The 72,089-nt window shown below is 42.3% G+C and overlaps 2 protein-coding genes across 10 annotated transcripts in view; one reads left to right on the top strand and one right to left on the bottom strand.

The window, feature by feature from the left end:
• The window catches only part of Cntrl (centriolin), an 84,180-nt gene extending 70,484 nt beyond the window's left edge, over nucleotides 1-13,696 (top strand). For 4 of the 8 annotated variants that reach the window (XM_036183044.1, XM_036183043.1, XM_036183049.1 and 1 more), the window contains 11 exons: nucleotides 2,654-2,811; nucleotides 3,963-4,036; nucleotides 5,030-5,218; nucleotides 5,603-5,828; nucleotides 6,379-6,632; nucleotides 7,627-7,767; nucleotides 10,007-10,270; nucleotides 10,439-10,501; nucleotides 11,039-11,242; nucleotides 12,872-12,941; nucleotides 13,256-13,696. In XM_036183044.1, the coding sequence (XP_036038937.1) occupies nucleotides 2,654-2,811; nucleotides 3,963-4,036; nucleotides 5,030-5,218; nucleotides 5,603-5,828; nucleotides 6,379-6,632; nucleotides 7,627-7,767; nucleotides 10,007-10,270; nucleotides 10,439-10,501; nucleotides 11,039-11,242; nucleotides 12,872-12,925 (1,627 nt within the window). In that variant the 3' untranslated portion in view covers nucleotides 12,926-12,941; nucleotides 13,256-13,696. The remainder of the gene's footprint in view (nucleotides 1-2,653; nucleotides 2,812-3,962; nucleotides 4,037-5,029; nucleotides 5,219-5,602; nucleotides 5,829-6,378; nucleotides 6,633-7,626; nucleotides 7,768-10,006; nucleotides 10,271-10,438; nucleotides 10,502-11,038; nucleotides 11,243-12,871; nucleotides 12,942-13,255) is intronic. The other 4 variants (XM_036183046.1, XM_036183045.1, XM_036183048.1 and 1 more) reach the window with 3 other exon arrangements.
• An 18,443-nt stretch (nucleotides 13,697-32,139) lies between these two features.
• Nucleotides 32,140-53,857, bottom strand: Rab14 (RAB14, member RAS oncogene family). 2 transcript variants are annotated; one of them, XM_036184514.1, is made up of 8 exons: nucleotides 53,485-53,857; nucleotides 45,341-45,399; nucleotides 44,266-44,319; nucleotides 42,757-42,934; nucleotides 39,254-39,320; nucleotides 35,622-35,709; nucleotides 35,263-35,293; nucleotides 32,140-34,331 (listed from the first exon to the last, which is right to left on the bottom strand). In XM_036184514.1, exons 2-8 carry the CDS (start codon nucleotides 45,390-45,392, stop codon nucleotides 34,154-34,156), a joined length of 648 nt encoding a protein of 215 aa, XP_036040407.1. In that variant the 5' UTR covers nucleotides 45,393-45,399; nucleotides 53,485-53,857; the 3' UTR covers nucleotides 32,140-34,153. The 2 variants fall into 2 exon arrangements, with proteins under 2 accessions (XP_036040407.1, XP_036040408.1); XM_036184515.1 differs by lacking the exon at nucleotides 44,266-44,319 and having other exon boundaries at nucleotides 53,485-53,782.
• Nucleotides 53,858-72,089: the final 18,232 nt, after the last annotated feature.

Here is a 72,089-nt window from a genome sequence, read left to right as displayed (position 1 = left end):
GAGACCCTGCCTCAAAAAGACAGCAGCTTCGTAAGTACCTGAGGGTGTCCTCTGAGACACACACACACACACACACACACACACACACACACACACAGTTGCTGAGAACAACTGGAAAGGAACATTTTGTTCATTTCTGTAACACCAATTGTTCTCAGATCAGTCAACCCAGGAAGCATTTTTTTCTGCTTGCTTAGAAATTCAAAAGTTGATTCTAAAATTTATAAGGAAATGCAAAAGACCTACAATTCATAGAATTTTTTAGACATAGCACACACACAAAAAAACAACAACAACAACAAAAACTTTAGGAAATAAAGAGATTTAAGACTAACCCCAATTGATTTTAAGACTTCATATAACTGATAGTAATCAAAGCCTACGGTACTGGTGTGCACCAGATAAGTAGATCCATGGAACAGACCAGAACAGTGGATCTCAATGGTCCTGCTGTTTCACCCTTTAACATGGCTTCTCATGCTGTGTGACCCCCACCATAACATTATTTTTGTTGCTACTTCATAACTGTAACTTTGCTACTATTATAAATCCTAATGTAAATATCTGTTTTCCCAATGGTCTTAGGCGATCCCTGTCCTACCTACCCCCAAAGAGGTTGTGACCTACAGGTTGAGAACCGCTGGAATAGAGGGTCCAGAAATAAACTGATACATGAAGCACGTGTTTTGAGAAGTAGCTAAAGGCATCTTTTCAACAGAAAAATAGTCTTTTTAGATTTATTATTGTAAGAATTGAAGATCCAAAAGCCAAAATGCAATACATATTTCACTATATAAAAAATGGAGGGGTTGGGGATTTAGCTCAGTTGTAGAGCACTTGCCTAGCAAGCACAAGGCCCTGGGTTCAGTCCTCAGCTCTGGGGGAAAAAAATGGAGGAGTAGAGAGATGGCTCAGCACTTAAGGGCATTGGCTGCTCTCCCAGAGGATCTGAGTTGGATTTTTACCACCCACTGGCAGCATACAACCACATGTAACTCTGGTTCCAGGCAATCTGGCACTCCCTTCTGGCCACTGTCAGCGCTGGGCATGCAAGTTGTGCACAGACGTACATGCAGGCTGAGCACCTGTGCTCATAAAATAAGCAGACATAATGGTTCGGTGGGCAAAGCTTCTTGCTGCCAAGCCTGGAACAACCTGAGTTTAATTCCCTGAACCCACAAAGTAGAAGGAGAGTACCAATTCCCTAAGTTGTCATTTTATCTCCACACACGTTCATGTCCCCTCCCCAACTGAATAAACAAGTGTTAAAAAAAATGAGCCATAAATGTAAATGTAAAAATTAAATGTGAAACTTAAGCCCTCTGTGACTTTGAGTACGACAAAAATTTTCTTAACTAGGCACCAAAACCATGATTCATATAAAATAATAAAGTACAAGGGTGGGGAGGTGTCTGAGTGAGGACCTGAGTTCCAGGACCAGAACTCATGTTAAAAGCTAGGCATTGAGGAGTGAAGGCAAGATCCCATGGGCCCACTGGCCAGCCTATTTAGCCAAGAGTGAGTTCCAGATTCAGAGAGAGACTGTCTCATTTCATGCATGCCTGTACAGGTAAGCATACCTTATGTGCTTACACATAGACATAAAATTAGATAAATAAAACAGGACATTTAAAGTTGACAAGAAGGTGTGCCAGATGCTGGGGTTGTGGATTGAGAATCCTAGCACTCTTGGGGAGAGACATGAGGCAGGGATAGGAAAGTTACCTGGAGAACACAGTCTAACAGAAACACAATGAGAAACCACAGCAGGGAGAAAGGGAACCCCTGGAGGCTGTGCTCTGACCTGCACTCAGACACATGCACGGTAGTGATAACAAGTGATCTTATTAAAAACTGGACGTGTTAAGCCAGGTGTGATGGTAGGCACCTTTAATCCTTGCACTCGGAAAGTAGAGCAGGTGGATCTCTGAGTCTGAAGTCAGCTTGGTCTACAGAGCAAGTTCCAGGACAGCCGGGGCTCTATAGAAAGACCCTTACTCAAAAAATCAAAATAAAATAAATTGAAAAATAAAAACCAGACATTTAAAAGATTACTTCAAAAGTCACTATTGAACGTAATAAAAATACCGACAAGGGTTAGGAGAAAAATTTTTTCAGCCATGTGTGTAATATAAGTCCACAAAATGTATGTTATAAAGAGCCTTCAAAACTTCATAGGAAATAACCTAGTTTTTTAAATGAGTAAAAGATTTACACATACCTTTTCAAAGAAGATACATAATGGAAAAGGTGCCTAGCATCATTCCTCGCCAGGGAAACCCAAGTTAAAACCCCAGTGAGATGCACACTTGCTAGAATGGCTGTGGTGTGGGCAGACCTTTGTACAGATAGTGTGTTTCCTGCTTTTTCACCTGCTGATGAGTTAGCAGTCTGTGTTTATCACTTACTTTTATTTTGTTTTGTTTTTGGAATTTTGAATGTTGCATGTAAAACTTTAACTTAGTGAATCTTTTGTTTTAATCTCCTATTCGGAATGCTGGTAAGGAGTCTTTTGAAAATGAGTTCTGGCATCTTAAATCCCAGACTTATCCTCATCCCTACTTCCTGCTGCACACCGTGGAAGGTGGCACTGCCCTTGGGTGGTTTCATGTATGAGTGCTTTCTGCTTAAGAGTCTGGTTTACTCCATGCAGAGTTTTAGCAGCTACAGAAGAAAGGAACGAAATGGAGCGGTCAAACGCAGGGAAGCTAGAGCTGCATGTCAGAGAGCTGCAGCAGGAGCTGGAGCACCTGAGCAGAGACAAGCTCGCCTTGCGCAGCGACGTTGCCACGGTGCAGCAGCAGGTGCAAGGTAAAGGGTGGGCTCTGCAGCCCGCAGCTTGCCCGGAAGAGAAGTGATGGGCGCAAAACGGGGCGTGGGTGTCTTTCTGAAGTTCATCTGGGGGTTTGATTATGCCACTCTACAAATGCCCTGTCTACATCAGGGCTTTAAGACACGTGACACATGAATTTCCTCTTCAGCCGTTTTGTCTAATGTATGTTCCTTAGAGAACAGTTTAAAATTAGAAGTATATATGTATAAGTTACTTTTGGGCCAGTGAGGTGGCTCATTAGGTAAAAAGCACTTGCCATAAAGCCTGACAATGACCCGTCCTTCAAGTCACAATAAAAGGAGAGAACTGACTCCTGGTGTTGACCTCTGTCCTCCACACTGATGCATGACACATGCTCATACTCACACAAAGACACACAACAAATTGGGATGTGTGTGTGTGTGTGTGTGTGTGTGTGTGTGTGTGTGTGTGTGTGTGTGTGTGACTGAATGCAAACAGTAAAAACATCTTTTATTACCAGTGCTTCTATTAATTAGGAGAAATGGCTAAGTATTTGTAGGTAATAATGTACTTATTAAGCATGTATCATGTTCTAGTCATGATGTATGTACTGTCTCATTTTTAATCATATGACAAAACCAGATCTGGTGATACACACCTATAAACTCAGCACTCAGTAAGCTGAGGCAGGAGGAATTTAAGTTCAAAACCAACTGGGCTGCATAATGAAATACTGTATCAAAAACAAAATCTTTGGAGCATTTGTGACAGAAACCAGTATTCTATTTACAGGTGATGATACTAAGGCTTAAGTTCTTGCAGTTTGCTCAAGATCGCATAGCCAGCAATGGATACCAATTTTATCTAGGATTGTCTTCAGCAAAGAGTCTGCAAGGGTTACATTTCCTCCTCATAGTATACCCATTCTAAACCATGAATCTCACCAACAGTATTATCTCAATGTTTACTCTTTAATATGGAAATCTTTGAAAACCCCTACCTGGGTTGTATGTGTAACTGTCTTTTGTCCTTTAATAAGATAGTGTGGCATTGTCATTGATTTGACAAAAATAAATATAAATTCAGTTCTGATAAACTTTGAAAGGGCGGTCAAGTAGAAAACTATATGTATATTTGTAAATAACATTTTATGAAAATGTTTTTATAGACAAACGGGAAGCCATAATCTCCCTACAGGAGGAACTAGATAGTACCCAAGACCATTTGAACCTAGCAAAGCAGGTAAGTTTCACAAATATAATTGTTTTCTTACTGCTGGCACTACAGCACCATAGGCCTTACACGGCACCATAGGCCTTACACGGCACCATAGGCCTTACACGGCACCATAGGCCCTTACATATCACCATAGGCCTTACACGGCACCATAGGCCTTACACGGCACCATAGGCCTTACACGGCACCATAGGCCCTTACATATCACCATAGGCCTTACACGGCACCATAGGCCTTACACGGTACCATAGGCCCTTACATATCACCATAGGCCCCTTACACAGCACCATAGGCCTTACACGGCACAGCCTTTCGATAAGGCTTTGGTGCTTGGATGCTTCTCTGATCTCTTTCAACCCTCCATTCACAGTTACCCAAAGCTAGTAAGAAGTAGGGTGGCAGCTAGACTCGAGCCAAACTGCAGTACCTAGAAGGCTCTGGGGACATGGGGACCTATGACACAGGTGACTCCCACCCCCTGTAAGACTGCTCACAGAGCTGCAGAGCAGCTGTCGATTGGAGCACGCCTTTAATCGCAACACTTGGGAGGCAGAGGCAGGCAGATCTCAGTGAGTGCAAGGCCAACCTGGTCTACAAAGTGACAGCCAGGAATGTTACACAGGGAAACCCTGTCTCGAAAAACCAAAAACAATAATAAATAATAATAATAATAATAATAATAATAATAATAATAACACCAATAGTAACAAAAGAATGAATCCTTGTGTGTAGTTTTCTCTTCATTTTCTCAGCAGTCTTGATTATTTGCAGAGCAGTGTTAATTCCCATCTTTTCCTGAGGTTTTGCCATTCTTTGCCATCTTACCTGTTAGGCACTAAGAGAAGGCAAGCTGGGTGTTAACTCTGAGTCCTGGGCACTTTTCTGTAAGTTTACTGATAGTAAAGGGTGTGACACTTTGCAGACCTGGTTGGTGCTGAACAGACACTGGTCACCTTCGGAATGACTGTGAGGAGTTCCAATGTGTTCTTTCACCTAAAGGACCTGCTCCACACCACCCAGCGCCAGAATGCTCTGCTCAGTGAGCAGGGGCAGCTGCAGAAGGACATCAGCAAATGGAGTGCCAGGTTTGAGAGCTGCCAGAAAGAGGCGGAGAGTAAAGAACAGCAACTTCAGGAGCTTCAGAATGAGATCAGAGAGAGCAAGCTCCAGCTAGACCAGCAAGAAATGGTACTGCACAGAAAGGGGGCTGTTCTGCGCCTCCTGGGAGCTCTGTGCCTCCTACCTCCCCACCCCAGATCAGACTGCCTGTGTGCATCTTCTGGGTGACTCTGATTAGTATACGTTATGGACCATTAAGTCATCAGGCATTGGTCTTGTAAAGCTCCTCATGGCCACATGCTAATGAGTTAGTAGCATGCATCCTCTTCTCATGGTAGCCAGGTGGCTTCCCAGCCCCTGCTTCATCTTTATAAAGGCACTGGTCTCCCTGTCTGTCTCTCCCTTCCTCCCCTTCCCTGCAGGCATCTCTCTCCTTTCTTTTGAACTGTAATCTCTCTGAGGATCATCAGGGACACTTGTCCCTTTATGACTGACTGGGGTTCTTTCTCTCAGATGTTTGAAAGGCTCCAGAAGGAGAGAGAGAGTGAGGAACAGAAGTTAGAGGCTGCTAAAGTGACACTGGGGAGGCAGCAGGAGCAGCTGGAGAAGGAGTTGGCAGAGCAGAAAAGCAAACTGGAGCAGCTGCTCACGGATGTGTCGGCCGCTGAAGGACGCCTCCGGACCCTGCAGGAGGAGGAGCGGAGCAGTAGGAGCCTGGAGAAGGTGCTCTCCCAGGCCCGTGAGTACACTGCAGGGGGTGAGTCGGGCTGGGCTGGGGTGTAGTTCTGCTTGTCTTGTGAAGTATGCGAAGACGACCCAGGCCCTGGCCAGAGTCCAAGGAGGAGGAAGAAGGGCAGCAGCCCTGGGAGAGATGGCCCAGGACACGGGGCAGAGGGTGTGTCTCTATGTGTCTCTATGGGGGGGCCTGACTCCAAGACTGGCCACATGTCCCTCCATGCCCTCAGTCTCATTCCAGAAGAGCAGTGAGTAAGTGGGGCACGAAGGGGAGAAGGTAGAGACTCGGGCGAGTTTTTGGGAAATGTGCACGTGGGTGTATTTGGCTTCAGCTGCTGAGAAAGAGTGTTGGCACCGAAGGTTGACCGCATGAGCTATGCTAGAGTACAGGGTCCATCTTGGAGTCAGTTTGCTCTCTCTCGGTGAGCTTTTCTTGAACCTGTGGAGTGGGTCAGGACAGGCTTGTGAAACCCGGTACTAAAGGAAACAGCAGAGTGGGTAACAAGCCACTATTAGGTATTCTGCCTGTGAAATACAGAAAGCTCTGCCCACAGATGGTCCAGGGCCTCTGGCCAAACGTACTAAGCGTGCTCACATTCCAGAACAGCAGCTTTCAGAACGGGAGCAGCAGCTGATGGAGAAGTCGAGTGAGCTGTTGGCCCTGCAGAAGGAGGCTGACGTTATGAGGGCAGATTTCAGCCTCCTGAGAAACCAGTTCTTAACAGAGAGGAAAAAGGCGGAGAAGCAGGTGGCTGGCCTAAAGGAAGCTCTAAAGAACCAGCGGAGCCAGCTGGAGAAAACCCTTCTGGTGAGTATTTGCTCCCCTGGAAGTTAGAGAAAACAGTGTGTTTACATTGAATTGACATAGACACTTGACTTATACACTGCTTCACTAGAGAGAAAACAAATTACCCATCAAGCAATAGTTATTATTGGTATATTTAATCATAATTTATTGTTGAAGCACACAGTGAGTTTTTCCTGAGACTTGATCATTAGCCCCAAAGCAGCTCTGGCTGCCCACAAGGGGCCATCTTGTGGACAGTATCAGCACATTAGAGAGTTATGTTCAGTCCACTGTGGGCTGCCAGGGGTTGGGTTGGTAGGAACCTTTGTATAGCTACAGTTTGCCCTTTTGGGTCAACATTGGCTTTTATCAAACATACTAAAACCAGGAAGTCAAGTGTACCATGCTTTTACGCTTGAACTAAGTATGTTGAGGGAGGGATAATTACATCATTGAGCGCAGTGAGCAGTGGGTTCCCAAGGAATGGGTTCTCCCTGCTCTCTGCAGGGAGTAGTGGAATCTGCTATATGAAAGGAATCTGGATGCATTTCCCAGAGGGTGGTGTGCTTACACCTAGGACTTAGACAAGATGACCATAGAGATAGAATTTAGCTGTCTAAAATTTAGTCTGGGCATGGTAGCACACACCTTTAATCCCAGCACTCAGAACTAGAGGCCAGCCATAGCTACATAGTGAGACCCTGTCTCAAATACATAAATAAATAAAATAACCCCACACACACATACAACCCATGATGATATTGTTGCTATTTCACATAATTAATGGGGCTGAGAAGGAGGAAGTAACTTGTCAGAGATAGTGCTAAAGATCTGAGGTTCAGACTTTGGGAGACTCCCAGCCACACTACACCCACCTGCCTCCAGAAGGCAGATGGATTTAGCTCCATTCTACAGCTATAGAAACTGAGGTCGGTACAGCGCTAGTGAGTATGGGAGCCAGCAACTACAACTGCCCATACGTGACTACAAAGCCATTTGCCTCCCTCTATGCTAGGAGCAAAAACAGGAGAACAGTTGCATGCAAAAGGAAATGGCCACAGTTGAACTGGTAGCCCAGGACAACCACGAGCGAGCCAGGCGCCTCCTGAAGGAGCTCAACCAGATGCAGCAGGAGTACCTGGAGCTCAAGAGACAGGTGTGCACCCCGAAGCTTGCTGGCCAGCCACTCCCTCCCCCAGGGCTCAGGCAGCTTATTGTTGTAGTTCTCTCTAAGAGGCATGTGGGAGTTGTGAAAAGCTGATTGTTAAGAATGTTCTGTAAGTTAAATCTTTTTCAGCCCTAAAATTTAGAAAAAATATTGGTTAAAAATATACTTTTAAAATTATCTTAAGTTCAACTAGCTTTTTTTAAAATGATGTTTATTTATCCATGTGTTTGTTTATCCATTGCATGCCCTCTAGACACACACTATAGTGAGCATGTGGAGGTCGGAAGATAACTTGAGGGAGTCAGTTCTCTCCTTCCTACTGGGTCTTGGGGATTCAACTCAGGTTGGCAGGCTTAACCTGCTGAGCCAGCTCAACTAACTTTAAAATAGCTGTGTAGCCACAGGCTCCTAAGTGTACAGGTCTGCATGCGTGGAGTTGGAGTACACCTTGGCTATCATTATCAGGAACCCTAGCCATGTCTCGTTAGTCAGGGTCCCTCAGTGTCCTGGGGCTTACCTATTAGATTCGACTGTCTGGGCAGCAATTCCGCGGAGGCCCTGTCTCCATTTTTCTGGCACTAGGATTTCAAGTGTGTCCCCATGCCAAACATTTTATATGGGTTCTGAGGATTGAGAAGCCAAGTACTTTATAGACTAACTGATAGCTCCCTCCACCCCCAACTTCTTATATTGTGTGTGCCTGTGTAGCAGTACACATGTGGAGGCCAGAGACCAGACTCAGGTGTCAGTCCTCACCCTGCTGTCTTAAAGAGTTTCTATTGTTGTGATAAACACTGTGGCCAAAAGCTATCTGGGGAGGAAAGGTTTATTTCAGCTTACAACTCTCAGGTTACAGTCCATCACAGAGGGAAGTCGGGGCAGGGACTGAAGCAGGGGCCATGGAGGAACACTGCTTACTGGCTGGCTTCTCATGGCTTGCTCAGTCTACTTATACAACTCAGGACCATCAGCCCACAAATGGCACCAACCGGTGTGCTGGGGCCTCTGATATCAATCATTAATCATTAATCAAGACAATGCCTGACAGAATCACCTTATGCCAGTGTTAGAGTCATCTTCTCAAGTCAGAGTCCCACTTCCCAAATGACATAAAACTAAGCAACACAGTCTATCACTGGGACCTGCGGCTTACCAATTAGGACAGGCCCCATCATCCTCCTGTCTCCACGTCCCCCAGCTCTGGAAATACAAGCACAATGACACAACACCTAGCTCTTTATGTGAACACTGGGAACCAAACTCCAGTCCTGATTTATGGCCTACACTATACTGACCCATCTCCTCAAGGTATTGTTTGGTGTATGTATGTATGTTAAGGTATTGCTTGGTGTGTGTGTTGTTAGGGTATTGTTTTGGGGGGGGGATTAATGTATTGTATGGTGTGTTTGTGGTGTTAGGGTATTTGTGTGTGTGTGTGTGTGTGTGTGTGTGTGTGTGTGTGTGTGATATTAGGGTATTGTGGTGTGTGTGTGTGTGGTGTTAGGGTATTGTGTGGTGTGTGGGTGTGTGTGGTGTTAGAGTATTGTGTGGGTGTGTGGGGGGGTGTGGTGTGTGTGTGTAGTGTTGGGGTATTGTGATATATGTGTGGTGTGGGGGGGTGCTATTAGGGTGTTGTGTGGTATATGTGTGGTGTGTGTGTGTGTGTGTGTGTGTGTGTGTGTGTGTGGTGTTAGGGTATTGTGTGGGTGTGTGTGGTGTTAGAGTATTGTGTGGGGGGGGGTGTGGTGGGTGTGTGTGGTGTTAGGGTATTGTATATGTGTGGTGTGGGGGGGGTGTTAGGGTAATGTGTGGTATATGTGTGGTGTGTGTGTGGGTGGGTGGTATTAGGGTGGTGTGTGGTATATGTGTGGTGTGTTTGTGTGGGTGGTATTAGGGTGTTGTGTGCTGTGGGTATGGGTGTTGCATACACTGAGTGGTTCCTGTAGAGGCCAGAGAAGGACCCTGGTGTCTGCTCCAATTGCTTTTACTGCCTTGAGACAGGGCCTCTCGTTGAAGCAGCTCACCAGTTAGGCTTGGTGGCCGGCCAGTGAGCTCCAAAGATTGACCTGTTCCTGCCTCCCCGGCACTGAACTTTGAACATGGTCCCCTTGCTCAGCCTTGGGTGTCCTTCTGCTTGCAAAGCGTGCACTTTACTGAGCCAGTATTTGTAGACCCTTCAGTGTGTGGCACACGAGCGACTGGAGTTTGACCTCAGTTCACCCTGTAGATGGCAAGCCAAAAAGATCTGGAGAGAAGGCAGATGGAGATCAGTGATGCGATGAGGACACTTAAGTCTGAGGTGAAAGATGAAATCAGAGCCAGTCTGAAGAACCTCAACCAGCTTCTTCCAGAACTACCAGCAGATCTATCTGCTATTTTGGAAAGAAACGAAAACTTAGGAGCATTGGAAAGCTTGAAAGAGAACTTCCCATTCACCACGAATGAGAGACTTTTTGAAGAAAAATCCAACTTTTCCCATGTTCATATCATGGTAAAGTTTATCCTGTTCTTCCCTGGGCTTCACAGAGTGATAGTTTGGTTCCCACCTCCCCCAGTAAAGCTAAAAACAGATGTTGGGGTGCCAGGATAGGAGGGAAAGATGGTAGGCTCCCACTCATGTCAGCTGGTGATTCATGGTCTCCTTTTCTTTCTGAAAAAGGATGAACACTGGCATGGAGAAGCACTCCGTGAGAGACTGCGCCACCGTGAAGATCGACTCAAGGTTGCCTCTTTAAAAACATCAAAAGCCAGTATGAAATAGCACTTGGCAAGCGGGGAAACGATGTTTCCATGCCTACATGCTGCTTAGTCCACTCTATTGCAGCATCCAGAGGCCACTTAGAGGTGGCATTGTCAAAGTGCAGAGAAGCTGACCTCACACAGTAGTGAGTGGCTGTCACTGTTCAAAAACGTTTGAAGTCCAGGACCCTGGACATGCAGCTCAGTGGTACAGCACTTACCCAGCAGTCTAAGGCATTTGGTCCAGTCCAGACTTCTGATGTGAATTTGCGTTCTTTAACCTGTGCAATGCTTCCTTGAGACAGGGTCTCCCTCTAACCGTCCTGCAACTACAGGGTAGCCTTGACCTGGGGGCTGTCCTGTCTCAGCTGCCCCAGTGCCAGGATTAAATAGGGATACTACCACACCCTGCCCTCACTCCCGTTTATTCAAGTTAGATTTGCTTATCAGAGGTGAGAAGCTGAGTGATGGTTCAGGTGCATTTCTTCTGTGTAAACCCCACATCTGGTAACACTTTCAGGCTCAACTTCGACACTGTATGTCTAAGCAAGCAGAAGTATTAATCAAAGGGAAGCAGCAGACAGAGGGCACCTTACACAGTCTGAGGAGACAAGTCGATGCGTTAGGAGAACTGGTCACTAGTACCTCTGTAGACTCGTCATCAGCCGGTCTGTCTCATCTAGAATCGTCCCTTGTGGAGGACTCCCAGCTTGGACAAAGTCAGGTAAGAGGGAAGCTCTTAAATAGTCTAGAGTTACTTAGACTACTTGAAAACTTTGGGGTTGGTGATCCAAGACTTGGGATCTAAATGGCACTCTCAGCTGTCTTGGCAAAAACTTTGTCTGCCATCTCTGGGAAAGTTTACCTGGTCTATAGACACAGAAAGAAGGCAAACTGGTGGCTTAGTGAACTAGAACTGGATAGGAGGGCCCAGGAAGTGTAGTCAGTTTGTCTGTGCTCTCCACTTGTGAGATCTCCTTATTTTCTATTTGATCAATGTAGAGCTTAGACCTTGAGGGCTGGAGGGATGGCTCAGCAGTTACCAGCACTGCATGTGGGGCTGGAGAGATGGCACAAAGGATAAGAGCACCGCCTGCTCTTCCAAAGGTCCTGAGTTCAAGTCCCAGCAACCACATGGTGGCTCACAACCATCTGTAATGAGATCTGGCGCCCTCTTCTGGCTGCAGTCAGAACACTATACATAATAAATAAGTAAATCTTTTGAAAAAAAAAAAGAGACTGTTCTTCCAGAGGACTTGGATTCAGTTCCCAGCACCCACATGCTGTTCACAATCATCTGTTGTTATTCTACTTCCAGGGGACCCAATTCCCTTTTTCCAGTCACCCAAATAATGTAGACATGTACATGCAGGCAAAACAGCTATAACACATTTTTAGAAGAAAAAGCTTGCCGGGCAGTGGTGGCTCACGCCTGTAATCCCAGCACTCAGGAGGCAGAGGCAGGTGGATCTCTGTGAGTTCCAGGCCAGCCTGGTCTACAGAGTGAGATCCAGGACAGGCTCCAAAGCTACAGAGAGAAACCCTGTCTCAAAAAACCAAAAAGAAAAAAAAAGAAAAAAGAAAAACTTAGACCTGTGAGGTTAAGTCTAGGTTTCCCTGGGTTTTAGGTAGTGCCCATTTCTCAAAGGCAGACCTCTTCACTGTCTTATAAAACTCTAGATCTCTCAAGGGTTTCTGTGTAGGGTTTAGTTAGTAACCATTTAAGAGGAACATAAAGTAACTCATGGAACTGGCCAACAATAACATGGTTGGGCAGAAAAAGGCTTCGATTTCCAGGCGCTTATTCTGTGTACATGCTAACCGCTGTACATTCAACATCACATTTAATTTTTACATCCTGGAAGGTACAAATTGTCCTTTTATGTAGGTAAGGAACTATATATAGTGGTAAACAACAGGTCAAGGATATAGCAAAGGACAAATGGGGATATACAGGCCAACCTACCGTGTGTCCCAAAGAATGTCCAAGGACAGTTGCTCTTTAATTGGCCTAAGGAGGGGCAATGACTTACCTGAGTCACAAAGCTAATGAGCAGCAGGACTGAGATTTTAACATGATTGCCTTAACAATTGTGGTGGAGACAAGTCAGGTAAAGGCCCAAACCATTTGGCCCTCCAGAACTTAATAGACTTAGTAAAGGCGTAGTAAGAACATGCTAGGAGCCGTGGATGTAGAAAAATGCACGAGCTTTGAAGGTACGCTACATTAGAGGTACAGGTGAGCTGTAGGCATCATTTCAAAGTCTGGGGTTGTCACAACATATGGGACACTATGAGATGAAGCTAGGATTGGGGGCTGGCTCCTGTGCTTAAAATTGTTTTTCCTTCTTAGAGCGCCTTTCAAGTTCTGCAGGGCTCGTCAAAACTGCACAGTTACCACCACTGAGTTTCCTGCTTGAAGGGTATGTTAGCAACCCTGCATTTAATTGGGAGATTTGGAAGTCTGGCAGCCCCAGGAAAAATAACTATTCACCTTTCAGTCATGATTTTGTAGCAGTTCATCTTAAAGTATTTTGGGGGGTGGGGATTTGGCTTAATGGTAGAGCACTTGCCTAGCACACGTACATCCCCAGATTCATCCCCAGCACTACAAAAAAAGGTTCCAAAGAGGCCTTTAAGCAAGTTACTTTGCCAGCCATCACACCACCACCTCATTCTGGAAGACCTTGTCCTGTTAGAGAGGTTTTAATTCATCCATTCTGTTCTGTTGCTGCAGGAAAAGAAGCTTCCGCCGAGGTCAGGAATACAGTCTTGTGTGAACTGAAGAGGAAATACCTACTCTACCTCATTGACTTCCTAATTGGAATGTCAATTTACTACCAAGAGCCTGTGAATCAAACCCTGAAAATGCATTGCAGTTTGTGTTTGTACTGTTTATAGTGAGATTTTTGTAAAGTACATGTACTTGTGGGACTAGATGTGTATGGTCTAAACCAGAATGTAAGGGGGTATTTTTATTTTTCTCCCCGAGTCTTGCTATGTTTTGTTCTCACAGTGAATTTTAACCACATACACCGAGTCCATAACTGGTATGTCTAGTCACCATGAGAAAGAATGTACCAAAAGCCCCGAGATTTAATAAGTTATTTTTAGATTCTGATCAGAAATCTATCTTTAATATGAAAATAAAAGATACTGTCAACTTGGTCTAACTTCACATTTCTAGCATTCTTTGGTAAGCCATCAGGTTATTCCTTAATTCCAAGACGATGATAATCTTCCAGCCATTTCTCCCCAATTTTTACCTGGTCTTAGCAGTGAGTGCTTCCTTCTCCAGAAGTCTCTATCAGGAAACCATTGCATTTAGCCTTTTCTCTAGCCTATTAAAATAGTCATTCTCCAGTGGAAAACGTCAGGACTGTATTCTGGAGACTAAGTATATTCGTCAGCTGGGTGGTGGTGGCACACACCTTCAATCCCAGCACTTAGGAGGCAGAGGCAGGTGGATCTCTCAGCCTGGTCTACAGAGTGAGTCTGAGGACAGCCAGAACTACACAGAGAAACCCTGTCTCAAAAACCAATAAAAAAAGAATGTGTATTAGTCAACCTTTAAGCACTGGGACAGCTCAACTCTGTGTGACTTTAGAACTGAGCAACTCTGTTACAGCTGTGTGGCTCCAACAGTCTAATGATGTTGGTGACTAGCCAGCCTTTGAGCCGCAGTCAGCACTGTACCGCCAGCAGCCCTCACCATGACGTTTATATCTAGTCTCACAAAGCTGTCTGGCTAGAGTGAACCTTTAAGATACAGGGTAAATATAATTACCTCAGAGATAATGGAAGTCACACCGCTCGCTGCACACTATGTTCTAGAAGGCATGCATTTCCAAGACTGTGGAGCCCGTTTTCAGGGTCCTTGTGGCTTCACCCAGCAGGTCCACATAGAGAAGATGGTTGGACCACAGGCCTGAGTGCAGGTGTCTGAGATGGTCTGCACTTGGCTGTGCTGGGGGGAGGTCTTTTGCTCCACCCCTTGGCATCTCTATAAATACCCTGGGACAGAGACAGTCAGGGCCTGTTGGAATAGGTTCCAGGCCTCTTTATTTTCTGTCTGTTCATATCTACAATCTAAATCCTTCTATCTAATATTTCCTGTTGCTCGCACTCAAGAAAACTAGGGAGCTGTGGGGTTGGTGGGTAAACGCCCCACAGAATGGCGCCATGAACAGGGACAAAAAAAAAAAAGAAAAGAAAAGACAAATGAACAAGGACTAAAGACAAAGTGATAGGAACTAAAGATAAAGGAAAATAAGTTTTATTGTACAGCTTTTGACAAAAGTGCTGAGTCAGCCCGCCAGTGGAAAGGAGCATCCCCAGTGTTGAGCTTATGGGGAAGAAAAGGTTTTTCCTATGGGAGCTTTTGTCCTGGGGACAGCTGCAATGCTGAGACCAAGCAGCAGGAGAAAGTGACTTCTCCCTGAGGCAAAAATGTGGGTGTAAGAAGCCAAAAAGTTTAAACTTCAGAAGTTTTGGGAAAAGTTGGTCTTTCTCTCTTGGAGAAAAAAATCTTTCTCTTAAACTAAAAGCTTTTCTTGGAAAATCTATCTAAAAAGCCTTAATCTTTCTTTATCAAACTAAAAGATCTCAAACTTAAAAACTTTAACTTTCTAATAAGGACAAAAATTAGAATGGGAATCACCTGTGATTATCTCTAAGGGAAAACAACAAACCTCTTAAGACAGCAAAACCTAAGTTCTGTCTTTCAAGTTTTAAAAATCAACTGGGCAGTGGTGGTGCATGCCTTTAATTCCAGCACTCAGGAGGCGGATCTCTGTGAGTTCAAGGCCAGCCTGGGCTACCAAGTGAGTTCCAGGAAAGGCGCAAAGCTACGCAGGGAAACCCTGTCTCAAAAATCAAAACAAACAAAAAATCTTGGTTGGGGATTTAGCTCAGTGGTCAAGCGCCCTGGGTTTGGTCCTCGGCTCTAGGGGAAATAAATCTTCCCTGCAATACAGGAGGCAGGGATGGAATTCCTAAAAACCTCTGGTAAGCTCTCTCCGAGCTAGTGAAAGACAGTGGGTCAGAAGTCCTCTGAGGGAAATGCTTGGGGAGAGTAAGAGTAAAGAGCCCAGTAGGGCAGGAAACTTTACCGGAAAAGCAAAAGAGCCAAGCCTTTCAGTTGCAGCTGAGCTGAGACATCAAGGGTTTTGTTTGAGAGTCAATGAAAAGGTGCTCCTAATTGCCCTAAAAGATCCCCTGAAGCAATGCAAACTCTTAGCATTGTATCCTTGATTCTGACCAAAAAACCCAGAGGGAGTGCATTTCGGGGATACTAGGGTTCCTGCGGTTGTAAACTTCTGGAGCCCACAGCTGAGGCAGGAAGGTGCAGGACCCAGGGGAAGATTGCTAATGAGCAAACAAAGCTAAAGCCGGTGGGAACAGCACAGTTGTCCTCTTTCCTACAAGTCCCGGGTTGACAGGTCCACAGCTGCAAAAGGAAATCTGAGAAAAGCTTTCCTACCAGAGAAAGGACCTTTCTGGGAAAACAGTAAAGCTGAACTGTGTCTGAAGCATCTGCCGAGTCAAGAACACTGACTGGGGAAAGAGCCCAGCCAGGGCAGAACAGAACTATCCAGGAGTAAAGCTTTCTTCTCTGTCAGAGAAAGCATCTCTTTGAGAAAAGCTTTGTTTCAGCTGACTTCCAGTGAGAAGAGGGAGTGCAGCCCTGAGGGGTGATTGCCTCTGGCCTAAGCTCTGTCCTTGAGCACCCAGACAAACACAACCCACTGGGGGACTGGGCCAGGTGAAGACCTGATGAGGCCAAACACCTATGGGAGTTTAGAGATGGCAAAAACCTCCCTTGTTAGATTTTCAGTCTGTACGCAAACCACACAGACCCTGAAGACAGAAACGGACAAAAAGCTCCTACCTTCAGTAACAGGGAAAGTCGCCACGTTAGTGTCAAAAACTGTTTCTGGGGCAGAGGGGATAACTGAGACCGAACTGGGAACTGACTCTAAGAAACGGACAAGGGACAGATTCCTCCCCCAAAATGCATGACCCAACAAAGCTGCTAGAGTTTGAGACAGATTGGGGCGGGGGAGCCCCTACCTCCAAAGGCAGCTAGCAGGGGAACAGAGCAGCCTGAGATATCTGAAGCTCTGCATCTGGGGGAAAGAAACAAGCAAAATGAAAAAAATCAGTGGGAGAAAACTCTCTGAAGGAGCTATGGAAAAGCTGTTGTAAATGTTTGTTTTTCATGACTGGCTAAGGCAAACACAAGCCCCGAGGAAGGTTGCTATCGGGAATGCCAGCCTCAATGAGCGCTAACAAGGCAGGTGCGGTTCTGATCCGGGGCCAGTGTCAAATGAAGGAGAGACACCTGTTGAGGCCAGCTCAGAGAGAGCAGAAGTCTCCCGATCTCTCGTAGTTGAAAACTTACAATGCTTGGTTCAAATTTCTTGTTGCAAAAGCAAAAACTTCCTAAGCAAGTCCAGTAAAAGTACCAGAAATTGACTCCCAGACCCGAAAAGAGCTATGGGAAATTAAGTCTGAAAGCTAGTTTATGACAATGAGCTGATTAAGAGACATGCATTCTGGGAAATGTAGTATTTCAGCTAAAGATCGTGATACTGTCCAAAACCTTTTCAGCTCAGAATGAAGTTTCTTCTCAAAGCAATGCTAGAAAGCTTAATCTTACCTCTTGCGAACTCAGGAACTCAGATCAGACAAAAAGCTACATATAAGAGCAAACAAGCCACTTTAAAATCCTTAAAACAAGGGAAAGCAGTTTATACAATGAACGTTGTCTTAGATATGAAGAAACTTATGTAAAATTAAAAATTCTTTACCTCTTGAACAAACAGCCTGCAATGAGTGATTCCTTTGCAAATTTAATAAGACAAGGAAACAGGCATTAAAAAAAGAAATGACTGCCTTATAGACTGGAAACAAACTTCAGAAAAGCTGTCTTAAAAAAAATAGTTGCTTCACCTGAAATTTCCTTATAAGAAATCAATGCTAAACATCAGGAGTTAAAGCTAATGAAGTGAAAAGACTAAATCCTGAAAATGCTTTTTCTCAAAGTAAGCTAATGAAGGATATGTTTCATGAAAGAACATCTATGTTCTTGACTCCTTTGAATAGTAACAGTTTTGGTGAAAATATTGGAACTAACAACAATCAAGCCAAAATGTTTCAACAAATTCACAAAAGAAAGCTGCCATCCTTTGTGGGCTGTATTAGAGCTCACTCCAATCTTCCTGGTCCTTTAGCTGAGGGTAAAGCAATGGCTGATAAGTTAAAGACAGTAGCATTATCCCAAGTGGAAATGGCTCAACAGTCACATGCTCTTCGTCATCAAAATAGCAAAAGCTTAAGAAAGCAGTTCAATCTTACCAAAGAAGCAGCTCGTCATAGTTAAATGATGTGGGGTATGTCCAAAATATTTTCCTGTCCCTCACTTAGGGGTAAATTCTTGAGGTCTTCCTAATTATCCATGGCAAATGGATGTTACGCATATTGCAGAATTCAGCAAATTAAGATATGTACATGTAGCCTGTCTCAGAAAATCTCACACACACACACACACACACACACACACACACACACACACACACACAAATCGGACAAGCTGTTCATCCTGGCATGGGTGATGCATGACACACAGCAAGGGCTCTGATACCACAGCTTGTGCTTGCTGAAGGAATGAACAGTGACACTCATGTCCCATGTTGACCTCACTCCCTACCCCTCCCCAGCCTCTGTACTTGGATTTTTACCTCCTGGAAATATTTATTTTCTTAAGGGAAAAAAAAAAAAAGGATATGTACATGTGACCATTGACACTTATTCAGGATATTTAATGGCTAGTACACAACCTGGGGAAGCTAAAAAACATGTAATTATGCACTGCTTGAAGTGTTCTTTGTATATGGGTATACCAAAAATTAAAACTGATAATGGTTCTGCATATAGTAGTAAGGCATTTCAACAATTTTGTACCCAGTGGGAAATCATACATAAAACAGGTATTCCTTATAATCCTCAGGGACAAGGTATGGTAGAAATGGCTCATAGCAGTCTTAAAATACAACTTCAAAAAATAAAAATAAAAAGGAAGAAATTTCCCCTCAATCGCCACATAATGCACTAAATCATGTTCTTTTTGTGCTGAATTTTTTGAATATGGATGTCCGTGAGCAGTCTGCTGCAGATTTTGGCACAGTGGCACCCAAGCGACTTTTGCTCAAGTGAAATGGAAAGATCCCTGCTTTAACAGATCCTGTGTTAATATGGGGTGTAGGACATGTTTGTGTTTTCACAAGAGGCGAAGGAAGCTCGGTGGTTACTGGAGCATCTGGTAAGGAGCGTGGAACTAAGGAAGGTCAGCTCCAATGCTGTTCCTATAAAGGACCAGAATGAAAGTGGCTGGATCAGTGTTTCTGAGGTGTCGTCACTGGTTGATGCAAACAGTGAGGAAATAGAGTTCAGAGCTGTGCTGCTTTGGGCTTTACTAGCTCCTTTAGAAAAGTACTTTATATCACCTAATAGCTGTGCAGTTTTTTGTGAAGAGCTTTACAGCAGTGAAATACAGTAATTTCACCCTCAGGGTGAAGTGAAGTTTTTCAGGTAGAACAAACCAAAAGTACTGCTGCAATAGAAACGTTTGTCTGAATTGAAGCACTTAGGGGAGCTATTATGAATTTGGGTGAAGGGACAGCCTCTAGTTAAAAACCATTTACCACTGACAGTGCATCTCTGCCGGTTCCGGAACTGCTGAGAGAACTGGCAACTTTGGAGTGTGGCTTCATCCCGAGAATGTTACAGTTCCCTAGCAACAAGTATCACAGTTCTATAATAACAACACTCACTAAATCCCAGTGTTGTATAGCAAAGCTGACTATAAACTCTAAACTTTAGAAATGATGTACGTACTTCCTGTCTAGTTAAGAGAATCTTTCTAATAGAGATAGTGATAATAAAGAGTAAGAACTAGAAAAAGATGAAAATAAGATGTGAGTTTGTAGAAACTATTCTGTCTTGTTAGGTCTGTGTTAAGAAATCTTTAGGTGTTTGCTAAGTTAGATATATGTTAATGGTAGCCCTAGATCTATAGACTTCCTTTGAGAATATAAGCTTGCAAGAAGGATCTAAGGTAGTCTTAAGACAGGTCAGAAGTAAAGATGCTAGTTGTAAATGTAAGTTTAAATAAGAATTTATAAATGTAAGTTTAAATAAAAATGTAAGAAGTAAATTATGGTGATATTTTATTTGTACCGAAATGTGATTTTATTTGTATGTTAATAAATAAAGTTGCCTGGGGGGTCAGAACTAATAGTAAGCTGGGCGGTGGTGGTTGCGCACCTTTAATCCCAGCACTTGGGAGGCAGAGCTAGGCAGATCTCTGTGTGTTCAAGGATACAGCCAGCATGGAGACACACGCCTTTAATCTCAATACCAACCATAGAAGACCTGGAGGTCTGTACAGATAGGCAGTGATGAGGTCATGTGGTTGGGTTTACAACCAATGAGAAGGCAGAACAGAAAGTCAATAAAAAGACAGAGACACAGGAAATAAGCCTCTCTTGCTGAGGAGAAGGACAGCAGCAGCAGTGAAGGGTAAGGTTTTCAGCTCTTAGCTATTAGCTATTGCTCTGACCTCTTGGGCCTTTAACTCTGCATTTGCCTCTGTGTTTCTATTTTAATAAGATGGTTACATCTACATTTGGTGCCCACGTGGCAAGAATTCATTAAAAATCGATTGGCTTAGCAGTGGGTCCGGCTTCCCGCCTAGCTTGGGCCCAGCTCCCTAGCTTGGCCCTAGCTCAGCTTAGGACTCAGGCCCAACTGACCTTAGCTACAAGCAGTTACCACAGCTGGAGTTACTTGCTTAAAAAGCCGGTGCTACAAACAACTCAGGCCTGTGGGAGCTACCACTAATTGCAGTAGCTACACACAACTGCAGATAGGCTGCTTTTGGCTGAAACGCCAACGCATGTAGTCGGAACTTAAGGAAGCCAGAGCAGGAACATGTGGCTGGATTCAAGCTTTTAGCCAGAACATGGCTATGCTTTCTTGTGCTCTCTCTTCTCTCTCTCTCTCTCTCTCTCTCTCTCTCTCTCTCTCTCTCTCTCTCGATTCCCACCTCAGAAGCTAGGTAGCTATTTTGAAATTCCCTCAGATTTCTACTGTTCTATGCAGACTTGGTAAGTCAATTAAGATATCAGATATTTTAAAGGAAAAAACTATTTAAAAGAGAAATTTTTTTCCACATTTAAAAAAAATGGGTTTTATGTGTACACTGGAAGAAAATTGAGCTTTGTGTGATAACATTTTAGGCAGTCTGAAATGGAACAACTATATGAGAAGATTAGTGTTGATGGGATTATGCACATTATTACTTTCCTTATCCTTATATTACTATTTAAAAAGATACTCAATTTAAGTGCCAGGATAAAAGTTTTAGAAAAACCTGTTAAACCTGTTAAAATTAATTATAGAGAAATTCAGATTCAGACAGAAGAAATTAACAGTGAAATTGTTTCAGGATTGGATTATAAGGTTACAGAAAGAAAGCCTGTTTTCACACAATCACCCTTAATTTATCCAGTAACCGTACAGCAGCTACCTGGTCAAGTGAATACACAAAATATTTGGACTTCAGTTGAAATGTTAGATTTACAAAGGTTTAAGGAGGCAATAGTATCTTATGGCATGCATTCCCCATATATAAAGCAAATGTTAAACTCCTGGTCAACCTATAATAGGATTATACCACAGGATTGGTGAGAGCTGGCACATGATGTTCTGGAACCCGGACAACAGCTGCAGTGGCAAATGTGGTTCAAAGAGGAAGCTAAAAACAGAAAAACAATGGAGGGATAAAAGTATACAAATCTTCCAGGATCAGCTTGTTGGAGAAGGCCAATATGCTGCAATACAAACACAATGTTTATATGATATCCAAACCCTAATTCTATGTCAAATGGCAGCCTTGAATGCATGGGGCAGAGTTGAGAAACCAGGAAAAAAAACTGAGTCATTTATAAAGATTATACAGGGCCCAAAGAATCTTTCACAGATTTCTTACAAAGACTGACTTAGCAGTAAAGAGAATGGTCCCGAATTCAGAAGCTAGCCAGATAATAATTGAATCTTTGGCTTTTGAGAACGTGAATGCAGCATGTAAGAGAATAATCAGGCCATTAAAGGCAAGATTGAAAGATTGGATTAGAGACATGTTTAATGTTAAGGCTCATGACTATGATAAGTGGATAGGAGAAGCAATTTCAAGAGGTTTGAGGAATGTCAGATATTTTGGATGTGGAAAGCAAGGACATTTGAAAAGGGACTGTAAACAGGGCATTCCTAGAAACAATGTTTCTTCAAGGAACAATGGCAACAGAATACCCCTTCCTTCTGGAGTATGCAGAAGGTGTGGTAAGGGAAAACACTGGACCAAGGAATGTAGATCAACAAGGGACAGGCAAGGTAATACTTTGCCTTGGTCTTTGGGAAACTCCCAGAGGGGCCTCAGGCAGGCCCCCACAGTGAATCCAGTTCAGACCTTTCCTGCAATTGTAGAGGAGACCCCTACTCACAGCAGTTAAATAACCAAATGCCTACTGGAATAAACCAGGCTGCTCAGGATGGTGAAACAGAGAGAACAGAAAATTCAGGAGAAAAAGAAAAAATTTTGGCAAACTTCTATAAATGAACAAAGACCAAAATTAACAATAAAAATAAATGTTTTGTTGTCTAGTCTGGTAGACACAGGTGCTGACATGACCATAATTGCACCAGAATTTTGGCATCCAACTTGGCCTCTTCAGGAGGTAAATATTCAACTGTTAGGAATTGGAACATTATCTCAAGTGAAACAGAGTGCAAGATGGCTCAAATGTATAGGTCCAGAAGGACAGAGAGGCAGATTAAAACCATATGTGGCTAACATAGCTATGAACCTGTGGGGTCGAGACCTGTTGCAACAATGGAATACTCAGATTAACATCCCTCCAACCTCAGAAACAAATCATAAACTAGCACATGTTTCTGAAAGAAATATTAGAAGGTATTATTCTAATGAGTGGTCACCAGCTATCCATCTTATACAAGACAAGGCACAACAACTGATGATCTTCCAAAGACACCAACAACTCTACCTTTAAAATGGTTAACAGACAAGCCCGTATGGGTTCATCAATGGCCTTTAACAACAGAGAAACTCCAGACTTTAGAAGAGCTGGTAGATGAACAGTTAAATGCTAAGCATATTGAAGAATCAACCAGCCCTTGGAATTCTCCTGTATTATTAAAAAGAAATCTGGTAAATGGAGAATGGTAACAGACCTTAGCACAATTAACAAAGTAAATCAGCCAATGGGCTCTCTACAATCTGGAATTCCTTTGCCTACTCTGTTACCTAAAGGATGGCCTCTCATAGTTATTGATTTAAAGGACTGTTTCTTTTCAATACTCTTACAAGAAAAAGACAGAGAAATATTTGCTTTCACAGTGCCTACTTAAAATAATTCTCAACCGGTTAAAAGATTTCAATGGAAGGTCCTCCCACAGGGAATGTTGAATAGCCCAACCCTGTGCCAATATTTTGTACAACAGCCATTGGAAGTGATATGTAAAAAATTTCCTAAATCTATAATTTATCATTATATGGATGATATTTTACTAGCCAACTCAAATGCAGATACTTTAGAAAGAATGTTTGAAGAAGTAAAGAAAATTTTGCCTTGCTGGGGATTACAAATTGCTTCTGAAAAGATACAAAGAGGAGATTCTATTAATTATTTAGAATATAAAATAGAGCTACAAAAAGACCCCAAAAGGTGCAAATTAGGAGAGATCAACTACAGACTCTTAATGACTTTCAAAGATTATTTGGAGACATCTCTCATGAACTATTGTTGAGGTAAAAAATGATGAACTGGATAATTTGTTCAAAACCTTAGAAGGTGACAAGGACTTAAATAGTCCAAGAGAATTATCACCTGAAGCTGAGAAAGATTGGCCTTGGTAGAAAAGAAAGTACATGAAGGACACGTAGATCATATCGATCCAAAGCTGAATTGCATTTTGGTTATTTTACCTTCTAGGTATTCTCCTACGGGAATAATAATGCAGAGAGAAGATATTATATTGGAATGGATATTTTTACCAAATAAACCAAATAAAAAATTAAAAACTTACATGGAGAAAAATCTCTGACTTAATTTTGAAAGGAAAATTGAGACTTCATCAATTAGCAGGAATAGACCCAGCAGAAATTGTCCTACCTTTAACTAAAGAGGACATTGAAAAATTATGGACAGAAAGTGAACCTTGGCAAAGAGCTTGCAGTAATTTTTTGGGAGAAATAACAGCAAATATCCCGAAAGCAATAGAATTGATTTTTTTGTTGTTGTTTGTTTGTTTTTTGTTTTTTGTTTTTTGAGACAGGGTTTCTCTGTAGCTTTGGAGCCTGTCCTGGACTAGCTCTGTAGACCAGGGTGGCCTCAAACTCACAGAGATCCACCTGCCTCTGCTTCCCGAGTGCTGGGATTACAGGCGTGCGCCACCACCACCCAGCAGAATTGATCTTATAAAGAGAACTGATTGGACTTTTGCCTCAAATTGTACAGGGAAAATCCATATCTGGAGTTTGTTCATTTTATACAGATACAAACAAACAAGGAAAGGCAGGTTACAAATCAGAAAATTTAAGTAAAGTGGTTCAAAGTCCTTAAAATTCAGTTCAAAAATCGGAATTGTATGCTATTCTGTTGGTATTAATAGATTTTTCAGAACCTCTCAACATAGTTACTGACTCTCGGTATGCTGAAAGAGTGGTATTACATATTGAGACTGCAGAATTTATCCCTGATGCTTCAGAATTAACTTCACTATTTATTCAGTTACAAGATACAATCAGGAAAAGGAGTCATCCTTTATATATAACTCACATCCGATCCCATACTGGTCTGCCAGGCCCTCTAGCACAACACAATGATGAGAGTGATAAATTATTGATAGGATGGATGGAGAGATGGCTCAGAGGTTAACAACACTGACTGCTCTTCCAGAAGTCCTGAGTTCAATTCCCAGCAACCACATGGTGGCTCACAACCATCTGTAATGAGATCTCGTGCCCTCTTCTGGCCTGCAGTCATACATGCTGTATACATAATAAATAAATAAATCTTTAAAAAGTTATTGATAGGAAATGTGCTGGAGGCCTCAGAACTTCATAAAGAACATTATGTCAATAGTAAAGGTTTAAAAAAGTATTTTTCCATAACCTGGCAACAAGTCAAGGAAATTGTAAAGAAATGTCCTACTTGTTCCTTCTACAATCAGACACCATTACCAGCAGGATGTAACCCAAAGGGCACTCAGAGGAATGAAATCTGACAGATGGACATGTTTCACTTTGCAGAATTTGGAAAATTGAAATATGTACACCATACCATTGATACTTATTCAGGATTTCAATGGGCAACTGCTTTGAGTTCTGAAAAAGCTGATTCTGTTATCACTCATTTGCTAGAAGTTATGGCCATCATGGGTATACCTGCACATATTAAAACTGACAGTGCTCCAGCATATGTCTCTGTTAAAATGAAACAGTTTTTTTGCTTATTAAAATATCTAGCATATTACAGGTATACCACATAATCCTACACACCAAGCAGTTATAGAAAGATCAAACAGAACTCTAAAGGATATGCTAAATAAACAGAAAGGGGTAACAAAAACCCCCAGAAATAGACTGCATAATGCTCTATTAACTTTGAATTTTCTCAGTGCTAATGAGAAAGGAACAACAGCTGCAGAGAGACGCTGGATAATAGAAAAAAACTACAGAAGTAAATCAGCCTATATACTTCAAGGATGTGCTGACCTCAGAATGGAAACCAGGATATGTATTATGTTGGGGACGAGGTTTTGCTTTTGTTTCTACAGGAGAAGATAAGCTGTGGATACCATCACAATTGATAAAGGTTCAATTTGAACAAGAGAGACCTCTTAATAAGAAGAGGTGATAGTTCATCAACCATCCAATTTAAACTAACTTATACCATTAACATATGCCTTTTCATTTAATCAGATAATAACTTGCTGAAAGGGAACCACCCCAAAATTAGTCTTGGGGAAAGGTTTTTGTTTTTGTCTTTTAGGAGAATGAAGGCTAAGGAATCTGAAGAACACTGGACAAATGAGACAACTAAAGAAAAAGGACAAATCATCTGTCCCAGGAAACAGAGTAAAATGGCCTATTGGTATATCATCTATAAAATTTTATAAGTCTCCCTAAATGTTTGTTTCTGCTCTTCTCTAAAGGAATTTAACACTATTGGTCTTCTTGAGTCCCAGTTCAATTAAAATTTAAAGCTGACTTTGGAGTTGGAAGATGGCTCTCTCCTTCTTTAAACTCAAGCATGTTGTTAAAAGGAAAATACAAACTCCCTATATCATGCCAGAAGCAAGAGCCATCTTCTGATATGGGACAGGAGAAAAAACAAATTAATTAAGGTGCTATTCTATTACTACTAATCTCAATTCTTTGATTCAATTCTGATTCTTTAAATTTTCTTAAAGTATGAATTTTATATCAAAATTTACAAGATACACACACACACACACGTACATTTTAAACTTTAAGATAATAATGGTCATATAGTGTACTAACTAATTCTAGAAAAAAGGCTTCATTAGCTGCCTATACATGTCTTTGTGTTCGAGTCTCTTATCAGTTTTCTGCAGGATATCACGGCCAGGTCTAACATCAACTGAAGTCTCCAGGATGGGGTCCCACAACAACAACAATTCCATGTGGACAATAATAATATCACTAAGCTGACAAACATCATCTACAGATCAGCTTTGGACTACAAAGTGCTCAGAGCAATTTTGAGAGGGCTAGCTGGGATGATCCAATTTCAAAGACTACTTGAATAATAAGGACTTGAGGTAAACCCTAAACTTTGGCATTATACACAGACTGGATAACAAAGGATATAGCTACCTTTCCTAGAATTTGACAATTAACCCCAAATTTTTCTTTTCAGAATAAAGATACCTTCACCCATACCCAACAGGAAGCAATTTTAAGAATACGACAACCACATTCCCAAAGAGGTGGTGTGGGGTGGGTGGTTTTGTGGTCTTTTAATGGGTTTTGGGTCTGGGATAATTTTCATTGTTTTGCAGGGTTGGTTACAAGTTGTCGTTAAGGGTTAGGAAAAAGGCTAAGCAAAGGAGATTAGATTTAAGTTTATTTATTTATTTATTTAAAAAAAGGAGAGAAAAAGACAATTACTAGTTTTAAATACTTTACATTGGATTGGATTTTTTTATATTGTATACAAATTATATATTGAGATTGAGATTGTTAAAAAATGCCATACATATATTTCTAATCTTGTTCAAGATATTGTACTTATATAGTTCATTTAACAGTGTAATGCAATTTGCTGATCCTTGAATGTTATTATTACCAACTATGAGGATATAAAGAAATGAAAGTTAGTAGTTAGACATTACAATCGAACTTGTAGTCATACTAGATGTGTTTTTACACACATAAAGCAGATATACTTTATATAGATAGGTCATCTTCAAACCCTTCAGAGATCTACAGAATATGGCATTTAAAATGTTTTAATAACTTAGAAAATTTTTCTTTTTTGCTATGACTATGAGACATGTTGGCTCCTGGCAGTACCAATCTACTTCAGAGAAAATATGAGCATTGAAGAAACTGCATATTAACTTTCATTGTGGCAAAAGTTAGCCACTGGACAACAAAGTATCCTCGAATCAACTGCTGACAAACAGGACAGATAGGACATGAAACAAAGGACTACCGATTCTTGACAAAACAAGTGTGGTTGTGGCTTTAACAAAAGGCATCTTCTGAGGCCAGGACAAAATGGCAGCATCCCTGAAGTGGCCTTTGCAATCTGGAAAAGGTACAGTGCCCTTTTCTTCAAAGGCAGCTGAACAGGGAGTGGACCGATGGCTTCTGATGTGCAGTGGAACAACAGCTAAAACAGTTATTCTTGAAGAATAACTAAGCTCACCCCTCTCAATAGTAGACTGGCATTTAATAGATGTGGAGAAGAATGGGATGCCAAGTTGAAGCCACACACACACAGCCAAAAAGTATGGACAGCTGAATTAAAAAACCATCAACAATTTCCAGAATTTAAAATCCTGACACTAGTGGAATTCAGGTGTTTCTGGTACATGGACTGCTCTCCAAATGTGAGGTCGAACTGTTGACTTTGTGTTCACAATGAGTTCACAAATGAGTCTGTCAGACACGCTAAGCCTATAGGTTGCAGATGATGCCCCAACACTGCGGAGAAACCTCAGGTGACTAGTCGTCCAGGCAGCTGGCTGCTTCTGTCAACTCACACTTTTTTTTTTTGGAAGCTGCTTGCATGTGCTTCCTGTTTTTATTTTTTTATTAGGTAATATTATTTCCTTCTTGGGTCTCTGAGGGAGTTGAAGATTAGTTATAGCTTTCCTTGTTAAGAATTTCAGAAAATAAACTCACTAAGAGGTGTAAGTGTATAAATTTGAAAGACGTTATAAGACAGTTCTGTTAGTAATGTAAGTTAGGATAGAAAGTGAATCAGGTACATTTTGGACTTACCAAAATACGATAATGGAATTATTTTCTTTGAATTAGTCAAATACAAATGGACTAGACATTTTTTTAGGTATTTATTGTTTGTATATATGGTATATATATATAGTTACTGTACTTTTGTATATAGTTTTTCTTATATTAGTTATAACTTTTTTCCTTTTATTAAAATAGAAAAGGGGTGGCTGGGAGGTGGTGGCGCACGCCTTTAATCCCAGCACTCAGGAGGCAGAGCCAGGCGGATCTCTGTGAGTTCGAGGCCTGCCTGGGCAACCAAGTGAGTTCCAGGAAAGGCACAAAGCTACAGAGAAACCCTGTCTCCAAAAATCAAATAAATAAATAAAAATAAATAAATAAATAGGGAAATATGGTGATATTTTATTTGTACTGAAATGTGATTTTATTTGTATGTTAATAAAGTTGCCTGGGGGTCAGAACTAATAGCAAGCCATAGCAGAAGCTGGGCAGTGGTGGCACACACCTTTAATCCCAGCACTTGGGAGGCAGAGCCAGGCGGATCTCTGTGAGTTCAAGAATACAGCCAGCATGGAGACACACGCCTTTAATCTCAATACTAACCATGGAAGACCTGGAGGTCTGTATAGACAGGCAGAGACGAGGAGGCCATGTGGCTGGTTTACAACCAATGAGAAGGCAGAACAGAAAGTCAATAAAAAGACAGAGACACAGGAAGTAAGCCTCTCTTGCTGAAGGGAAGGACAGCAGCAGCAGTGAAGGGTAAGGCTTTTAGCTCTTAGCTATTGCTCTGACCTCTTGGGCTTTTAACTCTGCATTTGCCTCTGTGTTTCTATTTTAATAAGATGGCTACATTTATAGTAAATAAGATGCTAGTTGTAAAAGATGAAAATAAGAAGTAAATAATATATTTGCTAAAGTAGTTCTATAGTTTCCTTAAGAAGTATAAATAAGTAGATGTTAATGTTATATGTGAATTTGTAAAAAGTATAAATATTGAATGTGAATCTATGTTTAATGTACATGGTGAAAGAACCTGAGACACAGAAGGTAGCGTCCTAGTAGACTGCAAAGCAGGCAGTCTGAATGGTTTCAAAAGCTCCAGAAGCCGCTAAGAATGGCGGAAGCCAGAACCAGCACAACAAGGCATCGCAGTTTAGATTTGTGTAAAATCAACGCAACACAGAAAAACCTGAGCTAACATAAAAAACGGTGCAGTTGAAAATGTTACTGTACCTACAAAGGTCTCTGGCTTGAGAATAAAAGTTGCAGAGATGCTTGTTTGAACTAAATTGTTAACTGCAAAAAGTTTTGGTTGTTAAATGTCTCTTCATATTTGGAAGTGAAAACCTAATACCAGAAATTTTTTTGAACTTTTAATAATGAGATAAAACTACAAAAAGATTTTGATTTTGGTTATGGATTTTTTCATATTTGGAAGGCTAGTACCAGAATGTATTTGAATTTTGGGACTTAAGAAATGAACAAGTGATTTCATTGCAATGAGATAATTTTGAATTTACTTATAGTAATGACCTGGGAACTGTTTTCTGGAATTATTTATGTTAAAAATGGAACTGTTTAAATGAAGAAATTTATTGTTTCTACCTAGAGTCAAGATGCAGGTTTGTGTATGCATATATGCTTTATTAACTGGTAATTCTTGAATTGTTTTATGGAACTGTTTATGTAAAATGGAATTACTTATGGAACGGCTTTTGTCACAAATGGAACTGTCTATACTGAAAAGTGTAGGTTTTCTAACTGGGTTTGAGATTTTTGCTTAAAAAATTATAAAGAAAAGGGAGAGTTAATATTCCTTAGTCTATTTAATTTAAAAAATTGTTGTTTGAGTGGATTAATGTCATGTTTGGTAGTAAGAAATGCAAATACGGCATACTACGAGACTACTTTGAAAGAGTAAAGAGTTGTATTAAGAAACTGCTTTTGCTTTGCTAAGTTTTTGAAGTGTTAATGGTAAGATTGAGAATATTGCTTTTCAATATACGTTTGTAGGAATTGTGTAAGTTTGGTTTTTTCTAACTAGGTTCAAGATTTGTTTTAAAAAAAATTATAAAGAAAAGGAGTTATGAGTGAATTAAGGCTGAATGTATGTTTGAAGAAATTATGTTTCACCTATTGATATTAATGCACCCTGGTTTTGTGGAGTTAAGGAAATATTTGTTTGAGAATACATCAGAAGTTTTTCCGATGTTGTTAGCAAGAAAATTCAAATGATTTTATTAAGAGTTAAAGATTTAAGATTGAGAGAATTGTAACTATGGATAACAATATTTATGTTAACTTGTTACTGGTAATGATGAAATAAGGGATTCTTTAAGTTTGCAATTACATTAAGTTTTTGGTTTAGAAAGGGCTGGATGAAGCCAAAGACTGCTGTAGTCAGTCACCTTGGACCTAATCCAAAAGAGAAATGCCATCTTTATCATTCTCTACTCCCATACTGGGAGGTTTAACAGCTATGGAGATTGCTGTAAACCATTAATAATGAGATATATATAAAGGGGGGAGGGGACCCGTGGGAGCCCGTTTTCAGGTTCCTCGTTGCTTTACCCAGTAGGTCCACATAGAGATGATTGGACCCGGGCCTGAGATCATCTGCACTTGGCTGTGCTGGGGGGAGGTCTTTTGCTCCACCCTTTGGCGTCTGTATAAATACCCTGGGCAGAGACAGTCAAGGCCTGTTGGAATAGGTTCCAGGCCCTCTCAAGGCCATCCTTTATTTTCTATCTGTTCATCTCCACAATCTAAACCCTTCTAATATTTCCTGTTGCTCACACTCAAGAAAACTGGGGAGCAGTGGGATTGGTGGGTGAACACCCCGCATCACACAAAACTTGTCTTTTGTATTCCAAGGAGTGTTTTCACTTTAAATCTTTGAAAAATGCTTAAAGGCATGGACTAACAGCAATTACTGACATGGTTTGGAAACACAATTTTCTGGGCCTGGACCAAATGAAGGTAAAGTACCCTCTTAAACTGCCACATGAATCCTTGTCTCTACTCCCACATAAGTAGGAATGGGAATTATCTGGCATTTTTTTTGGTTCGTTTTTCCATTTATGGCAAGGGAACTTCAACCATCGATTTCTTTCCCTTTTTTTTTTTTTGGTTTTTCAAGACAGGGTTTCTCTGTGTAGCTTTGCGCCTTTCCTGGAACTCACTTGGTAGGCCAGGCTGGCCTCAAACTCACAAAGATCCACCTGCCTCTGCCTTCTGAGTGCTGGGATTAAAGGTGTGCTCCACCACTGCCTGGCCCATCTATTTCTTTTAAGGCCACACTTAAAACAGATGTGCGGTTTAAAAAAAAAAAAAAGTTCCCAGGCTTATTGAGTAGAGAAGGTGAGGTAATGAATGAATGAAACCAAATACCTGATTTCAAAAATTACCTTTCCACAGCTGGATGCTTGCCTTGTATGTGCAAAGTCGTGGGTTTGATCCACCGCACACACCAAAAATGTGCCTCTAAAGAAAGTTTGTATATGACCACTGCTGACAAACTCTCCATGAGTTATTGCATCCAACACTATTATTTGAGAAAGACAGCCCACCACTGTGCTGGAGTACTGATGCACAGTACTAGTGCATCAGTAGTACTAGATGAGTACTAGGTTCCCACGAAAGCAGTTCCTCCCTAGTGAAAGCAGGGACAACATCAAAGAAGTAGACCCACACAAGCTCTGGTGGGTTAAAAATTAACAAATCCACCCTGCCCAGTGCTAGCACCCTGATGTTGCAGTGTGACAATCTGCTCCTCTAACTTAAACTCCCAAGTTTACTACACAGCAGTTACACAGCAGTTGGCCCCACGTACAGCAAAGGGAGAACACTATCACCACCAACATGCTGGCCTCAAAGATGCATTACACAGGGATGGGACTCCAGCTCAATTTGTTTTATGAGCTACACAGACCTCACCATACACTAAGCACAGTGCTGCAATAAAAACAACAGTTAATACCCAAATATTCATCTGAAGAAAGTCTTTATAGCTCAAAAATAATGCAACTATGTTCAGTTTAATCTAGATACAGGTACTTTATTTACAAATATTTAGATAATAGCATTTTGTTACATCAAATGAAGAGTACAGCAGTCTGAATAAATCCTTCTGTCACAAAAACAATCAAGACCCACTGTAACTGAGAGTCAGGGTATTGTACCTAGACAAGCCAAAGTCTTTAGTTTGTGATTGCTGCCACCTTCTATCCCGATGGGTGATTTGTTTTTTGTGAATATATACACACACCAGCAGGTCATGGTCCCTGGGCAAATCCCTTGTGATACAACAGTTTAAGCAAATGGATCGCTCTAAGTCTTTATACCAATAGACTCCAGGAATCCTTAAGTTAAACAAAGACAAAACAAAGAAACGGAACCCTATTTTCTGCACATTCCAGTTTTGGCTTTTATTTAACATCAACTATACAAAACTCTGGAAATACCACGTTTATAATCCAGAAAGATGTACTTTTATATTAGTGTCTGGTAAAGAGGGATTTAAAATGTGAATTTTAAACACAGCATTGAGCTGAGAGCATTTTATAGGATGTGCTTGGGCTTCCCTGCATGCACTTTCAATGACCTCTTGATACCCAGCCACTTTCAACTCTGCTACAAACCAACCAAGAGTGAAGAACTGAGTAAAGCAGATGCCATCTAAAGGTTGGTTTCTCTTGCAAGGTGTTCTTTTTGTGGTCAGACTACCCAGTGCGGAGCAATAACTTACTTCATGTCAGCATTCCCTCTTACTAACCAGTTTCTGCCAACATGACATAAAACAGCCCCTCATCCTATGAACAAATGGGATCGTATTAAATTATTTCACCATAGTGTTAAAAATGCACAATTTAAAATCCCTTAACAGCAGACCTGTGGTTCTGGCTATCTGGTCCAGAAGTTGACCATTCCAAGATAAAGGTATAAAAGCTTAAAATGTGCAATATTAGACCCAGCCTTCTTCCTTTTTCTATACAGTAAGGCAAGAATGTAGCCTGTAACACAAAATGTTCACAAAAAGAAAAGCAGGTTAGCATACTGTTGACTACACAAGGACAGTTAGGAAAGAAAGTCAGCAGGTAAGCCACAGTGCAAAGATGGAACAGAATCCGCTAGTGTTTCCGCTGACGCCAGGAGCTCTTGTCAGCACTGTGTCCCCAAACACTGCCAGCACCAAGTGGAGCCAGTATTACTTGTGAAACTGCAGTTGTGTCTATTCCCTCGTGTGAAATGGAAGAGAGTAACATTGTCACATATAGATCACACTGTACAAACTGGTATTTTATACTGTTCCAATGCCAGTAATCAATTTATTTTCTTCATTAAAATAATATACACAGAAGGTATTGTTAGTTTAGGTTCCTTCAAATTTTATACATATTTACTTTCTGTTAAAGAGAAAAGGATAAAATGATGTGGAAAAAAAGATAAAGCTATTAATTAAGCACAAGAAAAGATAAATGGGTATTTTTTCCCTGTGCAAGGCTAAGACAGAAGCAAACCTCATTAAGAAAAATGCCACCCCTACAAAACGGAATTTATTCAACAAAAAACAAAAGCAGTTTCAGACCCCCTTCTCTTTACCATTGGAAGTCATTTCACAGCAATGAACTTTCTGGCTACAACAGACATACTTGAACAGTTTAAAGATGTGAGGGAGAAGGCTAAAGAGATCAAATTTAAACCGTACAATGAGACAAAGCCTTGCCAAAGGGGAAGGTAAAAATCGAGTCCGCATCAGTGCTCAGTTGAAATCCTATATTGGTAACAAACCTATCACAAGGACAATCAAAAGGGGGAAGTCTAGATTTACCATGCAGGAGAGATTATTACTCTACTTGCCTTTGATAACCTGATTACATCTAGTTGTTTAGCAGTTTAGTATTGTTAAATTGTTTTTACAAGAGTTGTTTTTTCTTTTTTTAATTAAATCCAGTAAGATGTACAGAAGACAAGGAGGCAATAAAAAGTACTGCTTCCAACAGACAGATGTGAAAGGTCAAATGAAGGGCCAGAGCAAAGAGGTCACTAGCAGCCACAGCCTTCTCTCTGGGGTTGGGGTTCACTGGTTAGCCGTCCTCCCTGCGGGGCTGAGGGCTTGTGTTGTACACCAGACTCGGCAGCATTCAGATCCAGGCTTCCGTCCTGAATGTTCTGATAGATTTTCTTGGCAGCCTCAAGAAAAGCATCTTCTACATTCTCTCCCCTAAGAGACAATCAACAACTTCATTCACAACCCACAGCTTTCTAGAAGACATAAGGCATTTACACTGACCTTCTGCTAACCTTTAGTGAACCGCCATGATGTCTTCCACTTAGCCACTGTCATCTAATAAGAGATTATCAAAAACTGAGCTAAGAGAACAGTGTGGAAAATGGCTTTGGTGGTGAGCACACAACACAGTACTGAGCTATTTCTAAACTCATTTGCATATTTAGTCGTCTACTCCTGCAGTGCTATGCAAGCATGACATGACACCTGGGATGGCCACTTCAGATGAGAGCGCGTTCTCTCTCACAACATACTACTGACAGGATCCCAGGCTTTCCACTCTATAAACAGCCATGTGGAAACAATGCTATTTTTATCATGAAATGAACGGTGACATAGTCTTGCTTAATCATGGTCACACTTGAGTTCTCTTGGGACTAACAGCAGAGGTTAAGTCAACACAAACAGGTTGGTTTGCCCTTGCCTGGGGTGATACAGGAGGAACTATGGCAGTGCTGGGATCAATGATGGGACTCCAAGGATGATCAGAATGGTCTCTGTGTCTCATCAGTCACTGAGTACGTCCTTGAATCATTCCTTAAAGTGATCACAAGTGCTGGGTGAGCATGTCGGCCAACCTCAGTTGTGAAAGTCAAACACTTGTGAAATGTAAGCAGTTTCATTTCTTAACCCGGGTTACCAATGGGCACAGTAAGGTACAACCCTCAAGTAAAGAACTTCACATTCTCTCGCGATGTGAAACACAAGCATCTGCTAAGTGCTGCTCCTGCCATGGCATTGCACACCCTAATGCACAGTACAGTTCCCATGCATGTCTACAGAGGCTATCCACTTACACAGCACATGGTTCTACTCAGAACCTACATCTAACTGAAAACATGATCTACACTTTAGCCATACTTACGTTTTTGCACTTGCTTCAAGGAACAATAAGCCTAAAAATAAAATTCAGACTATAATTAGGACATTGCAGACTGTCAAGAGCACCCTTCAGTCACATGTGACAAGGCCCCGCAACTGTCAGCACTCCTGCCCCAGTACTTAGGAAGCAGCGCTCGTCTGAGGGGCAGATCTGTACTTGTCATTCAGGAGCTGCACTGCTACTAACATGCATCACAGAAACAAACACTGGATTTCCTCATTGAGAGTTCTAAACAGTCCACATTAAAAAAAAAGAAAAAAACTATCCAGTAACTTGCATGATCAAAATTACCTTTCCTTTAATACTTTCCCAAGGATGAATGAACATTGTCTTAAACCTACCGTTTTCTTCAGCAAACTGTTTGGCTTCTTCATAGGTAACATCTCTCTGTGCTTCCAAATCTGCTTTATTTCCTATGAGAATTATTACCTAGTTTGTGAACAAAAGAAAAGATAACTTAGAACAAAAATAACCATTAAAATGCTCAGATACAAAAGTCTTGACTGTAGAAAAAGGAGCCCTAAGTACCCTGGACTGCAGACCCATAAAGGTCTGCACTAGGAAGGACTCTGGCAGCAAAGTAGGCCAGGGCTTGACAAACTGCTGTAAAGAGAGAAGGTATATTTTCAGGTTTGTGGTCTCCAACAGCTTTTGTTGAGTATTAGTGGAGTGCTTTGTTTTGTTTTTTGATTTTTCGGAACAAGAGTTTCTCTGTGTAACAGCCCTGGCTGTCCTGGAACTTGCTCTGTAGACCAGGCTAGCCTTGAACTCACAGAGATCCACCTGCCTCTGCCTCCTGAATACTGGGATTAAAGGTGTGCTTCACCACCTTTATTGAATACTGTTTTTATGGTTGTTACAAATCCCTTAAAAATAGAAAAGCAAACCATTCAAAGACAAGCTATTAAGTGAATATGGCCCACAATCCAGTTTGTTCATACCTGGTCTAGGCCAAAGAATAATATTAGTAAGAATGCCCTAGAATTAATTACAAAAGTACCACAAACATGAACATTTCCTGGAGAAGGTTTGTGGCTTTCGGATTCTCAAAAGATTCTGGGACCCTGAGGAAGCTTAAAAACCACTAGTTCAATTCCTTCCAGGGAACGATAATTATCTTCCCTTAAATGCAATTAAGGCAAACAGAGTTGGCAAAAAGGGCATTAGAACCCTAAGAGAAGGCAAGCTGTAACCTAGAGAGAACACTGTCCTAGCTGACACTATCCCAGGAGAGGTAGAAACTTCTAGCAACTCATTACCAATGTTTGTGTCTGTGTGTGGAAAAGCTGGGAATGGGGTACATATGCAACAGGTTCAAATCCTGGGTAAAATATCACACCCTATTGTCTACTTTGGAGTCACTTATTCGAGTAAAATTATGTTAAAATTAAGGACAACAACATGTTTTCTACATAAACTTTGTGCTTGGCTCTTCCACTTTCAAATGTCTGGGTCTAGTGAACTAATCTTTCCTCCGTATCAATCATTTCCATACAAGTTAACTTGTACAACGAAGAATATTCTTCAAAGAACCAGTGACCACTGAGAAGGGGAAATAATGCTCATATACAGTTCATAGTCACTGAACAATAAAACGTCAATTAAAAAAAAAAATCAAGCCTCGTATAAGGCCATTTATAAGACAGGTCCCTGGGGTGTGGCCAAGCACTGACCTAGAAGGCACAGAGCTCTCTGGCTCTAATCCCCAGCACTCCACCCCACGACCACCCCCCTCAAGAAGAAGTGGGTTTTCTTTCTTCCTCTTTCCCAATTACATATCAACCTGCAGACCTCACTGCCCATCTGAGAGGCTGAAGTCGGCTAACAACAAAGAGCACAAAAGACTAATAACCACAACAAGAAATACATTATTTTATATAAAAACCAAAGGCAATTCATAGAAAACAATAGTTTGAACTGGGCTTCAAGACATTTTTCTTCTTCTGAAGATACGATTAGATTTAAAAGGGTATAAATTGAAACAATGTGGCTCACTACATTTCCATGGACCCTCTACAATGAATTTTGTAATAAAATTTTAACAGTTTAGTTGGGAAAAAAACAACTAGACTTGGCAAACTATAATCATGATGTATGATGCACCTTTACCAGCACACTTCAATAGCTACAACTTATGGAGCCACAGTATACTCACAAAGCCAGAGAACGGACAGTGGTGCAATGGCAGCCCCAGACTCCGGTGTGTTGTGGCTGTGTCCACCAGTGGTCCTGTGCAGTGTCACTAGTTACACGGGGTCACCACAATCAGGGCACAGGACTATCACATCCTCACCAAGAAACTGTTCTGTGCTGTTTCTTCAGCTGTATCACCCACCCACCCCAGCACTAACCAACCCCTAGCCACCACTAATTTGTTCTCCATCTATTTACAATGCTGTTGCTTTGCAATATGTCAATGGACTCACAGAATATCTAGACTTTTGAGACTTTTTAAACTCAGCCAAATTCTCATAAGTCATTAGAGCAAATGCTGTTATCACAACTCCTTCCTCCGTGTGCCCAAGGGGTACTCTACAGTGTGGATGCACCAAACAGTTTGCTGTTCACCTGTCTGTGGGCAGTGAGACTGCTTTCAGTTCTTAGCTATCACAGAAAATGTTGTACATTTATCCAAAGGTCTGTATGCACAGCAAGAGTGAGTTTAGTGTGAATGGAAATGAAATGAAAGCCTTAGACTCCACACAAATGGGCCTCTTACCACTCATCTATCGACATACGGAGTGGCCCAGGCCTCTGCCAGGTTCAGGAGGTACAGAGCTAAGTGAGAGACCTGACCTCTCAAGTTCCCGCAACACCCTCCAGGGACCCTCTAACACCCCTGATGCCTGCAAAGCTGGTTTCTCCAGAAGGTCCTGCTCGACCTGCTCACTGGCACTGCACCATTCAATGCATTTCCAATTCATCTTTCAGCTGGATTTGAGACTTCTCTGTAAACCTGAAAGTTCTCTCTCTGCTGGACAATAACTCCTGAGGACCAGAGACAAATGTCTCTGCATGCTGTGGGGTCTAGCACAGTAGCTGTCCTTCAACATCTCACTGTCTTCTCAGTTTGATTAAGAAGTTATAATTACTTAAAGTAAGTGGAATACTTAACTTTCAACTGACATTTTATTCAGATAATTAGATTCACATGCAATTATTAAAAAAAAAAAAATCACAAGAGAGCCCTTGCTCAGTTTCCTCCAATGGTAGTATTTCACAAACTTCATGCAAATGCTTCTTAAATTATAATTTCATATTAGAACATCTCTACCCGAGAGTGTCACTTCATTCATAGTTTTTATTTTATTTTTTTCAGATCCAAACATAACAAGTATAATAAAATGGAAAACCTGGAAACAATTAGAACGGAAAAAAGTTGTCTTCAATAAGCTTAAGAACAAAATAAAGGCCTTTAATCCCAGCACTCGGGAGGCAGAGGCAGGTGGATCTCTGTGAGTTTGAGGCCAGCCTGGGCTCCAGAGTGAGTTCCAGGATAGCCAGGGCTGTTATACAGAAAAACCCTGCCTTGGAAAAATTAAATAAAAAAATAAATAAAGGAAGATAGGAAGGAAGATACTTGGGGCTGCAGACAGTTTCATGGCAGATCATCTGCCTAGCATACATGAGGCCTGAATCGCTAGCACCAAAGAAAACATGAATGAGCCGGGCAGTGGCGGCGCACGCCTTTAATTAATCCCAGAACTCGGGAGGCAGAGGCAGGCGGATCTCTGTGAGTTCGAGGCCAGCCTGGGCTACAAAGCGAGTTCCAGGAAAGGCACCAAAACTACACAGGGAAACCCTGTCAAGAAAAACAAAAAAAAAAAAAAAAAAAGAAAGAAAAGAAAACATGAATGAATGAGGGAATGCTCTCTCATTTATAGTACCCAAATAACAAAAGCTCACCAGTAAAGGGCTTGCCTGTTTGGGTTGGCTGATTTTAAATTTCTTATACAGTGAGGTGGTGACTTACAGTGTTTGGATTGGTGAGATTCCTTGCATCTGTCAACCAGCTGCTTAAGTGGTTATATGTACTTCTTCTGTAAAAATTAAAATTAAAATTACAATTGCCATTTATACAGATAAAAGAAGACAGCCAGATATGATGTGTCACACACTTGTAATCCCAGCAATTAAAAAGCAGGGGCAAGGCAGAAGTGGCCTGAGTTCAAGGCCATCATGGCCATAAATGAATTCTAGGTCAGCTTGTACTGCAGTGAGACCTTGTCTCAAAAGACATGCAAGCAAACACACTCAACTTTAATTGAGAAGATCCAACTACAAGTATTTTTACTTTGACCAGATAATTACTCCAAAGAATGGCTGTAAAATAGAACCTTACACGTAATTCTAAAAAAATCTAGCCAAACTTTGTTTTGCTTTTTGAAACAAGGTTGTTCTATGTAATCTAAGCCATCTTCCCTCTCCTAGATAGCCAACTTTATCTCAATCCTCCCATGTCCTGGATTATAGATGTGTGCCATCACACCTGGCCACAAACTTATGATTTTTAAGTAGCTCAATGTCCAACTATACTAATGCTAACACAAGTACTTAAAAGCATATACATAAATACACCGATACACAAGCAAGAAACATACAAAATTGAGAATCATGACTTGCAATTTAGTCAAAACTAACATTCCTTGAAATCATCTAGATTTTCAATTACAAAATGGAGAAAAATACCAAAATGTCTAGCCAAAAATATACTTAAGGAAAAATATTTCTGTATCTACCTTCAAATTATAATTTTTCAGACAGAAATAAAAGATAGTCATACTAAATTAGTACATAATTCATCTTTCCCAAATCGTCCTTTTCCTTTCTTTTTTCAGATAGTGTTTCCCAGGCTGGCTTCCAACTTGTGATCCACCTGCCTCTACCTCCTAAATGCTAGAATTACAGGCATATAGGCACCATGCCCAGCTTACTAATTGGGAGTAAGCTAATGCACAGATCAAAAAATTGCCTTTAAAAAGACATTTAATACGTTCATCTAGAAATTCAGGCCCTCAGCTACCAGAAAGTAGATTTACACTTCAAAACTCTTATTTACAGCAGTTAAATAATCTGCAGATTCAGACGGCAACATTCTTCTACTTCATCTGAGCAAGTTTAAAAAGCAGTATCGGGGTGGGGGTGGTGGTGGTGGTGGTGGTGGTGGTGGTGGCGGCGGCGGCGGCGGCGGCGGCGGCGGCGGCGGTGGCGGCACACCTTTAATCCCAGCACTCGGGAGGCAGAGCCAGGTGGATCTCTGTGAGTTCGAGGCCAGCCTGGGATACCAAGTGAGTCCAGTCCCAGGAAAGGCAAAGCTACACAGAGAAACCCTGTCTCGAAAAACCAAAAAAAAAAAAAAAAAAAAAAAGTGTCAACCAAGCAGTGATGGCACACACCTTTAATCCCAGCACTCAGGAGGCAGAGGCGGGCGGATCTCTGTGCGTTCAAGGCCAGCCTGGTCTACAGAGTGAGTTCCAGAACAGTCAGGGATACACAGTGAAGGACTGTGTCACCTGCACTGGTTCTACCACAGTAAAGAAATCCAAACACAGACGGCCTCTGGATTAGGGCAGTCAGTGCTCTACTGAAGTATTAACTACACCCTGGTTGTTTGGCAAAACAACTGACAGGATAAGCTTCACTGTCAATTTAGGAAAGTGCCTTGTAACAGTCACAGCTAATGCCAAAGCTAAAAGGTATGATTAAAGCAGGAACTTCTAAGTTGCAAAATGTCAAGGATTAATGGAAAAAATTGGTACAAAAATAGTGTCATGACTCTACCACCAACCTATGACTATGAACTGTCAAAAGTAACCTACAAACCTAACACTTAAATTTTACTTTTCAGTAAATTATATTGAGATATAATAAATCACATAAATCCTTTAAAAATACAATTTACTTTTAGTGTCACCACTATCAAATTTTAGAGCATTCACAGAAGCCCGAAAGAAAACTCTTACTTATAATCTTCCTGCCTGAGTTTGTCTGCTCTAGATAAGTACAGAATCACAAGGCCTTACACTTCCATACATCAGTCATCCTTCATATGCAGCTCACAACAGCTCACTGTGTGGACATGCCACCTGATGTGTACCCATTCCTTCAGCTGATAGACACTTCTGCTGTTCCATCAAGTGCTTTTGATCACTTGAATACACAACAATTTTACCATAGTATTAATATACTTAAAAATATGTTTAAAAGGTGAACAAAGTGCATTTTAAGCATAATGTATGGGATTTTTAATCATGTTAAGTCTTCAGGAATGCAGTAATACTTCACAATGAGGCAGTTCTGCACAATAGCAGGTTCTTACAGTCTCCCCACAAGACCATTTATTGATCATGTTACCAACTGCCCTGTAGAGTGAAGAGAATTAAGGCTTGTTTTACTGTTTCCTGATAATTTACTGAGGCTTTCTGTACTATAATTATAATCGGTCCCTATCAATATTCTAAGGTAGCATTTTCTTTTTTTTTTTTTTTTTTTTTTTGGAGCTGAGGATTGAACCCAGGGCCTCGCGCTTGCTAGGCAAGCACTCTACCACTGAGCTAAATCCCCAACCCCCTAAGGTAGCATTTTCAAGAATGTCAAAAGTCAACAAAGTTACACAACAAGGGATTCCTTTACAGTAAAAGTCTCAGAGTCTTCATATACTCTTTGACTCTTCAAGATGAAATGGCATAAACCTTTTTCCCAGATGGAACAATCCCCAGCTGTCACTTGGTCCCACTCACTTGTCTCTACCTCCTTAGGAGGGACTCTTAGTTCTTAGGGGTGCTTTTGACTGGCACCACGCATCATCATGAAAGGCGACAACTTACAGCAGACAACTGTTCAGGTCTAGGAAGTGCCAGTTTCCTACGTGCTCCAGAGTCAAACCTTTATATTCCTGTGTTGTGACTTCATGTCAAATGCTCTCAGTTTCCAGAAATAGCCATGGTGTCACAAACTGAATCCTGACACAGTGCTTAAGTCACTTCAATACATGGTAGAAAAATGAATGGAGTACATATTATATATAAACCATTACCAAAAAGTCAAAAAAGTCATATCTATCAAAAAAGAACCTCTTTTTGGCCTATAGATGAAAACACAGGATCTGTTCCAGTCTATCATGCTTCCATAACAAAACTAAATATTTCACTCCTCACTTGGCCTCTTTGCAGATGGTATTAATTTTAACACAAGAGACTGTATATAGCAATTCCTCCATGCTGACTTGCCATGCTGCTTCTCAGACTGTGTTCTTCTCAGTCCTCCCCATTATCTCCATGGTCTTTCTTTAACCAACTTCAGGTAAAGAAAATCAGCATGTTATTTAAGTTTTTCACAGCTTTAGAGGAGAATCCATAAAACCCAAATAAATTACTTACAGTCATCTTATTACAAACTAAAGAAAGCCTAAATCTGTAAGAAGGAAATCACACTGGCCAAAGTGGAGGTCTACTCCCAAGTGTGACATCATCTTACCTGGTGATGTCATACACCATGAGTGCGCCCGCAGCTCCTCTGTAGTAGCTCCGTGTAACAGCTCTGAACCGCTCCTGTCCTGCTGTATCCCAAATCTGCAGTTTGATTTTTTGGCCACTAACTTCAATTATTCTTGTACCAAATTCAACACCAATTGTGTGAGGACAGTCAGCCATAACTATTGGAGAAAAGAAAATATCCAAATTTCCAAAAACTTTTGTGGTAAGCAGCACAAAAATGCCATAATCCTAATTATATTTAGCTTATCAATTACAACATATGGCCTCTTTCTCCACCATAAGATAAAAACTGTACTCTAAATCTCAGCTAGTCATAAAAACAGAAAGAATTCTATTAAGTACTCCAAAGCTACTAATTATTGTGAATAAATGATATATACAGTGCAAAATAAGTTTCTTACGATAATACATTTTGGGGGTGGGGAGCTGGAGAGATGTCACAGTGGTTAAGAACATTTGCTGTCCTTTCAGAGGACCGGAGTCTAGTTCCCTGCATCAACTACCCTAACCAACTCACAACTGATCCAACACTCTCTTCCGATCTCTGTGGTTACCAGCCCACAGATGACATACACATACATACATACTAACATGCACACATGCATGCATGTGCATACACCCACATAAATTAAAAAAAAAAAAAACGTTTAAAGGATACATTTAAAGAATAAAAATGAGGTTATTTAAATTTAATGTTCTACACACTTTTAAAAATAAATTCTACATTTGTACTATCAAGAAATCAAAACAGGAGTTGGGGATTTAGCTCAGTGGTAGAGCGTTTGCCTAGCAAGCACAAGGCCCTGGATTCCGTCCTCAGCTCTGGCAAAAAAAAAAAAAAAAAAAAAAATCAAAACAGTCTGCCATGGTGTTGCACATCTTTAATCCCAACACTCAAGAGACAAAGATAGGCAGATCCCTTTGAATTAGATTACAGTTTGGTCTACAGAGTCTATTCCAGGTCAGTCAGAGCAGAGCAAAACAGTGCGACCCTGTCTTTAAAAATAAATAAAGATCAAAGCAAATCTAATCATACATCATGAATTTAAACCAATATATAAGCATGCTGGTAGTAATACTGCATTTATCTGTACCTATTAAAAAAAATTATGGCACTTGAGGCCAGAGAGATGGCTCAGCAGTTAAAAGTTCAAACTGCTCTTGTAGACAAACCAAGTTTGGTTCTCAGCATCCACATCAAGATAGCTCACAACCACCTGTAACTCACTCCCACTCCAAAGGATTTGTTGTCTCTGCCCTCCAAGGCCACCTTCACAAGCACATAACCCTACACACACACACACACACACACACAGACACTTTCTCTTTCTCAAAATAAATCTTTAATATCATGACACTTTCCCAAGTGTAAATATGAAGACATGTTATTATCAAATGCATAAAGTATACTGAAAAAACACATTTTAAAATGTAGAGAATGTGACAAAGTAAACTAGTCATCTTTTTTTACCTTTTATATTGAACTTACATTTTTTTTCTGTAAATTGATGAAGCAAGCAAGATTTTCCTACTCCCATATCCCCTGTTTAAAACAAGACAATGTTTCAGGTGGCAATTCTGTTTCTCAATTTTTACTCTTATAATCCTATGTAGTAACTGCTGCACTGGACATATTACACACATCCCAGGTGTCTGACCACTTGAAGCACCTGCATCTCCCTCCTTTATAATGAATTCAAAAGACAAACTGACTATCCTAACTTTTAGAAGGATAGAGTTTGGTTGTAAATTACTGTTTAGTAAATAGCCAACAAGTTGAACATGACTTGTGAAAGAAAAATTAATGTAATGGGACTTTTTTAGTTTGAACTGCTTCCAGGTGGGCTATACAAATGAACTATCCCAAGGGCAAAGAGAAAGAAGTAACAAATTAAATTCTGGAAGCTTGGCTCATTATGTCTCCTGTTTTACCTCTACATTACAGGAGATGCCATCTCACAAGGCTACACAAACTTGACATCAAAGCAAAAGACATGGGCCTTTTTATAAATGTATGGCTTGTTTAGTTTTTGTTTTCCAAACTGGAGGCCAAACCAAACCCACAGCTGGGCAGGTCCGTAGTTCTACCACCGTGCACAACCCACCCAGCTGCTGACCTGGGCTCTCACCTGTTATTTTAGAAACATTCATGGGTAAACAGCGTTAAGCCAATTAGAGCAAAGTCTAGACTTGTAAAGGAGACAAAAACATTCTGATTCTGAATCAAACAGTGTTCTCTACCAACTAGAATACAAGGGGACTTGAACTTTTATGACACTGGGTTATTTCAGCACTAGCAGGAAATTAATTTCATCTCCAACACTAACAAGTTTGGGGGTAGTAGCCCTAATGAACAATTACCATCATTTTACTAATGCCCAAAAGGAGACTAGAGAAATACCCAGGGTCATGATGCAAAAGGCATATTTATTTTCATCAAAAAGCTTTACTTCTGAAGTCAGAAAATCATATACTTCGGCAGCAGTGTGTTTAAGTATTGGTGTATAAATGTTTCATGTGTGAACTTTCTTTGGAGGACAAGCATACAAGTTTAATAAACTTACCAATAATAATATACTTAAAGATGTAAGAGTAGTTGTATGGTGCAGTTGCCATGGTGGCACTAAAAACAAAGAAAACTATGTTACTTCAGAAAAAAGTACACACAAGTTATCTAAACCTATTACTGCTACCCTTTCAAAAGGCAGATACACTGCAAACATACATTCATCCACACATCCTTTAAATATATTACACATATTAAGAAAGCACACTGACTGCACAAAATTTTGACTCAAGTCAGTAAAATTCCCAAACTGATCACAAATTCTCTCTCGAATAAATGTTACTTAAATATTCTCATGTCATCCACAAAAGTATGAAAAAAATGTGTTCCAAAACACTCCAAAAGTTTCACTTTAGAAAATATCCAAAAACAAATAGTCTGAAAATTTTTCAAAGAAGAGAATCTTTATAAATTTAAGTCAAACATCCTAAACAGGTCCTTCTCTCTGCTAACTGATCAAATAAGCCATGGCATCAAAAGTAACCACTAACATAAATACAAAATAACTTTCAGTCCTCTACTTTAAATCAATACTTAGCAAAGAGTCTAAAGTCTAAAGAAAGAACAAGCATGTAATCCAAATCAAATGGATGCCAAAATTAGATCGAATCCCTTCAAGTTGTTGTTCCTATGGGCTTTTGAAAAGGGAACAATTATTACCGGCAATTTCACATAGCTCAACTCAATACATTATTTAATTATTAAAAATACATGAAGTGCCTTCTGTATACCATTCTAGGAGTTGAGAAATAATGCTAAAGCTACATTCACACTTAAGAAATGCAAAAGCTTATGCATTAAGATACTTCTAAAGATCACAGCTTACTCCTTAGTCCTCAGGTAGACTTAACCTAAAAAATTTAATTTCTTTCCTATTTGTAATAACCTTTAATCTCAAAGGCACAATGGCATGCACATTAGTCCCAGCTGATACTCAGGAAATTGAAGGATTATTTGAATCCAGGCTTTTGAGGTCAGCCTGGACAATAAAGAAACCTATATCTCAAGAACAAAAATCTTCCCAAATAACTCATGTAAGTGCCTTAATGTATTTGACACTATGCTAGGTTCTAGAGAAACATATTCTAATACCAATACTAATATCTAGTGCATTTATTTTTTACCAGTTTTCAGCCAAGCAAAGACAAAAATCATACATGAGACTTAATTACTGTCCAAATTATTTGCTTTCTAGTGTTTTAATGAATATTTTGTGACTCATTAAAACTTTATCCTGTATTTCAAATAAAATTTCAACATAATCAAATTAAACCTACCAGAAGAACATCTGCAATAGGTAAATAATCAAGGGAAAGAAATCCTTAAATCCAGAAAAGTAAGAGCACCTAACACGATACATGGTCATCTCTGCTGTTCAGACAACACTCAACACAAGTTCATACCTTGCTCCCAATCCACAAAGCATGTTGGGACACATTTATAATCAGTCCTCCACATCATAGAAAACTACCTTAACCAGTTCTTTCAGGAGTTTTTCTAGTTAGATTAGCTGGGAACCTAAACACTAACTTTTACCCCGTTTTCCAGATGCTACTGGGACGCAAGCTTTAAAATGAACTTGGCCTTAATCTGGTGGTGGCACAGGCCTTTAATCTCAGCACTCAGGAAGCAGAGGCAGGCAGATACCTGAGTTAAAGGCCAGCCTGCTCTACAGAATGAATTCCAAGACAGCCAAGGATACAGAGAGAAACAAAAACAAAAAATACATTGGCCTCAAGGTTAAACCTTGATCTAAATTATTTACCAGATCTCTGAACCAGCTACTAATTACAAGGAACGAATTTTCAAGGTTATTAAATTCTTAACCTGTAGTGATTTCTTTTCTGTATGGAAACAGTACATTCTTTTCCTTTTTTTAATTCCTAACATTCCTTTCCAAAGCAATCATTCGGTCACCTCTGAATTAGCTTCTCTTGCACTCTTCCCCTTGATTTTTCCTATCTTCTTCCCCTCTTCTAACTAAAATTTTACATTCATACTTTATTTTCTTCTCTTTTATTATGTTAAAATCCAGCACTAAGGAGACAGAGGCAGGCAGATCTCTATGTTTGATGCCAGCCTATTCTACATAGTGAGTTCCAGGACAGCTGGGCCTATGCAGAGAAGCGCTATCTCAAATAGATTGATGAAGGGATGGGGACAGACAGATTTTTAAAAATTACAGGGCCTGTGGTATACCTTAGTGTTGAATGCATGGTTAGCATGCACAAGGCCCTGGCTTCAAGCCCCAGCACACAACACCCAGGAATTATGGCATTTAAACAGTCCCAAAGCCAACTAATGCTTCAAGTGTTCTAGGAGCAATCATAAAACTGTAACTCAATTCTAGTTGGGCAATTTGTGTACATGCTGGCTGTCACACATAGCATTCTCTAAATATCAACTGAAGTGGTGAATTTTGACGATGTTTTTAAATAATAAACATTAATATAGTAGTTTTCCAAATAAATAATCACTATTTCAGAATGAACACCAAAGCTTTGTTTCTTCTTCACCACAATCATTTTTCGGCTCAGGTTTCTTTTACAATTACAAATGTAATGCCTAAAGGCAGATGCACAGAAACAGTGCTGGGCATGTACCTCAACTGAGAGTGTCTGACTAGCATAAACAAGACCCAGCAGCACAGGCCTATAAATCTACCACTCAGGTAGAAAAGAGAGTCAGGTCAGAAGGTCAAGATCATCCTCAGCTACATAATGAACCTGAGGATACCCTGAGCTACATGAGACATTGTCTCAAAAAACAAAACGAACAACAACAAATACTACTAACTTTATTCATTTCTGTAGACAAAGGCAGAAATCCTCTTACTCAAAATTCAGAAACTGGTAAACTTTAAATACTCCCATAGTTTGTTTATTCAGTCAAAGTCATGTATTTACAGGAGAGCTACAATGCGGGGGCTACACTGGCCACTGCTCAAAGGCTTCTCAACCTCACCTCCTGAATATAAAGCATGCCACTATCAAGTGAACAAGATATTTTTGTCTAGCTTTGAAAAGAGGAAAAAAATTCCTGTTATTTAACGACAAGTTTGCTTTAAAAGCTCAAAGGTCAAAGGCAGAGGGGTGAGGGTGTGAGCAAGGACTTCCAGTTCACGCTGAAGCACATGTCCATTCAGTGCTACACTTCCCACTCATTTAAAAAAGAAAAGCTTGACATGTCATTAGAATGCAGTTTCTTCCTACTTCATTTTGTGAAACAGGGTCTCATATCATCCAAGCTTGCCTGGGACTCACTTCATCATCCATTTATAATTCTCCTGCCTCAGTCTTCATAGACTACTATGACTACAGGAAATGCCACCCTTTGTTTCATTTTTTTTAAAAAATAGAAGTTATTTGGATAAAGCTGACATTAAGATCTCCTTTGATGCCTTTGCTTTTTTTAAAAGAAAAACAGAGAATGCTGTCTTTCCAACAACAAGCACCATTAAACATGTGATGACCAATATGTAAACTACACAATTGTCAGGGTTTCCATTTATGGGGTACTTAATAATTACCAGGCAATAATCATAAGTGTGACTTCATCTTTACTGCTGTCCTTATAAAACAGCTACTAGCATCCTCATTTTACAAATGAGGAAGTGATCTCAAGAAGAAAGTAGTATGTCTAGCTCAGGCAGTTTGGGACAAGTCTATACCGTATCCAGCACTGTTAACAACAGAAATTCCCTTTTAAAAACAGCACCACCCTACCTCCTCCAGGTGATTATGTACCAGGAAGCACAATGCTTTAAGGTACAGACCTTCATTCCTTTGCTGTAATTTAACACTCTGAATAAGAAATATTAAATAAGTACACTTGGAGTATGCACAGATTTAAGAAACTACAACTACAGATAATTAGTAATATTATTTATCTACTGTAAACACTGAGAAGGAACACTTCAGGATAAATCATACAATGATCAGTTACATTTTCATATACTAATTCTTAATTCCCACAACTCTGTAAAGCTATTATTTTCTTGCAGAAATTGAGAACTTGAGATTTGGAGAGATTCACTACTTTGGCCAATGTTCTAAAGTTAGTAAATAGCAGACCTAGAACTTGAGCCCAGAGGTATGACTCCAAAGCGCATGATGTTCTTTACCTAACTTATTGAAGATGTGCAAAGGTGGACACATAACTGTCCTTGGCTATCAAAAGAAATCTTCACAAAATGCCCCATGAACACTGGTAATTATTGCACTTACGTATTCAAGTAGCCACTTTTAAATATTAAGCATGCTTAATGTTGCTTTAATAAAGGATTTCTCAATTTTATCTCAATATAAAACATAACTATATTAAGGAGATATGAAAGCTTTATTTGAAAATGGAATATACTGCCAGGCAATGGTGGTACACACCTTTAATCCCAGTACTCAGGAGGCAAAGGCAGGTGGATCTCTGTGAGTTTGAGGCCAGCCTAGTCTACATAGTGAGTTCCAGGAGAGCCAGGACTACAGAGAAACCTTGTCTTGAGGAAAAAAACAAAAACAAAAAAACCCCACCCAGATGAAATATACCAATGCATTAAAACATGCAACATAGTTGGATGGTGGTGGCAACTACCTGTCTGGACAAACAAAAAACAAACAAACATGCAGCATGTTCTTTTCACTTAATGAAATCATACATATTTCCGAGTCAATACATTTATAGCTAAATGGTTACCAAACATATATTATATGTTAGTCATTGTTGTGCCAAACAAAATCAGATCCCTTCCTGAGGTTATATAAATGACTAACTTTTTAAAAATTTATTCTATGAATATGAACACTTTTGCCTGAATGTATAGTACGTGCACCACCAGATGTCTGATGGGCACAGAGATTGAGAAGGGTGTCAGATCCCTTAAAAATGAAGTTATGGATGGTTGTGAGCCGCCATGTGTGTGCTGGGACTGGAACCTGGGTCATCTCCAAGAGCAGCAAGTGCTTTTATCTACTGAGATGTCTTTCTTCTGCCCCAAATGACTAGTTTTAAAGGTGCTGGTATAGACCTCAGAATAAAAAACCAAAGCACCCAATAATAAAGGGCCTTTGTCAGACTTCTTTTTGAACTCCTTCTGTTTGTTTATACAGTCATTCTCTGTTCTGTAGCTATTGTAGTCTATCCCTCAAGTCACTACACAATCTTTATACAACTAATTCAACAGCAGGGTTTGGAAAAGCAGCTCACTAAATACTGCTGGTGATCTAAAGTCTTTTCTCTCACTCTCTAGTTTTAGGTTTTTATTTATGCATTTTGTTACTGGAAACAAGACTACTTTTGTGATTCCAACATCAACAATATGAAAACACCACTACAAAAGGTTTTAACAATGATCAAAAAAAGGAGTAATGTTGTCTCTGCCTTCAAGGAACTTAAGAATGGATGCATTTTTTCTAGAAGCCCCTGAAGTGGAATGTTATTCAACTTGTCAGCCAGGTGGACATAAAACTTCCATAGTTAATCTAATAATCTAATCAAATGGTCAATTTCCTTTCCATAATAGTATAACAACCTCTGAAAACAACCTGTCCATTTCTAAGACCAAGTCATTTAAGGATACACTTTTGTGTAAATTAACGTAAATAAACTTTTAAAAATACCCGATTGCTTAAAAATGTCCAAAAAGACAACTTTCCCACTGATAGTATGCTATGAATAAGAAACAAAGTACTCCATTCTGTACCCTCTTTTCCCTAAAAGTATTTAACCAAAAACCTATGAAACCTGCATTTGAAAGGATTATTAAGAGTAAAAATGTTACTGATGATGTGTCTGAGAATCAGCTGAGTATGAGAGGAGCTGTGTATAGCTAGAATAAAACTATTTACTGCAGACACTGACGGATGGGTAATATGATACTAATGCTTATTAAACTGATACCCAATATACTGCTTTATTTTACAAACTTTATAATCCCAGCACTCGAGAGGCAGAGCAAGGCAGATCTCTGTGGGTTCGAGGCCAGCCTGGTCTACAGAGTGAGATCCAGGACAGGCTCCAAAACTACACGGAGAAACCCTGTCTTGGAAAAAAAGAAAAGAAAATGAAGTACACTATCTCTTATATATAATCTAGTACTATGGATTGTCTCCTGCCACAGCTTTTTTCATAGCTATTTGTTTTGTGTGTATGTGTGTGCACTTGTGCACACATGTAGATGTCAGAGGATAGCAAGCAGGAATTCATTCTCCTTCCACTACATGGGTTCTGGAATCCAACTCAGGTTGTCAAGCTTGGCAGCAAGAGCCTTTACCTGCTGAGCCACGTTGCTAACATTTTTTATCTTACATGCTTGCTAAGAGTATGCAAATACAATACCTATAAAACTGGCAAGAAATTTCCAAGCTTTTTTGCAAAGTTGAAGTTTAAAGTATAAAACAACATGAAAAATAGAAAGCAGATTTTTTAAAGGAAAAAATAGCCTTAATTCCAAGAAATTTTCAGTAGCTGTTAGAATTACATCTTTACAATAAATCCACTTACTGAGTGCCTAATATAAATTAGCTACTTCATAAAACAAATCTCTAATGCTAAAAATTCACTTTACAAATAAGGAAACCAGGTGAGAAGTGATACAGTGATGGTTATATACCACTAAATGGACAGGTAGTAGTAAGGCCAGGGTCTACTCCAAAGCCACGTTCCTTTCATTCAACAGACTATTAAACACTCACTATATGCCTAGCAATATCAGAGGCACTGAGGCACTTACATGCCAAACAAGGTATTAAGGGCTTTCTTTAAATCCTATTTAATCCTTGAAATAACTCTGAATTGTGGGCATGATTATTCCCTTTACAGATAAGGACACTGAATCTGGGGGGTTAGCCTATCTGGTTAGGGTCAATTAAGTAACTAGGAACTGGCAGTTTGGTTTGGGCAATTTTACTTGGTCATGCCTGAGGACGTGTAAGTTAAGGTTTTGGAGTCTCGATGCCTTGGATTCCTATTCCGGTCTGCCACTTCCTAGTTACAGCGAATTCCCGAGAACAACTGTTGAAAGGAAGGGAAAAAAGGGAGCTTTGGTTTATCGTGGGGTCAAACTTGTCCTCAGTGATCACATTTACATAAAACTTTCCAAGTTTCTAACCCTTGGCTGTGCAGCCACCAAGAACACAGCTTTCTTCACAAATAAAGAGGAAATCCAACTCCACCTCTCCTCCAATGAGCATCTGCCAGTGTAGCAGATGACACCATAGATTTTGGGTGTTATCAGTTATCACCCAGAGCAAATAGAGGAAAAACAGAATTGAGTTGCCACTACTCTGAAACGGTCACGTCTTGTAGTGTAGAACAAAATATACCAGCCAGTGTGGGGAGAAGCCACTTTGTGTGTGCTGTCATTACTCAGCTACATGACAACTTCTGGCCTCAGTCCGTCCCCCGCCCCTTATAAAAAAAATGCGGAAAACTCTCAAGGCACTCGAAGCAAGGTATGGGTGTGTGTGAAGACCCCTAAACCCGTGCCTGGCGCACAGGAGCGCAAACTCTCGGGGCAGTCCCATTCCACCCGCTTTTCTCAAACGCTCAAGATGCCCAAAACTTTTCTCCTCCCTTTTTTCTCGATGCTGTGGAGGCTCGACCCCGTGCCGGCTGGCCAGGGCCTTTACGGGGACTCACGGCCCTCGCCACCAGTGCCACGACCCTGTCCCCAGCCGGGGCTGCAGACCGGCTGCCCGCAAGGACATGGGAGCCAGTTCGAGGTGCCCAAGCGCTGCTTTTTGTACGGAGGGTGAGATGAGGCCTGTGGGCTGGGGCTGCCACCACGGGCCCGTGGGTGGCAGGACGGGGCGCGCGTGGGGAAACCCTGCGGGCGCGGTCTGAAGCAAAGGCGGCGAGACCCGGCCTGCGGAGGCCGCGGCTGTGCCCCCCAGGCCGGGCAGAGTGGGAACACACCCTTCCCGCACGCCTCGGGGCGGGACTGCAGCCGGGAGCACGAGCCGGCCGGGGTGGCGCGGGGACAGCTCGCCCCACGGAGCGCTGTCAGGCCGGCGCCGGCCCACGGGCTGGCCGCGGCCTGCCGGGCCTGTCCGGGACGCCGCCCGCCTACCTCCCGGCTCGCCTCCGCCCCTCGGAAGGGCCGGGCCCGGAGGCCGGCGCCGGGCGGCCGCTGCGGGAGGCCTCGGTTACCTGGGGGGTTGCTGGTGGCTGGGCAGCTTTCCGGACTGGAGGGGGACGTCAGGACGAGGAAGCGGGGTGCGGACGCGGCGGGAGAGCGGCCGGGACCCGTCGGCCGAGGCCCCAGCAGGAAGGCGGGCTGGCCTGAGGTTGCAGACGCTCGGGCGGCAGTCGCGGCGGCGGCGGCGGCAGCGGCGGCGGCTGCTCCTGCGGCTCCCTCAGGATCTTCCTCGGGCTGGTCCAAGATGGCGGCGCTCCCTGCACAGGGTTTCCTGTCACCCTCGCAATGGGCCGGACCACAAAAGAAGGGGGGAGGATGCGCGCGCAGCCGGCGGAGCCCGGAAGAGGATGGCGGAGACCGACCTGACGGCCACGCCCCTTCCTCAGTCCGCCCCTCTGGAGTCGACCCGCCCCGGCCGAGGCCCGCCCCACTGGCCCTCACGCTCAAAGGGGGCGGGGAGTGGTTTACGCAGGCGCAGTCGCGTGCCCTCGCCTCCCGGGGAAGCTACTGCGCAGGTTGGCGTGCTGTTTTCTAAGGGGTGCCAAGGTCCAGAAATGTCGCGTTTGGAGACGTAACTGTCTTTAATTCCCGTATCTGTTTCTCAGTGGGCCGCTTCTGTACACTGGCTTCTGGGACACACACGTATTTACTGCATTTTTATTCAACATTTACCAACCAATTCGAGGCCAGCGGGGGCAAGGCTGGCCACCACCCGGAGAGGCTTCTCCTTGTGCTATCAGAGGCTAACCGGTGGCTCACGTTGACCAACCCACTTGCATTAATAAGGCGGTGACTCTTTCTGCCTTGTTTCATCTTTGTCTCTCCTAACCTGCTTGCAGACTCCTTCGACAGGAAGAGAGAAACACCATTCCCTGCCCAGACACCTCAGTGAAAGCAACAGTTTTACTTTCTTGGTGTTAAGTCTTTTTCATCTTGAAGATTTTTCACCTTGTAAAACCTGGGTCGAGGTTTATTACATTTATGTTTAATTTATATTTTACCCTGCCCAATAATATATATTGAACCCCATCCCAGCCCCCAAGAAAAAAACAGGAAGGAAAAAATCAACTCTTTTCCAAAGGCCTTGCTCAATCTTATTAATGTAACCATCTTTGTGTCTTGTGCTTAATGGGCCATTCTGGTAAGTGCATGGAAAACAGTGCTGAGGGCGATTTGAACTGTGGAGGCCCAGCTCAAGAAGTATCAGAGGGGAAGATAAGTGGCCTAGAGATCACTCTTGTGCTATTTTGACAAAGAATGTGGCCGCTTTCTGCCATTGTTGTAAAAATGTGCTGGAGGGTAAACTGAAGAGTTTTGGATTAATGGCGTTGGTAGAGGAGATTTGAAGACAGCCTAATATTGACTGTCATTTGGTTACTAGCAGTCACCCTTGGGTAGATCTACAGTGAAAAGAAGCAAGTGGGCAAAAAGAAATTCAGAATGTATAGTTTGAGGAGAAAAGGATCACCAGGAAACATAATGGAGCCAAGTCAAGGAGATAAAGTTTAAAGAAAAGCTTGAGGCTAAATGGAATAAAGGGAATGATGACATCAGGGCAAGACTGCACTCACCTAGGCTTCCAACTTGTGAAAAGTAAAAACTTAAGCAGTAAACAACATTAGCTGATGCTAATGTGATTGAAAGAGAGGACCACGTTCCAGCCCCAGCAAGCAGCAGAACTTGGCAGTTTCAGCCACATAGTCTGGCCTTAGAGTCAAGGATACAAGAAAGGGGCTGTGGAATCTCCCTCCACAGCTAAGGAAAGCAAGCCATTGAGGCCATGCATGTGCAGGGGTGTTCCTGAATGGAGGCCAAGAGAGGCCATTGTGTGAAGCTGTAAAGGTGAAGCCTGGATTGTGTTGGAGACCCCAAGATATTGAACATAACAGGGTTGTGGGATACCTGCCAAGGACATCTACAGACCTGTTGTGAGCCACTATGTGCATTCTGGGAATGGAAACTGGTTCTCTGTAAGAACGACTGGTGCTCTTATCCTCTGAGCCATCTCTCTAGTCCCATTCTTATTTCTAAAACATCACTATATCCACCACCTACTTTACAAATGAGAGGGTGTAATGTCATATAGGCCTAAAGTCATGTAGGTGAAACTTTGCAGTGTTGAGACAGGAGCCTGACAGGACATGACTTGAGAGTTCCTACTCTGAGCTCTACCCTGCACTTCCTCCTTGGTTGCACTTGGAGATCCTGGACATTACCGGATCATTTTGAAGTAGCATTGAACAGAAACATTGCTGTGAATGAAGAATTCCAAGGTCACATGCTAAGCAAAGAAACTGCAGACCATTAAATAGTTATTTCTTGTAACAGACCCTAGAATTTCTAAAGTTAAGACCCAATGCTGTATAATCGAGGGCTGTCTTGCCAAACACCTGTCTATGTAATGAAAGGTATACACACAATATTCATAGGCACATTGTAATGGCAAAGGACTAGAGACAAAAAACAGAGAGCCATTATAGTAAATTATAGTACATCCATATTGTGGTATATTATGTAGCTCTTTAAAAGGCAACTCACTTATGTAATAGACACTAGGAGGCATCTTTTCTGTTGTCCTGACACTACTGCCATGGCCAAACCTGAAAACAAAAGTCCCCAAAGAGTCTATAGTTTACATTCAAAGAACCACTAGTGGCTGGAACATGAACCTCTTGGCAAAGGATTGAATGTTCTTCGAGGTGTAGATCTTGTTCCAGGAACCTCCCATTCCACTCTTCTCAACCTACTCACCCTTCATAGATGCTACCCACAGACATGTGCCATCAGCACTACTCAGTGGAAAGATGGACTACAGAGATGAGGGGGACATCAGTCTCCATGGAAAGTGCAGTGCTGAGGGGCCCTCCTTCCATTCTCTCCACATGGGACTCCTCTTCCCTTCTAGCATTAAGGAAGGGCTCCAAGTCCTCAATGAAGATAGGTGTGCCTGCAGCAAGGGGGCACTGAGCATCCCAGGACATCTGTTCAGGACATCTGATCTAGTCGGCCCAATTGCTGCTTGCACTAGTGGAGGGAGGGAGCCTAGCAGGGGCTTGTGGGATGGGAGTGTAAATGTAGAGAGAGAGCAACTTACACTGTACCCCACATCCCAGTCCAGCAATGGGATGTCACCAAGGGCTGAAGCATAAACAATGGAGCCTCTGGTCAGCTGGACAATACAGCAGATACATGAGGGTCACCAGCTCCCAGGGGAGGCATCTAGGCCCCCCTTGGTACTTAATTACTTAATCATTGTTGTACCTACATGGTCTTGTTTTACTTTTGTTCATGTATTCTTATTTTTCTTTTGTAAGGAAAAAGATATTATTTTACTCTGTATCCCATTTCAGAACATAAACAATTAGAGTCATTTTCAGATCTATTGTGCTTATTAAACCAAATGAATGCATCTCTTTGTTATTAGTTTTATAGTCCTAATTTTGTTGGTTAATTTCCTGTGTTTTCAATTTTTGGTTCATAAGCTTGTATTGAATTGCAGATTTTCTCTCCTCTCTCCTCCCTTCCCTCTCACTCTCTCCCCTCCCTGTCTTCCTCCCTTCCCTCTCTCTCTCCCCTTCCTGTCTTCCTCCCTTCCCTCTCTCTCTCCCCTCCCTGTCTTCCTCCCTTCCCTCTCTCTCTCCCCTCCCTGTCTTCCTCCCTTCCCTCTCTCTCTCCCCTCCCTGTCTTCCTCCCTTCCCTCTCTCTCCCCTCCCTGTCTTCCTCCCTTCCCTCTCTCTCTCCCCTCCCTGTCTTCCTCCCTTCCCTCTCTCTCTCCCCTCCCTGTCTTCCTCCCTTCCCTCTCTCTCTCCCCTCCCTGTCTTCCTCCCTTCCCTCTCTCTCTCCCCTCCCTGTCTTCCTCCCTTCCCTCTCTCTCTCTCCCCTCCCTGTCTTCCTCCCCTTTGCCTTTCACTCTTCTTTGGCTGTTAGTGTTGGAGTTGGCACCAATCCAGAATCAGACATTAAAATATCACTGTCCCAATGCCTTAGAAGGTGCTGAAGATAATACCAGAATCAGTACAATTTGTAATCTGCTTTGTCTACCATATGCCAGTGCTACCTAATTAAAAACAAATACGTTTGTAATGTGGTTGAGAATAAAACAACAATAACAAAAATAACGAACACACACACACACACACACACACACACACACACACACACACACACACAAACCTAGTTCATCTAAAGAAGAAATAAGTGGTGTGCTTCAAAATTTAGCAGACTGACAAGCAAGTTAAAATCAAATTCAGGGGACCCTTTAGTCTTTAACTGAATTGAAAAAGGATTCAGTTCAGTCAATGATCATAACTAATGGTGTGCTACATCAACACAACTGCTTTAAAAGTTGAAAAAGAAACATTCTATCCATTATCAAAGTGCTTTCCCATCTCCACATACCTTACGATGACTCTCAAAAATAAGATCCTCTGCAGCCATCATGTATGATAATGTGACATCTGAAAGATGTCCCATAACAAACAGAGAACCATAGAAGATTATTAAAGATCACACTGAAAACTTCTAAGAAAAACTCAAGCACTACAGCCTTAGCTTTCCTCTGACATCAGGTCTGGACTTGGGTCTGACAGTTGTTTCTCTGGCTGGCGACAGAAGTGGGTGATTTCAGTGTAGAGTCATGTTCTGGGGGAGGGGGAGACACAAACAAACAGAGCTAACTTTGGACTAAGAGTTCACTCAGTGTGGCCAAATGAGCCACCTATGACATGGAAACACATCTGCAGAAAAACAGACCCAATTCTTTCATTGCACTTCACTCCAGAGAGGCACTACCTAGAAACAAGGAGAACAGAATGGCAGTTGAAGGGTTTCTCTATTGCCTTGCACATTTAGCTGAAAGTTTAAATGAAGATCAGGGATATAACTCACTGGCCAAGTGCTTGCCTAGAATGGATGAAGGTCTGAGTTCTACCTCCACAATTGCAAAACAGGAAGAAAAAGAAGTTACAAGTAGCCGGGCGGTGGTGGCGCACGCCTGTAATCCCAGCACTCGGGAGGCAGAGGCAGGTGGATCTCTGTGAGTTCGAGTCCAGCCTGGTCTACAGAGCTAGTCCAGGACAGGCTCCAAAGCTACAGAGAGAAACCCTGTCTCGGGGGGAAAAAAAAGAGAAGTTAGAAGTGTGTGTGGCATGGCACAACCACCCCTCCCCGCCCCCGTGATAACCCCAATGGAGCAAGGGTGGGAGCTGTGGAATATTCCTGTACACTGAGTATATGTTGCTGTGACTGATTTAACAAAGAAGCAGACTGGCCAGCAGCTGAACAGGATGAAGTTGGCAGGAGAGCCAACTGAGAATGCTGGGAGGAGAAGGGCGGAGTCAGAGGAGTCAGCAGACGCAGGAGAAGCAAGATGGGCATGCCTACTGAGAAAAGGTACCAAGCCACGTGGCAAAGCATAGAGAAGAATTATGGGTTAATATAAAAAAAAAAAAAAACACCTCATATTTAAATGTAAGAATTAGCTAGTAAGAAGCCTGAGCTATCGGCTGAGTGTTCTTAATTAATATTAAGTCTCTGTGTTGGTTATTTGGGAACTGGTGGTCAACAAACAAAAGTCTGCCTACAGGAAGTGTTGCCAGGAACACAGACAAATCTGCTTGACGTACAGTTAGTTAGCCAGCCAGTTTTGCTCACAGACAGATGCTGGTTCTGAGACAGCAGACCTTGTTCCTGGCAGCCCAGTAAGCAGCCTGAGCACTGGAATGCTAGAATTATTTTCCCCTGTCACTGGGTGCCCACAGTGCTGATGTGAGTGGGTGCCAGGTCATGTGGTGGGCTGTGTAAGGTAAGAGCCTTGAACTTAACCTGGCAGTGGTGGCACACACCTTTGACCCCAGGCAGAGGCAGGCAGATCTCTGGGAGTTTGAGGTCAGCCTGGTCTACTAGTGAGTTCCAGGACAGCCAGGGCTACACAGAGAAACTCTATCATGGAAAACAAACAAACAAAAACAACAAAAAACAGTTTTGAGCTTAGAAAAATCTATTTATTATTGTTGTTGTTGTTGTTATTGTAATTAACACTAAACTTCTCTTAGCCTCGACTATAAAATAGAATAACAGTTCCATTGGCCCAGAACTATTGTTTAGAGAAGTGAGGAAGAAGAGTATTCTGACAGAATCTGGAACTCTGAGCATTCAGCAAGTCCTCACTCTTTTATTTGCCCTTCATTGATATTGATTTCCTCAGGTAATGAGTTAAGTGAATTTATAAAGATTTATCCTCATTGTTTTTAATTATGTGTATGTGTGTGTGTGGTGTTTGTGTGTGTGTGTGTGTGTGTGTGTGTGTGTGTGTGTGTGTGTGTGTCTTTGCACTCACCCAAAGAGATTAAAGATGTTGGATTTTTCCAGAGCTGGAACTACAGGTGATTGTGAGCTGCCTAGCATGGGTGCTGGAATCTGAACCTGGGTCCTCTGCAGGAACAGTATGTGCTCTTAACCACTGAGCCATCCCTTCAGACCCGAGTGTGTTTGTTTTTTGTTTTATATGTATGGAGACTAGAGAGATGGCTCAGCAGTTAAGGACACTTGCCGCTCTTCCAGAGGTCATGAGTTTGGTTCCCGGCACCCATGTCAGATGACTCACAACTACCTCTAACTTCAGCTCCAGTAAATTCTGCTACTTCTGGCCTCCAAGCGCTTGCACTCATGTGTACATGCCCACACACATACACAATATTAAAAAATAAAGTTATGTGTATGTGTCTGTGTGTGCAGGTGCACACAGAGGCTGCTGGGGACCAAACATATTCTGTAGAAGAGCAATAAGTGGGTTAGCCCCTGAGACATCTTGCTTGTGCCCTCTAATGCATATCTGGGCCTCTCCCAGAGCCCTTGCCCCTCCCCCTTTCTCATGTTGGGAAGCAGCTCCTAAGATACCATTTGTGTTAGACAGGAAATTTGGGTTCAGATGCTACAACCAAGAGCCCCCAAGATGACAGTGACTTGCAAGAGGTAGAAATGTATTCTCTCCCTTGACACTGGGCAGGAAGACCAGATTGACATGGCAGCTGGAAGGTGCCTTGGTTGTTTTATTGCTTCTTCCCAACTCTCCCAAGGAAAAAATGCTCTGTCTGTGGTTCAAAATACTTAGTGTGTCTTCCCCAAAAGTTGTACAGGCCACTTCTGCTCACATCCCATGGATGAGTCACCCGATCATAAGGCATGATAACTTGCAAGGCTGGCTGGGGACTTAGTCTTCAGTCCATGAGACACACCCATATCTGCCATTGGGCACTTCTTTGCCTAAGAGGGCATTGGGAGTAAAATAACTTAAGGGAGTTGACATTTAAGCCCAGAGATCATTGAGCTGGAGTAGAGGGTAGGGGGTGTGAGGTGGTCATTGGAATGAGCTGGGGGTAGTGAGACCATCCTAATGAACTGGATGGGGGTGCAGTCATTGGAATGGGGGTGGTGAGACCATCCTAATGAATTGGGTGGGGGTGCAGTCATTGGGATGAGGAGCCGTGGTCAACGGTAGGACTTGAAGACTTTCCCACCTGGGTAATCCCTCTGCCTACCCCTTTGTGTGCAGACGTCAGCGGCTTCTCTTCCAGTTGCCTGAGTCCCTTCATTGAGGAAAGGAGACATCAAGAGGCAGAGAGGCCGGCATGCCCCTCTCATTACTGATACAGCTTGGTTGAAGAAGAGGACATTAGATCTAGGAGCAGAAATGCACGACAGGCGAACCCCAGACCTGGTCTGCAGAGACTGAGGCCAGGTCCCAAAATGATGAGCAGAATCAGGGACCATGCTGAGCTGAGCATGGCCAGGAATTCTCACATTACCAGACAGGTCAGCTTTCATCTCCCCAGGGGGGGATGAAGGGGAAGAGGGCCTTCCTCAGAAAAACAATTCTTCCCAACACAGAGAAGAACTAGAGAAAAGGAGTTCCCCTCGCCATCCTGGGAACAGAATAGGACCTAGAAATCGCAGACCAAGCAAGTCTGTAGGGAAAAACACAAAGTGCAAACGCCAAGTCAGGAGCGAAGCCTTCGGCTTTGTAGCGCTGATGTTCTAGATAAGGGACTTCATACCCTCGTCTGCAAAAAGTGTGGTGATATCAAATCCCCTCAGTGGTGGCGAAGCTGAGATGAGGTAAAGCAGGAAACGCTCTTATCGTGGGACCTGTAGGAAAGAACATTTACCTGCTCTCGTGTAATTTGATAAAGATCAGAAGGGTGTTCAGAGAGAAGCATAAATGGGGGAAGGGGGAAGTTGGGGAGAGTGGGAGGTAGGTATCTTGGCTGTCTGAGAAGCTGGCTGACATTTGGGACAATCTCGGCAGGATCTTCCATATCCCATGGCATGCACACACATGCAAGTACACACACACACACACACACACACACACACACACACACACACCACGTGCAAAGCTGCTGACAAGTGAAACCACACCCCAAACTCAGTGTTCATAACAACTGCAAACATTTCTTGCTCACCCTTGCACCCTTAATGTGTCAACTGCTCCCCAGTGCCATGCCATTTTTACTCCAGGCCACAGATGGCGCACTCCATTTCTGCACTGTTGCAGACATATGGGAAAAGAGTCCAGCGAACACACTGAGCTGTCAGTCTCCTCTCCAAAGCAGCACATCGTGGGACCTCAAGTTGGAAGCGTTCAGTAGTATAACTGTAGAAGGATGAACGTAGGAGTCAGTATTCCAGTCTACCACAGTAGACTCCATCCCCATCCAAGAGCCCAAAAGACAGGTGGTTGCTAAGAGCTGCCCTCTGCAAAATGACAGAAAATGGTGAGATTCCATGGGAAGTACAGATACGCAGGTCAACTGTAACATTCCAAACTCCTAAGAGGGAGTGTCCTTACCACTGGGAGTACTGGGAGAGATGATAGTGATAGTGCTTGCCTGCCTGCCTTCCTCCCTCCCTCCCTCCCTCCCTTCCTGCCTTCCTTCCTTCCTCTCTCTTTCTTTGGTTTTTCAAGACAGGGTCTCTCTACATAGTCCTGGAACTCACTCTGTAGCCCAGGCTGGCCTTGAACTCACAGATTTCTGCCTGCCTCTGCTTCCCAAGTGCTGGGATTACAGGTGTGGGCCACCAGGTTTGATGTAGTGTTGTTTTACTACCTCATCCTCTCTCTGTACCCAGGAAAGGTCTCTACTGTGTTGGTGCCACACTTTGTTATGGGCTTTTGCCCCACTCAGTTGTCAGATGTATGCCACTAAGGCCACTCACAGGTGGATAGATACACAAACTGCTGTGGCATGCTATTTAGTCTCAGAGGGGAAGGAAATTGAGATTCAAGCCACATATAGCTGAACCTTGAACATGGTGTGAAAACAGCCAGCCACAGAAAGACTGGCCCTGTATGGTTTTGCTTACGTAAAGTCCCTACAATACTAGATGTGTAGACACGGGAGATAGAGGGGCTTAGCAGGAATCGGGAGCTGAAGTACGGAGCGCCTACTTCATGGGTGCAGAGTTTTGTCTTCAATGATGAACAACCTCTGGAGTTGAGCAGTGTGAAACAACAGTTAGCTACTGAACGTCACTAAACACTTAAAGGGGCTTAAATGCGCCCGAGGGAGGTGGCTCAGCCTACGCTGACCGTGTGTCCTGGTTAGCTTTCTGTTGCTGTCATGAACATCGTGACCAAAAGCAACTTAGAGAGGAACAGGTGTTTCAGCTGATGCTTCCAGGCTGTGGTCCATCATGGAGGGAACCCCAGCAGGAACTGGAATAGAAACCATGAAGCAGCTGTTTACTGGATCACTCACTCCCTAGTTCATGCTCAGCTGGCTTTTGTCTACAGCCAAGATGCACCTACCCATGGATAATGTTGTCCACAGTGGACTGGGCCCTCCCACATCAATCATCAGCCAACAACCTCTCAGAGATATGACCACGGCAAGTGGGATCTGAACAATTGCTCATCTGAGGTTCCCTCTTTCCAGGAGTGCCCAGTTGACAGTAAAAACTAGCCAGCACATTGTGTAAACATGAGGGCCTGGGTTCCATCCCCAGCACCCACATAAAAGGCAGGCTGGGTGTCATACACTTGTAATCCCAGCACTGGAGACATGGAGACAAGGGTCCCTGGAGCTCACTGGCCAGTCAGCCTCAGCTATCCAGTGAATCCCAGGCTAGTAAAAGATCCTGTCTCAAAGACGAAAGCAGATGGTACCAGAGGGATGGCACCAAAGGTTGTCCTCTGAATTCCATATGCACCTGAACATATATACCCCTGCACATAAAAACCCTGAACATAATACCCCTGCACATATATACCCCTGCACATAATACCCCTGCACATAATACCCCTGCACATATATACCCCTGCACATATATACCCCTGCACATAATACCCCTGCACATATATACCCCTGCACATATATACCCCTGCACATATATACCCCTGCACATAAAACCCCTGAACATAATACCCCTGCACATAATACCCCTGCACATATATACCCCTGCACATATATACCCCTGCACATAAAACCCCTGAACATAATACCCCTGCACATAATACCCCTGCACATATATACCCCTGCACATAAAACCCCTGAACATAATACCCCTGCACATAATACCCCTGCACATATATACCCCTGCACATAATACCCCTGCACATAATACCCCTGCACATAATACCCCTGTACATATATACCCCTGCACATATATACCCCTGCACATAATACCCCTGCACATATATACCCCTGCACATATATACCCCTGCACATATATACCCCTGCACATAAAACCCCTGAACATAATACCCCTGCACATAATACCCCTGCACATATATACCCCTGCACATATATACCCCTGCACATAAAACCCCTGAACATAATACCCCTGCACATAATACCCCTGCACATATATACCCCTGCACATAAAACCCCTGCACATAATACCCCTGCACATAATACCCCTGCACATAAAAACCCTGAACATAATACCCCTGCACATATATACCCCTGCACATAATACCCCTGCACATATATACCCCTGCACATATATACCCCTGCACATAAAACCCCTGAACATAATACCCCTGCACATAATACCCCTGCACATATATACCCCTGCACATAAAACCCCTGAACATAATACCCCTGCACATAATACCCCTGCACATATATACCCCTGCACATATATACCCCTGCACATAATACCCCTGCACATATATACCCCTGCACATATATACCCCTGCACATAATACCCCTGCACATATATACCCCTGCACATAATACCCCTGCACATAATACCCCTGCACATATAACATATATACCCCTGCACATAATACCCCTGCACATAATACCCCTGTACATAATATCCCTGCACATAATACCCCTGTACATAATACCCTTGCACATATATACCCCTGCACATATATACCCCTGCACATAATACCCCTGCACATAATACCCCTGCACATAATACCCCTGCACATAATACCCTTGCACATATATACCCCTGCACATATATACCCCTGCACATATATACCCCTGCACATAAAACCCCTGCACATAATACCCCTGCACATAATACCCCCGTACATAATACCTCTGCACATATATACCCCTGCACATAATACCCCTGTACATAATACCTCTGCACATATATACCCCTGCACATATACCCCTGCACATAATACCCCTGCACATAATACCCCTGCACATAATACCCCTGCACATATATACCCCTGCACATAATACCCCTGCACATAATACCCCTGCACATAATACCCCTGCACATAATACCCCTGCACATAATACCCCTGCACATAATACCCCTGCACATAATACCCCTGCACATATATACCCCTGCACATAATACCCCTATACATATATACCCCTGCACATAATATCCCTGCACATAATACCCCTGAACATAATACCCCTGCACATAATACCCCTGCACATATACACCCCTGCACATATATACTCCGCTCACATACCTATACATACACCTATGCACAAACACATATACCTGTACACATACACAGACTCATATATATGTACATGTATATATGTATACTCACAATGATTAAGATGACATGTTAATGTTCTACCCTCCAAAAGGTATATTGTAGCAAAAAATAATTTAATTTTAAAAAATACCCCCAAATATTCAAGCTTTGGGTAGTTTAACTCACATAACCGGCCCTGTAGCCACCACATAATTGATGGTGGCCTTTCTACCCCGGAAATACTGATTATAGTATAGTATAGTATAGTATAGTATAGTATAGTATAGTGTAGTGTAGTGTAGTGTAGTATAGTATAGTGTAGTGTAGTGTAGTGTAGTGTAGTGTAGTATAGTATAGTATAGTATAGTGTAGTGTAGTATAGTGTAGTGTAGTATAGTGTAGTATAGTATAGTATAGTATAGTGTAGTGTAGTGTAGTGTAGTATAGTATAGTGTAGTATAGTGTAGTGTAGTATAGTATAGTATAGTGTAGTGTAGTGTAGTATAGTATAGTATAGTGTAGTGTAGTATAGTATAGTATAGTATAGTGTAGTGTAGTGTAGTGTAGTATAGTATAGTATAGTATAGTGTAGTATAGTATAGTATAGTATAGTATAGTGTAGTGTAGTATAGTGTAGTGTAGTATAGTGTAGTATAGTATAGTATAGTATAGTGTAGTGTAGTGTAGTGTAGTATAGTATAGTATAGTATAGTATAGTGTAGTATAGTATAGTATAGTGTAGTGTAGTATAGTGTAGTGTAGTATAGTGTAGTATAGTATAGTATAGTATAGTGTAGTGTAGTGTAGTGTAGTATAGTATAGTGTAGTATAGTGTAGTGTAGTATAGTATAGTATAGTGTAGTGTAGTATAGTGTAGTGTAGTGTAGTGTAGTATAGCTACTGACTGCAGCTTCTGAGTACATGCTGCTAGTTAGCTAGGGACTGGGCATGAGGAGATAACCTGGATCAACCATGATATGAAACTGGGGTTTGAGGGTCCTCTGAAGCCAGCTGAGACCCTGGGGAGGCTGTTTCCTTCTCAACCTTATTTTCCTTATCTGGAATATGGAGAGATTACTGAGGTCAGACAGCAATCCATTCTGTGTGTCTCAGCCCTGGGGCCACAAGGTTTTCCACAGATTCAGGTTGATGATCCCCCTGCCCCCCACTTCCCACTCTCAACAACTTTCTAATGGGAAATAATAATGATACACAGCAACCATTTTGAAGGATTTATGCCTTGGTGGTTTTGTTTTAAAACTTTGAAAACAGAGAAATCTCCAGTGGGCCCTGATGTTCTCTGCTCTCTGCTGATAAGGCTGTGCAGTGCAGCAGGAGAGGCCCTGGGCTGACCGGGCCTTCCTTCCCTCTGCTGTGAAGAATGACGGGCCTCAGACTTGGGCCCTTGTCTCTTCAGGTCCGCTCAAGCCCCTTTGTGCCCATGTTGTGTTTTTCTGCTCAGGCCCTTTGTAGTAACTGGCAGATCCAGAAGAGACTGGACACCTTTTTAATCTGTTTCTGTCATGCTGATAATAAAAAGAGATCCGGGCAGCTGCACAGCAAACCCTTTCCAAGTTGAGACTAGACGACAGATTTTGGATTTTTTATTTACTGCTTTCTCAAATTCTAACTCGGCAGCTCATCATTTCTAAGGCTCCAGCAAGCTTCTTCGCTTCTCTAGGCCTCACCTGTTTTCCTCACCCCTAGTTCCCTGGCCTGTGGAATAAAGGTGGGGGTGCCTAGTTGATTGAGTCAGTGGTAAAGGCTCCTGCTGTAGCACCTAGGCTTAGGTTCCACACTCTGCTCTCCTTTCCAGAAGCCAGATGCACCGGGTGAGGAGGTCCACAGAGCAGCCTCCAAGGCTGAGTCAGGCCATGCCTCAGTCCAGTCCAGGACCCAGCTGTGTTAGTACTACCTGAACGCAGTGTGCGCTACTCTGACAAATGAGCTCTTGCGGATAGAACTGATTGTAACACATTGCTGCATATCCACCCTTTTCTCATCGCTGCAGCCTAACAGGAGTAATGCACAGGAGCAGAGATTTTCTTGGCTCACGGTTTTAAGGAAACCCAACCCATTATGGAAAAGGCATGATATGAGGAAGCTTGCCCCACTGCCTGCCTCCCAATCTACTTCCTCCAGCCAGACCCTGAAGCTCCCCGCCTCCCCAAAGGGCAACACCAGTTGAGAGCTGAGTTCAGACACATACAAACTGTTGGGTCCAGGGGAACACATAAAATAATGGGGTACAAACCACAGTCTAAAACCAGAAGCAAAACTTCATTCCAAAAAATCACTGCAAAGCACAAAAAGCTTATCAGCTAGCTGAGCCCACAGCCAGAGTTTGGGATTCTGTAACTGTGACCATTGGAGGGGGTATGAGTTTCTTTTTATAGTAAAGAGAAATCATTAGGCATGGTCAAAGAATTTCTATGATTTCTTAGTTAAACTTTAAGAGACAAATTGTTTTAGGTTTTAACAATTTTCCATTAACAAGGTTTTAGAGGGTTTCGGCTAATTGATATTTGTATATCCCTGCAGCCCTTCTTTACTCAGCTAATTGATGTTTGTCCAAACCTGCAGCTTCTCCCGACATAGCTGGGTTCCCAAGGCGGGGAATGCGAAACAATGCAAGGCAGGTTGTCACGTGGAACTCATTAAAAGTGAACTTTGGTTTTGGTAGTGAGTGGAAGGGGGTTACTGAAGAATAGCTAACCCCAGGGCTGCAGAGAGCAATCTTTAGTAAAAATCTAATATTTGGGTTGCTGACAGAGTTGCCCACTGTAAAACAAGGATGGGTCCAGTTAAGGTTAATCCTTATTTACTGGCAAAGCTGATGGCTGTCAGCTTCCATCTCTTAAGTTCACAACTTTCTATTCCTATAATCCTATCTTATTCCTATATTTCTTTCTTGTTCCTGTATCCCTGGACCCTTCACAAACCACAGTGTTCCCTCATGCCTTGGGCTTGCCAGAGATCTTTTCCCACTCCAGAGAACAAAGGAAAAGAGAAAGAACACGAGGAAGCTGAATTTCTTCCTGCCGACATATTTATTCCTGGTTTTGTATATTTTATATTTGATTTCTTCTGACGAAAGGCCAATTCAGGTAGGTGCGCTGCGTCATTCTGGTGGACGTGATGGAAAGCCAAAACACAAAACAAAATCTCTGTTTAGTCAATAGCTGAACCCGGCGCAGCTGGCCTTCACAGAGCAGGCACCTAGTCTTCGTGGAGTCGCGGGTGTGGGACAGTAGCTGAGACCACTGCTTTCTACTGCTGAGTAAAACACCCTCTGCTGTATGAAGTCAAAATGGAAAACCGGGAGGGGGGCATTTCAGGCCTTCTCCGCAAGAGGGCGTAGAGTGTACATGCCAGACAGCTCTGCCGCCAGCCATCCCTGCCTCTGGCCACCGGCCCCGTTTGCGTTGCTGACCTTGTTTGGCAGCTGTGTTTCCCTTTGTTACTCCAGCCCAGGAGTAGTGGGGAAGTTTCGGAGTCTGGTGGTCTTGGATTAAAATCCTGACTCAGCCATTTGCTAAAATCTTGGCAAGTTAGCTCTCATTCTGATTAATAATTAGTGCCTTCCCAAGCCTGGGAAGCATAGAATTATAGACACGCGGCACACAAAGGAACCTGCTTCCAGCTCACTCAGTGAAGCCCCTACATTTCATGGATCAGGACCCAGAGGTCCAGGCTTGAGTTGAGCCCATGTCTTAATCTCTGGACATGAGATCACCCATGATCATTCATCAGCGAATGAAAAGCTAGGAAGTCCTTTCATGTTGCAAGCTCAGGCTTTCTGTTAGAGCAAAGACTGAGGGGCTCATTCATCATCCTGCTTCCTTCCACGTGACATACTTGGGGGAATACTTGACCCCTTGGCTCTCGGTTTCCTCATGACAGTGGTGGAAAGCAGAGGGTAGAGATTAAAATAGTGCTTACCCCATAGCGTCTTGTGCACTTCCAAAGAGAGAATGACCATCGTGCTCACATAGAGCTTGGCCCCTCACAGGAATGGGATAAGTGTTAGTTCTGGTGTTTAACTCCCAGTGGCCAGCTCCTTAAAGAACACTGAGCCCTTCCCCACCCACCCCCACCAGAAGCCATCAACCGTGAAGAGCTACACTTCAGCATCCCTATCACAATTTTGAAGAAGTCTCTCCAATGGCTTCCTGTCTAGAGTGTTCCTGTTTTTAGGGTGGGGGGAGAGGTTGTCACAGAAGCCTCAACTGTGACTCTGCACTCATCAACACCACTGCAAAAGAAGCTTCTTTGCCCTTCACAATCAGCGGAGCAGCAAAGATCATGGACTGCCCCATGGATTCTGGTAACAGCATGGTCTCCAGTGGCAGTACAGACCACAGATATCAACACGGCCCTTGGTTCTCTTTCTGAGTATGTTCTTGTCCATAAAGTGAAGATTGACCATAGTGTTGTGGCAGTGCATGAAATATAACATTTATCCACTTTGGTGGAGCAAGGAATGGCTGTTTCTAAGAGCAAAGAAGACTAAGACTGTGTTCTAACCTGTTCTGAAGACTGTTCCTTAGAGTTAATTGCCAACTTGACAGGACCTGCAATCACCTGGGAGATTGTTCATCCAGGTAGGAAGACCCATCTTAATTACTGGTGGGCACTTCCCCCCATTAGGGATTCCGAGGATATTGAAATGGGGAAAGCAAGCCATATGCATTCACCCTTCTGTTTCTTGACTGTGGATGTGATGGGACCAGCTGCTTCCAGCTCCTGGATTACCCTGGCTTGATGGCTTGTCCTCTGAACTGTGGGTGAAAAGAAACTCTTGTCTCCTTTAAGGTGCTTTATCGGAGTATGTTACCACGGAAACAGGGAAGACACTAAGACAATTTCCTTAATTGTGCTACATCTTCCCATTCTTACTGACACCACCAGCAGCTAGTTCAAGATTAAGTCCCTGGTGGCTCTTAGGTTCCCACTTTGATAGCTATTGCATTAAAAAGACATTTTCTTTTCTCCCTGGACCTTGGCTACAGCATCAGCATCTCAGGAGGGAGAAGCTGTGGCTAGAGGCTCACCCCTCAGTGTCCTGGGCTCCTGGTACTCACTTCCTAGAGTTTCTGTACTATAACTGGGCAGGTTAAAACCACAGAAATGGCTTCTCCTGAAGCTCTACAAGCTGGAGGTCCAAAAACAAAGTCATCAAAGTGGGCCTCTGGCACTGACCAGGAAGACATCTAGCTCCTGGTGGTGGCCACCAGTCTCAGCTGCTCCTTGCAAAGATCTAGTCTGCTTCTGTTGTCCCCAGGGCATCTTTTTCCTTGCTCATTCCTGAGCTGGGACAGTAGCCACACTGGATGAATGGTCCAGCCTCCTCCTATATGACAGTACTTTATCTCAGTTACATCTGCAAAAGAGATCACAGAATGGGTGGCTGAGAACAGAAGCCATTTTCTCACAATTCTCGTGCTAGAAGTCCAGATCAGTCTGCAAGGTTGGTTTCTTCTAAGGATTGGCCTTTCCCCTTAGCTGCTAGATGGAAATTCTTCTGAGTTTCACATGCTCTTCCCTGTGCATCTCTATTGGTGTAATTATTAAGGCCACTCCATGTAGTTAAAAGGGAGGTTTATTTTGTGGGGTAACTTACAAATGAAGGGATAGGTTGCAGGGTCTGGCAAAGGTATAGCACAGTCCGGTGGTGTTCTCTGGAGAACTCTGCTCGGTCTACCTCCAGCGTTCAGAGCCCTGAACCAAGAGAGCGACCTCCTCCTGATCCTCGGTCTTCGGCTCCCTCCTCTGCCCCGCCTTGTGGGCGTGATCATTACTGAAGCCTCAATGGGGGTTGGAACTTCCAGGCCAATGCTGGGTTGGCTATCCACTACATCTCCCCCTTTTGTCTAAATAAGAAAGTTCTAACCTAATACAAGACTATATACAAAGAGATGGTTATCAAATATTGTCCAGGAGTAATGAGGGATAATGACCTAGATAAGTTGGAATTACAATAAGTGCAAACAATATCAAGCAAAAAACACATAGTAAAATCCAGGGAAGCCTAGGGCATGGGTAGGTGGCATGTTACAAGGATCATTCCAAAAGATGTACTATCCTAAAGAACCTGAGTCTAATATTTAATATATTCTATCTAAGATATTATATATGTGTAGTTAGAGTTTTTCTGCCTGGCCCAGAGTCAGGACAAATCTCTCTTACCCGCCAGTCCCACAGTCGCTCAGACCCAACCAAGAAAGCACACAGAAACTTACATTGTTTAGAAACTATATGGTCGTGGCAGGCTTCTTGTTATCTGCTTCTTCTATCTTAAATTAACCCATTTCTGTTAGTCTATACTTTGCCACATGGCTTGTGGCTTACCAGTGTCTTTACATGTTGCTTTTCATGGTGGCGGCTGGCGGTGTCTCTCCCCAGCCTTTTACTTCCCAGAATTCTCTTTTCTCTTGTCCCGCCTATCCTTCCTGCCTGGCCACTGGCCAATTAGAACTTTCTTTACACAGAGCGATATCCACAGCACATATGTATATATACTAAGTTGTAACTATAACTGTTAATCTCCAACCTCATCAAAGACCTGAGAAGGAATATAATAATACCTGAGAAATGGGAGAAGGACGCAAGCAACTTTCGGGAGTCTTGCAAGAGTAGACAGAGACAGCTAGCAGC

The sequence above is a fragment of the Onychomys torridus genome, chromosome 4, assembly GCF_903995425.1.
Source record: "Onychomys torridus chromosome 4, mOncTor1.1, whole genome shotgun sequence".
In the NCBI taxonomy this organism is placed as follows: domain Eukaryota; kingdom Metazoa; phylum Chordata; class Mammalia; order Rodentia; family Cricetidae; genus Onychomys; species Onychomys torridus.
This window is presented reverse-complemented; position numbering and strand designations above follow the sequence as displayed.

Coding starts and splice junctions, on each gene's coding strand:
- Rab14 (XM_036184514.1), bottom strand. CDS start 45,392: ATGGCAACTGCACCATACAACTACTCTTACATCTTTAAGTATATTATT. Junction 44,320..45,340: donor CTTTAAGTATATTATTATTG/GTAAGTTTATTA, acceptor TGTTTTAAACAG/GGGATATGGGAGTAGGAAAA. Junction 35,294..35,621: donor ACAGTTTGCTGAAGAAAACG/GTAGGTTTAAGA, acceptor TTTTATTTTTAG/GCTTATTGTTCCTTGAAGCA.